The sequence below is a fragment of the Macaca fascicularis genome, chromosome 19 (assembly GCF_037993035.2).
Source record: "Macaca fascicularis isolate 582-1 chromosome 19, T2T-MFA8v1.1".
Lineage (NCBI taxonomy): Eukaryota > Metazoa > Chordata > Mammalia > Primates > Cercopithecidae > Macaca > Macaca fascicularis.
The window spans coordinates 23,358,108-23,430,196 of record NC_088393.1 but is presented as its reverse complement, the minus strand read 5'-3'; the positions used below and the strand labels follow the sequence as shown (position 1 = coordinate 23,430,196).

At 40.3% G+C, this 72,089-nt stretch overlaps 2 protein-coding genes across 2 annotated transcripts; one reads left to right on the top strand and one right to left on the bottom strand.

Annotated features, from left to right (window-relative positions):
* Window positions 1–1,823: 1,823 nt before the first annotated feature.
* On the top strand, window positions 1,824–2,605 carry LOC102143228 (small integral membrane protein 20). Its single transcript, XM_005588600.5, has one exon. The coding sequence runs from the start codon at window positions 1,859–1,861 to the stop codon at window positions 1,973–1,975; it is 117 nt and encodes a 38-aa protein (XP_005588657.3). The 5' UTR covers window positions 1,824–1,858; the 3' UTR covers window positions 1,976–2,605.
* Window positions 2,606–13,252: 10,647 nt separating this feature from the next.
* On the bottom strand, window positions 13,253–55,376 carry LOC102142826 (uncharacterized). Its single transcript, XM_015440443.3, has 4 exons — window positions 55,242–55,376; window positions 27,834–27,960; window positions 26,711–26,806; window positions 13,253–16,717 (listed from the first exon to the last, which is right to left on the bottom strand). The coding sequence occupies exons 1-4, from the start codon at window positions 55,269–55,271 to the stop codon at window positions 13,314–13,316; spliced, it is 3,657 nt and encodes a 1,218-aa protein (XP_015295929.3). The 5' UTR covers window positions 55,272–55,376; the 3' UTR covers window positions 13,253–13,313.
* Window positions 55,377–72,089: the final 16,713 nt, after the last annotated feature.

The following is a 72,089-nucleotide window of genomic DNA, read 5'->3' as shown; positions in this document are numbered from 1 at the left end:
TTAGCCAGGATGGTCTCGATCTCCTGACCTTGTGATCCGCCCGTCTCGGCCTCCCAAAGTGCTGGGATTACAGGCTTGAGCCACCGCGCCCGGCTGTCATTCTTTTTGACTCAGGATTGTCTTTATTTGTAACTTGAGATTCATTGCTTTGTTTTTGCTTTGGCAAAGGTTTATTTTTCAAATTTTCGGTTAAAAGTACACATAGATTTGTTCAGAGTAAAGCTCATTTTAGGAGCACATGAAAGTTGGACACAAAGGTAGAATTAAATTTAGCAATACAGAATGATAAATACTAAAAGATACATAAGTTCTTTTGACAGAAACTTGATTATCCAAGGTAATTATTTGCATGCTGAAGTACTTACAATGCAAAAGGAAGGGTGGGGTGCGGTGGCTCACTTCTGTAATCCCAGCGCTTTGGGAGGCCAAGGTGGGCAGATCATTTGAGGTCAGGAGTTCAAGAACAGCTTGACCAACATGGTAAGATCCTGACTTTACAAAAAATACAAAAACAAAAAAAAACAAAACCGTCAGCCAGGCATGGTGGTGCATGCCTGTAGTTCCAGCTACTTAGGAGGCTGAGGCAGAAGAATAGCTTGAACCTGGGAGGCAGAGGTTGCAGTAATTGCAGATCTCACCACTGCACTCCAGCCTGGGCAATAGAGCGAGACTCTATCTCAAAATAATAATAATAATAAATTAATTAATTAATAAAAATAAATGCAGACTCAGTCACATATTGCTGCTTTCTGTTTTCTCTGTAAACTTTAAAAAGCCACTGGGCACGGTGGCTCATGCCTGTAATCCCAGCACTTTGGGAGGCCAAGGCGGGTGGATCACCTGAGATCAGGAGTTCGAGATGAGCCTGACCAATATGGTGAAATCCCATCTCTACTAAATACAAAAAATTAGCCAGGCATGGTGGTGCATACCTGTAGTCCCAGCTACTTGGGAGGCTGAGGCTGGAGAATTGCTTGAACCCAGGAGGCAGAGGTTGCAGTGAGCCAAGATTGCACCATTGCACTCCAGCCTGGGCAGCAAGAGCAAAACTCTGTCTAAAAAAAAAAACACAAAACAAAACAAAACAAAAAACTTTAAAAAGCCAACAAAGATTATGATGCTTTAGGATGGAGATTGGTTGTTTTCATTTGTTCCAGAAGTAATTGTGTTGTGACAAGAGTGCCAAGTGTAGGAGACTCTGTACTGCGCCTGCTTCTCTAACTAATGCTAATGATGAGCCTAGGGGAGGTCAGCCTTGACAGGGGACTTATTTAAAACACCCTCTCATGGACCCTTTCCATACCTGCAGAATCACATTACATAGAGTGAGACCAACATTACCAAGTGATTTATAAGCTCATTAAATAAAGCTTGAGAGGCAATGCTTAGTTAATGTGCAGGTTTATTACATAGGTGTATGTGTGCCATGGTGGTTTGCTGCACGCATTGACCCTTCTAGGTGCCCTCCCCTTGCCCCCGACTTCACAACAGGCCCTGGTGTGTGTTATTCCCCTCCCTGTACCCATGTGTTCTCATTGTTCAACTACCACTTATGAGTGAGAACATGTAGTTTTTGGTTTTCTAGCCCTGTGTTAGTTTGCTGAGGATGATGACTTCCAGCTTAATCCATGTTCCTACAAAGGACATGATCTCATTTCTTTGTATGGCTGCACAGTATTCCATGGTGTGTATGTACCACATTTTATTTGTCAAGTCTGTCATTGATGGGCATTTGGGTTGGTTCCATGTCTTTCCCATTGTAAATAGTGCTGCAATAAAAATTCGTGTGCGAGTGGGTAGCCAGGTTTCCGAGAGTGCAGGGAGGTCGGCGGGTCAGGGCAGCCTGGGGCCCAACGCCATGTCCCGGAACCTGCGCACCGCGCTCATTTTCGGCAGCTTCATCTCCCTGATCGGCGCCGCCTTCTATCCCATCTACTTCCGACCCCTAATGAGACTGGAAGACTACAGGAGGTAGCAAGCCATAAATCGGGCTGGAATTGTTCAAGAGGATGTGCAGCCACCAGGGTTAAAAGTGTGGTCTGATCCATTTGGCAGGAAATGAGAAGGCTGTCACCAGCTCTGATTAAGAAAGGAGATTTCTTGATGCTTTCAATTCTGCATGGGGTACAGTCAGTCACCTCATCGGAGAATGATGGCTGGAGAAGAAAACTCCGTAATACCATAAATAAGAGTGTTTGTAATAAAAGACTGTGCACAAGGATTAATATTTCCCTTCTTAAGTATCAAAAGAACTCTGGAACAAATTATACCATTAGGAAGGTTTTCGTGATTCAGTTGATTTTCCAAAAATGAAGCTATCTCACCCAGCTGGGTTTGGAGCAATCTGCTTATTATTCTGTCGTTACCACTTACTCAAGCGAGCTGTGATATGAATACAAGCAACCAGTGGGCTCGGGAAGGTCCGGGTCTATTTTGCCGTCTTCCAGATAAGAGATTTCAGTAAAAAACTGCCATGCTGAGCTGCCTTATAGAGCTCTTTGAAAATGTTCAAGTTGATAAAGCTCTTTGAGGACAAGGTACTTCGTGCACCTCATGCTGAAGATTGCACCATGTTGGAAAATAAATATGAAGCAAGTCAAACTAGATGCATACACTTGTGTAGAAATCAATAATCAATTAATAGAAGTGAAAAACATTAAAATGATTTAAAAAAAAATTCGTGTGCATGTGTCTTTATAGTAGAATGATTTGTATTTCTTTTGAGTATATTCCCAGTAATGGGATTGCTGGGTCAAATGGTATTTCTGGTTCTAGATCCTTGAGGAATCACCACACTGTCTTCCACGATGGTTGAACTAATATACATTCTCACCAACAGTGTAAAAGCGTTCCTATTTCTCCACAGCCTCACCAGCATCTATTGTTTCTTTTTAATAATCACCATTCTGACTGGTGTGAGATGGTATCTTATTGTGGTTTTGATTTATATTTCATCTAATGATGTTGAGCAGCTTTTCATATATTTGTTGGCCACATAAATTGCCTTCTTCTGAGAAGTGTGTGTTCATCTTTTGCCGCCCCCCCCCCCTTTTTTTTTGTGAGATAGAGTCTCACTCTGTCTCCCAGGCCGGAGTGCAGTGGCATGATCTCTGCTCACTGCAACCTCTACCTCCTGGGTTCAAGCCATTCTCCTGCCTCAGTCTATCGAGTAGCTGGGACTACAGACGTCCACTACCATGCCCAGCTAATTTTTGTATTTTTAGTAGATGAGGGGTTTCACCATATTGGCCAGGCTGGTCTTGAACTCCTGGCCTCGAATGAGCTACCCATCTCAGCCTCTGAAACTGGTGGGATGACAGGCGTGAGCCACCACGCCCAGCTTTTGCTCGGTTTTTGATGGATTTTTTTTTTTTTGTAAATTTTTTAAAGTTTCTTGTAAATTCTGGATATTAGACCTTTGTCAGATGGGTAGATTGCAAACATTTTCTCCCATTCTGTAGGTTGCCTGTTCACTCTGATGATAGTTTCTTTTTCGGTGTAGAGGCTCTTTAGTTTAACTAGGTCTTATTCTTCAATTTTGGCGTCTGTTGCAGTTGCTTTTGGCATTTTCATCACGAAGTCTTTGCCCATGCCTATGTCCCGAATGGTATTGCCTAGGTTTTCTTCTAGGGTTTTTATGGTTTTGGGTTTTACATTTAAGTCTTTAATCCATCTTGAGTAAATTTTTGTATAAGATGTAAGGAAGAGGTCCAGTTTCAGTTTTCTGCATATGGCTAGCCAGTTTTCTCAGGACCATTTATTGAACAGAAAATCCTTTCCCCATTGCTTGTTTTTGTCAGGTTTGTTGAATATCAGATGGTTGTAGATGTGTGGTGTTACTTCTGAGGGCTCTTTTCTGTTCCATTGGTGCGTATGTCTGTCTTTGGAGCAGTACCATGTTGTTTTGCTTACTGTAGTCTTGTAGTATAGCTTGAAATCAGGTAGTGTGATGCTGCCATCTTTGTTCTTTTTGCTGAAGATTGCCTTGGCTATATGGGTTCTTTTTTGGTTCCATATGCAATTTAAAGTTTTTTGTTGTTTTATTTTCCTAATTCTGTGAAGAATGTCAATGGTAGTTTGGGAATAACATTGAGTCCATAAATTACTTTGGGCAGTATGGCCATTTTCATGATGTTGATTCCTTCTATCCATAAGGATGGGATGTTTTTCCATTTGATTGTGTGCTCTCTTACTTCCTTGAGCAGTGGTTTGTAGTTCTCCTTGAAGAGGTCCTTCACATTCTTTGTTAGCTATATTTTAGATATTTTATTCTTTTGTAGCAGTTGTGATGTTTATTATGATTTGACTCTCTGACGGTCTATTGTTGGCTTATAGGAATGCCTGTGATTTTTGCACATTGATTTTGTATCCTGAGACTTTGCTGAAGTTACTTATCAGCTTAAGGAAATTTTAGGCTGAGATGATGGAATTTTCTAAATGTCATCTGCAGACAGAGACAATTTGACTTCCTCTTTTTCTATTTGAGTACTCTATTTCTTTCCCCTGCCTGATTGCCCTGGCCATAACTTCCAATACTATGTTCAATAGGAATGGTGAGAAAGGGCATCCTTGTCTTGTCATCCTTTTCAGAGAATGCTTCCAGCATTTTCCCATTCAATATATCACATTAACTGTGGTTTTGTCATAAAAGCTCTCATTATTTTGAGATATATTCCCTCAACACCTGGTTTATTGAGAGTTCTTAACATGAAAAGTTGAATTTTATCAAAGGGCTTTTCTGCATCTATTGAGATAATCATGTGGTTTTTGTCTTTAGTTCTGTTTATGTCATGAATTTTGTTTATTGATTTGCATATGTTGAACCAGCCCTGCATCACAGGGGTGAAGCCAACTTGATCATGGCGGATCAGTTTTTTGTTGTTCTTGTTGTTGTTTTTTAAGACAAAGTTTCGCTCTTGTTGCCCAGTGCAGTGGCGTGATCTTGGCTCACCGCAACCTCTGCCTCCCAGGTTCAAGTGATTCTCTTGCCTCAGCCTCTCGAGTAGCTGGGATTACAGGCATACACCACCACGCCTGGCTAATTTTTTGTATTTTTTGTAGAGGCAGGGTTTCTCCATGTTGGTCAGGCTGGTCTTGAACTCCTGTCCTTAGGTGATCTGCCTGCCTCAACCTCCCAAAGTGGTGGGATTACCATGCCCGGCCTGGTGGATGTTTTTTGATGTGCTGCTGGATTCGGTTTGCCAGTTTTGTTTTGTTTTAGTTTTTTTTTATTTTTTATTTTTTTGAGACAGAGTCTCACTCTGTCACCCAGATTGGAGTACAGTGGCACTATCTTGGCTCACTGCAACCTCTGCCTCCCAGGTTCAAGTGATTCTTCTGCCTCAACCTCCTGAGTAGCTAGGAGTACAGGCATGAGCCACCACTCCAGCTAAATTTTGGATTTTTAGTAGAGATAGGGTTTCACCATGTTGGCCAGGCTGGTCTTGAACTCCTGACCTTGTGATCCACCCACCTTGGCCTCCCAAACTGCTGGGGTTACAGGTGTGAGCCACCATGCCCAGCCGAGAAATGAAAAACCCTCAAAAAAAAAAAAATCAATAAATCTAGGAGCTGTTTTTTGAAAAAATTAACCAAATAGGGCCAGGCACAGTGGCTCACGCCTGTAATCCCAGCACTTTGGGAAGCCAAGGCGGGGGGATCACCTGAGGTCAAGAGATCAAAACCAACTTGGCCAACATGATGAAACCTGTCTCTACTAAACATAGAAAAATTAGCTGGTCATAGTAGCACGTGCCTGTAATCCCAGCTACTCCAGAGGCTGAGGCAGCAGAATCGCTTGAACCCAGGAGGTGGAGGTTGCAGTGAACCAAGATCCTGCCACTGCACTCCAGCCTGGGTGAAGTGCAGTGAACTCTATCTCAACTGGTTATTCTAGTTAGCAGCTCCTCTCTCTAACTTTTTATCAAGGTTCTTAGCTTCTTTGCATTCAGTTAGAATATGCTCCTTTTTAGCTCAGTGGAGTTTGTTATTACCCATCTTCTGAAGCCTACTTCTGTCAATTTGTCTATCTTATTCTCCATCCAGTTCTGCACCCTTGCTGGAGAGGCATTGCAATCATTTGGAGAAAAGGCACTCTTGCCTTTTGTGTTTTCAGTGTTTTTTTCTTTTTCCTTTTTTTTTTTTTTTTTTTTTGAGACGGAGTCTTGCTCTGTCGCCCAAGCTGGAGTGCAGTGGCGCAATCTTGGCTCACTGCAAGCTCCGCCTCCCAGGTTCACATAATTCTCCTGACTCAGCTTCACAAGTAGCTGGGACTACAGGTGCCTGCTACCATGCCTGGCTAATTTTTTTGTAGTTTTAGTAGAGACGGGGTTTCACCGTGTTAGCCAGGATGGTCTCGATCTCCTGACATCATGATCCGCCCGCCTCGGCCTCCTAAAGTGCTGGGATTACAGGCTTGAGCCACCGCACCTGGCTTCAGCGTTTTTTTCATTGATTCTTTCTCATCTTCATGAGTTTGTCTAGCTTCGATCTTTGAGGCTGCTGACTCTTGGATGGGGTACTTGTGGGGACTTTTTTGTTGCTGTTGTTCATTTCTGTTTGCTTTTCTTTCAGTGGTCCGGTCCCTCTTCTGTATGGTTGCTGTGGTTTGCTGGGGGTTCACTTTAGGCCCTATTTATCTGGTTCACTCCTGCACCTGGAGATAATACTCAAGGAGGCTGGATAACAGCAAAGATGGATGCCTTCTGCTTCCTCTGGAATGTCTGACCTCAAGGAACACCAATCTGATGCCAGTAGGAACACAGCTGTATAGGGTGTCTGACAACCCCTGTTGGAGTATCTCACCCAGTTGGGTGGCACGAGGAACAGGACCCATTTAATGAAGCACTTTTATTGTCCCTTGGTGGAGGGGTATGCTTCACTGGGGTTAAACCCACTTCTCTGGGCTGCTTGGATTCCTTAGAATTAGGAGGAAAAGCTAAGTCTGCTCGTCCACAGAGACTGCGGTCACCTCTCCCCTTAGGGACTCAGGCCCAGAGAGATCAGAGTTCTGTCCCTGAGCCCCTGGCTGAAGCTGTTGGAGTTCCTGCAGGGTGGCCCCACAAAGTGAGGAGGGATGGGTCAGAGTCAGGCCTGAAGGGGTGCTGTAGCTGCAGTCTGGCACAGTCAGTGTGTTGGGCTGTGGGGGACACCTCTTGGAACCAAGCCGTCCAGCATCCCTGTCTCCAGCAGGGGAAAAGCTCCGCCAGGAGCTATAGAAATGGCTGCCGCCCTTCCCCTGCCCAGGGATAGCTGCCTAGTGTGTTACACAGCTATCAGTCCCAGTACTGGTTGCTACCCCTCCCCAAGGAGCTGAAATGGCTTAGACAGCAGGCAGCCACAGCTGTGGTGCTGGTCACCCCCCGCCGGGAACTCAGCAGGCTTAAACCAATTTTAGCTGAGAGGTTATTGAGAATCTGCACAGCTCTGGGGTTGGGACCCTAGGCCCCGGTGGCATGGGTTCCCGAGTGAAATCTTTCAATCTGTGGGTTGCACAGTTCCATGGAAAAAGCATGGTTTTGTCAGCTAAGTAGGACACTCATTCACTGCCTCCCTTGGCCAGGGGATGGGGGCTCCCCTGCCCTGTGTGGCTGTCAGGTGGGTGGCTGCACCACACTCTTCTTTCTTCCTCTCCCTGGGCCATGCCAGCTGCCTAGTCAGTTCTGATGAGAGAACCTGGATACCTCAAGAGCCAGTGCAGGATGCACAGGCCATTATGGTTCTTTTCGGTGGGAGCCTCTGATCACCACTGCTTCTAGTTGGCCATCTTTGCCCCGCCCCTAAAAGTTTTTCTTGTTTTTTTTGTTTGTTTGTTTTTCTTTTTTTTATTTATTTTTTATTTTTTTTGAGACGGAGTCTCGATCTGCCGCCCAGGCTGGAGTGCAGTGGCCGGATCTGAGCTCACTGCAAGCTCCCCCTCCTGGGTTTAGGCCATTCTCCTGCCTCAGCCTCCCGAGTAGCTGGGACCACAGGCGCCCGCCACCTCACCCGGCTAGTTTTTTGTATTTTTTAGTAGAGACGGGGTTTCACCGTGTTAGCCAGGATGGTCTCGATCTCCTGACCTCGTGATCCACCCGTCTCGGCCCCCCAAAGTGCTGGGATTACAAGCTTGAGCCACCGCGCCCGGCAACTCTCTTATAATTTCTAAGATATATTTTGTAACAAATTTTATGCTTGCCACACTTTATGTAAGAATTCAATAAGATTCTTCTTTTACAAACAAAGAAAAACAATGCTAACTGATTTAATTCTTTCACATGTGGACAGTGTATGCCTCTCACTTTAATTAACTAATCTCAAAGTTATATTGGTAAGCAAATTCTCCACTCAAAACCATTTTTTTAAGCACATTAAAAATACCAACTTTTGGCCGGGCGCGGTGGCTCAAGCCTGTAATCCCAGCACTTTGGGAGGCCGAGACGGGTGGATCACGAGGTCAGGAGATCGAGACCATCCTGGCTAACACGGTGAAACCCCGTCTCTACTAAAAAAATACAAAAAAATAGCCAGGCGAGGTGGTGGCGCCTGTAGTCCCAGCTACTTGGGAGGCTGAGGCAGGAGAATGGCGTGAACCCGGGAGGCGGAGCTTGCAGTGAGCTGAGATCCGGCCACTGCACTCCAGCCTGGGCGACAGAGCGAGACTCCATCTCAAAAAAAAAAAAAAAAAAAAAAAATACCAACTTTTGGCCAGGCGCAGTGACTCATACCTGTAATCCCAGCACTTTGGGAGGCCAAGGCGGGCAGATTACAAGTTCAGGAGTTCGAGACCAGCCTGGCCAATACAGTGAAACCCCATCTCCACTAAAAATACAAAAGTTAGCCGGGCATAGTGGTGCGTGCCTGTAAGTCCCAGCTACTTCGGAGGCTGAGGCAGGAGAATTGCTTGAACCCAGGAGGCAGAGGTTGCAGTGAGCTGAGATCATGCCACTGCACTCCAGCCTGGGTGACAGAGCGAGACTCTGTCTCAAAAAAACCAAAAACCCACCAAGTTTCTCAGCAGAACCTACAAAGTACCATGTAAAATAACATGGTAGGAAGACAAGTGAGAAAACTGTAGCTGTAACACAGAAAAAGGAGAAAAGCTGTGATGCATACATCCTTGAAATGAACGTAAGACAAACAAAACTGAAGATAATTAAAAAATAAAGAAGCAGAATATGTCTTTAAATTCAGCAAGAGTGAGCTTTGCATCCTGGAAATAAAAATGTCCTCTCAACATGAGGAATCAATGTAATTTCTTCTCCATTGATATTTTCCATTCTGACTTAAAGTTACAAACTAACTCCAGAAGAAATACTTACGGCTTATCACGAAGCATCTGCTACACAGCAAGCACTGCCGTATTTGCTTGCTGCATTTATACACAAAAACATCCTCTTGACTTATGGAACCCTCCCTAGTACTTATCTGAACAAATTTGCTCAGTAAATAAATAAATTAACTTATGACAATTTTAAAAATGGAGAGGAACAATAAGTAAGTAAAAGTGAGCTTATATGGGGTTCTCCAAGTAAAAGAAACGAATGCAATCTTCTAACTAAATAAAATATAACTTAATACACTAATTGTGGGATTACATCTAAAGATCGTCTTGTGTACACTACTAAACTTCATAAAAATTATTCTTATAATCCATGACATAATGTATACTTCATAAATTATAAAACAAAAAAATATATCTAAGAAAGAAGAAAAGTATGGGTCTAGCACGAGTACCAGCCAAGTAAAACCAAAGAAATTTCAAGGGGAGATTCTTAACCATAAGATGTAAGATTTTACAATAATGAATTCAATACAAACCAGAGAGTATAGATTTGCTTTCCACATTTTTGAGGTTTTTGGTTTTCTAGTAAATTAGTCACTTTATTATAATTTGTTTTGTTCTAATATTTTTTCTGAAAATAGGTACAAACTCAGAATTACACAAACACACTTACTTCATAATTTTCTTGCACCTAAATACCTTTAGAGTGATATATGTGTATATTTAACCATATGTAAATCAAAACTAAAAGTCTATATGTATCTGTTTACAGGCATAGTGGCCACATGTTCAAAGAAAAATATGTAACACATTTTTATTTACATTCCTGTATGATTTTTATTATGACAACAAAAATGACCTTATAATAAACCACAATTTAAATGTACATTTCAAAATAATTAAAAGTGTAGATTTGGATTGCTTGTAATTCAAAGAATAAATGTTGAAGATGGTGAATCTCTCATTTACCCTGATGTGATCATTACATTTTATCCTGGTATCAAAAATATGCCATATATGTCAGAAATATATATATACACTATGTATCCACCGAAGTTAAGAAAAATAAGTTTGTCAAGGCAAATATATATATATATATATATAGTACTACAACCCTCTTTATATTTGTAATGTTTGTCCTCAAAAGAAATACTAAGACATATATTTTCTAAAAGATATTCCAACAGTAATTGCTTTTTTAATGTTTTTATTAAGTATAAACTGTGATGTTAAGATGTGATCAGATATTAATGGCTTTTCCACATTCTTTATAGGTGTACTTTTTTTTCAAGTATAAATGCTTTCCTATGTGATAAGGTGTATTGGTTAAATGTTTTGCCACATTCTTCATTAAGGAGTTTTCTCCAGTATAAATTATCTTGCAATCAAATGTGACTACCATTTAAAGGCTTTGTGACATTACTGACGTCTAGGGTTTCTTGACACTATGGTTTATGTTTAGAGAAGTTTAAGGTGTTCTCAAGAGCACTGTCATATCTTTTGGATTTGTAGTTTATCTCTAGTATGATTTGATAACTTATTAAAAACTTTGCCACATTCTTCACATTTGTAGAATTTCTCTGCAGCACAAATTATCTCACGTGTAATAAAGGTTGAAATGTTTTTAAAGCTTTTGTCATATTCTTCATATTTATAAAATGTATCTTCTGTATGAATTATCTTATGCTTAGTAAGAGTTGAAGATCACTTAAAGACTCTGTTACATTCTTCACATTTGTAGGGTTTTTCTTCAGTATGAATTATGTGTTGAAAAGTGTGAGAAATGGTTACAGGTTTTGCCACGTTCTTCACATTTGTAGGGCTAGTTTCCATTATGAATTATCTTATGTTCAGTAAGGTTTGAGGACCAGTTAAAAGCTTTGCAACTTTCTTCACGTTTGCAGGGTTTCTCTACAGTATAAATTGTTTATTAAGAACTGAAGAATGGTTATAACATTATTCATTTCACATTTGTAGGGTTTCTCTCCCATTGAATTATCTTGTTTAGTAAGAGTTGAGGACTGGCTAAAAGTGTTCCCACTTTCTTCACATTTGTAGAGTTTTTCTCCGGTATGAATTTCCTTATGTCTAGTAAAGTTTGAGAATTGATTAAAAGCACTGTCACATTCTTCACATTTATAGAGTTTGTCTTCAGTATAAACTATCTTATGTTCAGTAAGGTCTGAAAACCAGTTAAAAGCTTTGTCACATTTTTTATATTTATAGGTTTTCTCTTTAGTATTAATTATCTTAAGTTCAGTAAGGTTTAAGGACCAGTTAAAAGCTTTGCCACGTTCTTCACATTTGTAGGGTTTCTCTCTAATATAAATTATCTTATATTCAGTAAGATTTGAGAACCCATTAGAAGCTTTGCCACATCCTTCACATTTGTAAAGTATCTCTCTAGTACCAATTATTTTGTGTTCAGTAAGTTCTGAGAAACACTTAAAAGTTTTGCCAAATTCTTTGCATTTGTGGCGTTCCTCTCCAGTATAAATTGAGTAAGGTTTGAGAACTGGTTAAAAGTTTTGCCCATTCTTCACATTTGCAGTGTTTGTCTCCAGTATGAATTATCTTATGTTCAGTAAGATTTGAGGACTGACTAAAAGCTTTGCCACATTCCTCACATTTGAAGGGTTCCTCTTCCGTATGAATTATCTTATGTTTGGTAAGATTTGAGGACCGGTTAAAAGCTTTGCCATATTATTCACATTTGTGGAGTTTATTTTCTTTAGGAATTCTCTCAGTTTGAGTAAGAGCTGAGCAATGGTTAGAAGCCATGCCACATTTATTATATTTGTAGGGTTTTCCTCCAGTATCAATTATGTGTATTTAAGGTGTGAGGACTGGTTAAAGGCTTTTCCACATTCTTCATATTTGATGGGTTTCTCTTCAGTATGAATGGTTTTCTGTCTAGTAAGGTTTGAGGATTGGTTAAAAGTTTTGCCACATTCCACAAATACACCATGGAATACAATGTAGCCATAAAAAAGGGTAAGTTCATGTACTTTGGACGGACATGGATGAAGCTGGAAACCATCATTCTCAGCAAACTATCATAAAAACAGAAAACTAAACCACATGTTCTCACTCATAGGTGGAAACTAAACAATGAGAACACTTGGACACAAGGCAGGGAATATCACACACTGGGGCCTGTCAGTGGGTGGGGGGCTGGGGAGGGATAGCGTTAGGAGAAATACCTAATTTAAATGACGAGTTGACGGGTGCAGCAAACCAACATGGCACATGTATACCTTTGTAACAAACCTGCACGTTGTGCACGTGTACCCTAGAACTTAAAGTATAAAAAAAAGTTTTGCCACATTATTACATTTGTAGGGTTTCTCTGCAGTATGAATTGTTTTATGTCTAGTAAGGCTTGAGGACTGGTTAAAAGTTTGCCACATTCGTCACACATGCCCGGTCTTCTCTAGTATAAATTATCTTATGTGTATTAAGGTTTGTAAAATGGGCCGGGCGCGGTGGCTCACGCCTGTAATTCCTGCACTTTGGGAGGCCGAGACGGGCGGATCACGAGGTCAGGAGATCGAGACCATCCTGGCTAACACGGTGAAACCCCGTCTCTACTAAAATACAAAAAATTAGCCGGCGCGGTGGCGGGTGCCTGCAGTCCCAGCTACTCGGGAGGCTGAGGCAGGAGAATGGCGCGAACCTGGGAGGCGGAGCTTGCAGTGAGCCGAGATGGTGCCACTGCACTCCAGCCTGGGCGACAGAGTGAAGACTCCGCCTCAAAAAAAAAAAAAAAAAAAGGTTTGTAAAATGGTTGAAAGCTCTGCCACATTATTCACATTTTTAGGGTTTCTCCCTAGTATGAATTAGCTTATGTTTAGCAAGGGTTGAAGGATGGTTAAAAGCTTTGCCACATTCTTCACATTTGTAGGGTTTCTCTCCAGTATTATTTTGTCTAGTAAGGGGTGAGGATTCCTTAAAAGCTTTGGTACTTTCACCTTTGTAGGGTTTCTCTTCAATATGAATTGTTTTATGTCTAGTAAGGTATGAGCATTGAATAAAAGCTTTGCCACATTCTTCACATTTGTAGGGTTTCTCTACAGAATGAATTATGTTTAGTAAGGGTTGAGAAATTGTTAAAAGCTTTGCCACATTCATCACATTTGTAGGGTTTCTTGCCAGTATGAATTCTCTTATGTTTCCTAAGGGTTGAGAAATTGTTAAAAGCTTTGCCACATTCTTCACATTTGTAGGGTTTCTCCCCGGTATGAATTATCTTATGTTTCATAAGGGTTGAGGAATTGTTAAAAGCTTTGCCACATTCTTCACATTTGTAGGGTTTCTCCCCAGTATGAATTATCTTATGTTTCATAAGGGTTGAGAAATTGTTAAAAGCTTTGCCACATTCTTCACATTTGTAGGGTTTCTCTCCAGTATGAATTATCTTATGTTTCATAAGGGTTGAGGAATTGTTAAAAGCTTTGCCACATTCTTCACATTTGTATGGTTTCTTCCCAGTATGAATTATCTTATGTTTTCTAAGGGCTGAAAAATGCTTAAAAGCTTTACCACATTCTTCACATTTGCAGGGTTTCTCACCAGTATGAATTACTTTATGTTCAGTAAGTTTTGACAACCACTTAAAAGCTTTACCACATTCTTCACATTTGTAGGGTTTCTCCCCGGTATGAATTATTTTATGTTTCAGAAGGGCTGAGAAATTGTTAAAAGCTTTGCCACATTCTTCACATTTGTACAATTTCTCCCTAGTATGAATTAGCTTATGTTTCTTAAGGGTTGAGGGATTGTTAAAATCTTTGCCACATTCTTCACATTTGTAGGGTTTCTCCCCAGTATGAATTACTTTATGTCTCGTAAGGTGTGAGGATTGCTTAAAAGCTTTGCCACATTCTTCACATTTGTATGGTTTCTTCCCAGTATGAATTATCTTATGTTTCATAAGGGTTGAGGAATTGTTAAAAGCTTTGCCACATTCTTCACATTTGTAGGGTTTCTTTCCAGTATGAATTATCTTATGTTTTCTAAGGGCTGAGAAATGCTTAAAAGCTTTGCCACATTCTTCACATTTGCAGGGTTTCTCTCCAGTGTGAATTACCTTATGTAAAGTAAGTTTTGACAACCACTTAAAAGCTTTACCACATTCTTCACATTTGTAGGGTTTCTCTCCACTATGAATTATCTCATGTTTTCTAAGGGTTGAGGACTGGCTAAAAGCCTTGCCACATTCTTCACATTTGTAGGGTTTCTTTCCAGTGTGAATTACCTTATGTTTTCTAAGGGCTGAGAAATGCTTAAAAGCTTTGCCACATTCTTCACATTTGCAGGGTTTCTCTCCAGTATGAATTACCTTATGTACAGTAAGTTTTGACAACCACTTAAAAGCTTTACCACATTCTTCACATTTGTAGGGTTTTTCCCCAGTATGAATGATCTTATGTTTCATAACGGTGGAAAAATTGTTAAAAGCTTTGCCACATTCTTCACATTTGTACAATTTCTCCCTAGTATGAATTACCTTATGTTTTCTGAGGGCTGGGAAATGCTTAAAAGCTTTGCCACATTCTTCACATTTGCAGGGTTTCTCTCCAGTATGAATTACCTTATGTAAAGTAAGTTTTGAGGACCACTTAAAAGCTTTACCACATTCTTCACATTTGTAGGGTTTCTCTCCAGTATGAATTATCACATGTTTTCTAAGGGTTGAGGACTGGCTGAAAGCTTTGCCACATTCTTCACATTTGTATGGTTTCTTTCCAGTGTGAATTATCTTATGTCTTCTAAGGGCTGAGAAATGGTTAAAAGCTTTGCCACACTCTTCACATTTGTAGGGTTTCTCTCCAGTATGAATTGCTTTATGTCTAGTAAGGTGTGAGGATTGCCTGAAAGCTTTGCCACATTCTTCACATTTGTATGGTTTCCTACCAGTATGAATTATCTTATGTTTCATAAGGGTTGAGGACTGGCTAAAAGCTTTGCCACATTCTTCACATTTGTACAATTTCTCTCTAGTATGAATTACTTTATGTTTTCTAAGGGCTGAGAAATGCTTAAAAGCTTTGCCACATTCTTCACATTTGCAAGGTTTCTCTGCAGTATGAATTACCTTATGTAAAGTAAGTTTTGATGACCACCTAAAAGCTTTACCACATTCTTCACATTTGTAGGGTTTCTCTCCAGTATGAATTATCACATGTTTTCTAAGGGTTGAGGACTGGCTGAAAGCTTTGCCACATTCTTCACATTTGTAGGGTTTCTTTCCAGTGTGAATTATCTTATGTCTTCTAAGGGTTGAGAAATGGTTAAAAGCTTTGCCACATTCTTCACATTTGTAGGGTTTCTCCCCAGTATGAATTGCTTTATGTCTAGTAAGGTGTGAGGATTGCCTAAAAGCTTTGCCACATTCTTCACATTTGTATGGTTTCTTCCCAGTATGAATTATCTTATGCTTCATAAGGGTTGAGGAACTGTTAAAAGCTTTGCCACATTCTGCACATTTGTAGGGTTTCTTTCCAGTGTGAATTATCTTATGTTTTTTAAGCGTTGAGGACTGACTAAAAGCTTTGCCACATTCTTCACATTTGCAGGGCTTCTCTCCAGTATGAACTACCATATGTATAGTAAGTTTTGAGGACCACTTAAAAGCTTTACCACATTCTTCACATTTGTAGGGTTTCTCTCCAGTATGAATTTTCTCATGTTTTCTAAGGGCTGAGAAATGGTTAAAAGTTTTGCCACAATCTTCACATTTGTAGGGTTTCTCTGCAGTATGAATTATCTTACATTCATTAAAATTTGAGGACCCCTTAAAAGCTCTGCTACATTCTTCACATTTGTAGGTTTTCTCTCCAGTATGAATTCTCTTATGGTCAGTAAGATTTGAGGACTGGTTAAAAGGTTTGCCACATTCTTCACATCTGAAGTGTGTCTCTCCAGTATGAATTATCTTATGTTTAGTGAACGCTGAAGAGAAGTTAAAGGCTTTGCCACATTTCTTACATTTGTAGGGTCTGTCTGCAGTATGAATTATCTTATGTTTAATAAAGGTTGAGAACCATTTAAAGGCTTTGCCACGTTCTTCACATTTGTAGATATTCTCTTTAGTATGAATTCTCTTATGTTGAATTAAGTGTGAAAGCATGAGAAATGATTTGCTACATTTTATACATTTAAAAGTTTTCTTTTTAGTGTGTCTAACCTTATTTCTATTTGAGTTTGAATATTTATGAACGACTTTCATGTATTTGTTACACTGAAATATTTTTCTCTGGGTAGTTGTCCTACAATGGTTAAGTTTATTATAACCTTCTTCGTGCATCTTACACTCATTGGCACTTTTACAATCTTTTCTTAATTGTAAATTCTTATGTCCACATCTTATATATGTTCTCAGTATTACTTCTTGGAAACAATCTTTCATGCTCTGATCTGGCCAAAGGTCTTGTGTAAAATGAGAATGCATAACTGGAGGAAATAAAAGTAACAAATTATTCCACTTGCTAGACTCAAATATACTTTACAAATCTAACCTACAAAATTATAAAAACCACAAAAGCAAGATGGCACAGTAAAATAGGACAGGCTCTAATTTCTTCATAGACATATAAATGTAACAAAAACACACTAACCAAAATACATTTGTGGAAAAGTTATAAATGAGTTAAGTGTATAGAGTACCCCGAGTAAGTACAGTGCAAAGAGCCACACAGAAGGAAAGAGAAGTCTGTTACAGTTTCCCAATGCAGCTCTTCCTGCTCCCCAAAACAACACAGGGACTTTAGAAGTAAACTGATGGCTGAGAATAGCAGCTCACACCTGTAATTCCAGCACTTTTGGAGGCCGAGGTAAGTGGATTACCTGAGATCAAGAGTTCAAGGCCAGCCTGGCCAAAATGGAAAAACTTCATCTCTACTAAAAATTCAAAAATTAGCCAGCTGTGGTGGCACATGTCTGTAGTCCCAGCTACTCAGGAGGCTGAGGCAATCACTTGAACTTGGGAGGTAGAGATCGCAGTGAGATGAGATTATGCTAGTGCACTCCAGCCTGTGTGACAGAGTGAGACTCTGTCTCAAAAAAAGAAAAAAAAATAATAATAAATTGCCAACTCCTGGTTTACTCTTTAAAGACAAATAAAACGGTGGTACATACATATTTATTTCTGGCTTCTAGGGGCCTTTCTAGACACTGGTTTTTGTCTCTCATGACATAAAGTGCTGAAAGAAATGGTGGCATACTTTAAAATGACAGCTTGAGTCTGCTGAGACCAAAGTTAGATGTTATGGCAGCAAAGAATATAGTACCACACACACAAAAATAGATGTAGCAAGTGATTACTACTGAGAAGAAACATGAATAACTTTTTTTATCAAAACAAACAAACAAAAAAATAACACACACACACAATTTCAGACAAGATGCATTCTAAGAACATGTTTGACAGACTCCCAGAATCTCTGGCCAAGACAACTGGCTTCAGACTATTCCAGGACAAGGCTACATTATGAAGATTGCAACAGGTAGATTTTTTGATGTACAAATTTTAATCAACGATTACAATGTATATAGAATATTAGGACAACACGGCCCAATCAAAAAAAGTATAAAATTTTTACAAAGCAACCATACAACAATGAAGATTAATTTTAAAATTTTCAAATGAATTATAACACTGAATGAGAGAAACAGGAACACAGACCACTATAAAAAATTGAAAAAAATGAGGATACCTCTTCCCCTAATGGCGTGAGGTAATTCATGAAAATGGCTTGCTATTCACCTAAGCCAGAGAACCCCACAATATCACACTAAACAAGAGGTTCATAAGGGCTATTCTTATGTAAGACAAAATAAACTTTAAAGCAACCGCAGTTAAAAAAGACAAAGAGGGGCCGGGCGCGGTGGCTCAAGCCTGTAATCCCAGCACTTTGGGAGGCCGAGGCGGGTGGATCACGAGGTCAGGAGATCGAGACTATCCTGGCTAACATGGTGAAACCCCGTCTCTACTAAAAATACAAAAAACTAGCCGGGCGTGGTGGCGGGCGCCTGTAGTCTCAGCTACTTGGGAGGCTGAGGCGGGAGAATGGCGTGAACCCGGGAGGCGGAGCTTGCAGTGAGCCGAGATCACGCCACTGCACTCCAGCCTGGGAGACACAGCGAGACTCCGTCTCAAAAAAAAAAAAAAAAAAAAAAAAAAGACAAAGAGGGACATTATACAATGGTAAAAGGCCTTGTCCAACAGGAATATATCACAGTCCTAAACATATATGCACCTAACACTGGAGCTCCCAAATTTATAAAACAATTACTAGTAGACCTAATAAATGAGATAGACACCAACAAAATAATAGTGAGGACTTCAATACTCCACTAACAGCACCAGACAGGTCATCAAGACTGAAAGTCAACAAACAATGGATTTATACTATACCTTGGATCAAATGGACTTAACAAATATATACAGAACATTCCATCCAACAACTGCAGAATATATATTCTATTCAACAGCACACAAAACTTTCTCCAAATAGACCATATGATAGGCCCCAAAATGAACAAGAAATTTAAGAGAATTGAAATTATATCAAGCACTCTCTCAGACTACAGTGGAATAAAAGTGGAATTCAACTCCAAAAGGAACCTTCAAAACCATGCAAATACATGTAAATTTAAAAACCTGCTCCTGAATAATCATGGGGTCAAATATGAAATCAAAATGGAAATTTAAAAAATTCTTCAAACTCAACAACACAAGTGACACAACCTATCAAAACCTCTAGGATACAGCAAAGGCAATGCTAAGAGGAAAGTTCATAGCCCTAAACGCCTACATCAAAACATCTGAAAGAGCACAAACTGACACACTAAGTTCACACTTCAAAGAACTAGAGAAACAGGGACAAACCAAACCCAAACCCAGAAGAAGAAAAAAAATAAAATCAGAGCCGAATGAAATGAAATTGAAATAAACATACAAAAACCAAAAGAAAAACCTGGCTCCTTAAAAAGATAAATACAATTGACAGACCATTAGCAAGATTAACCAAGAAAAAAAGAAAATCCAAATAACCTCGATAAGACAGGAAACAGGAGATATTACATCTGACACCACGGAAATACAAAAGGTCATTCAAGCCTGCTATGAACACCTTTAAGTACACTAACTAGAAAACCTAAAAGAAATGGGTAAATTTCTGGAAAAATGCAACCCAACCAGCTTAAATCAGGAAGAATTAGATACCCTGATCAGACCAATAACAAACAGCGAGATTGAAAAGGTAATTTAAAAATTACCAACAACAAAAGTGTAGGACCAGGCAGAATTTAGTAGAATTCTACCAGACATTCAAAGAAGAATTGGAAAGGCCGGGCCCGGTGGCTCAGGCTTGTCATCCCAGCACTTTGGGAGGCCAAGGCGGGCAGATCACGAGGTCAGGAGATCGAGACCATCCTGGCTAACACAGTGAAATCCCATCTCTACTAAAAATACAAAAAATTGGCTGGGCGTGGTGGTGGGCGCCTGTAGTCTCAGCTACTTGAGAGGCTGAGGTGGGAGAATGGCGAGAACCCGGGAGGCGGAGCTTGCAGTGCATCGAGATCGCGCCACTGCACTCCAGCCTGGGTGACAGAGCAAGACTCTGTCTCAAAAAAAAAAAAAGAAAAAGAAAAAAAAAAAAAGAAAAAGAATTGGTACCACCAATGCTATTGACACTATTCCACAAGATAGAGGAAGAGGGAGCCCTTCCTAATTCATTCTGTGAAGCCAGCATCACCCTAAAACCAGAAAAGGGCATTAACCAAAAAAGAAAACCACAGACTAATGTCCCTGATGAAAACAGATGCTTTTTAAAAGCCTTAACAAAACACTAGCTAACTGAATCCAACATATCAAAAAGAGAATCCATGATCAAATGGGTTTAATACCAGTGGTGCAGGGATGGTTTAACAAATGCAAGTCAATAAATGTGACATACTACATAGAAAGAAATAAAAACAAAAATCACATGATCATCTCAATAGATGCAGAAAAAGCATTCAACAAAATCCCTTTATGATTAAAACTCTTAACAAAACTGGCATACAAGGTACATCAATGTAATAAAAGCCATCGGGCCGGGCGTGGTGGCTCAAGCCTGTAATCCCAGCACTTTGGGAGGCCGAGACAGGCGGATCACGAGGTCAGGAGATCGAGACCATCCTGGCCAACACGGTGAAACTCCGTCTCTACTAAAAATACAAAAAGAAATTAGCTAGGCGTGGTGGTGGCGCCTGTAGTCCCAGCTACTCGGGAGGCTGAGGCAGGAGAATGGCGTAAACCCACGAGACGGAGCTTGCAGTGAGCTGAGATCCGGCCACTGCACTCCAGCCTGGGGGACAGAGGCAGACTCCATCTCAAAAAGTAAATAAATAAATAAAAGGCATCTATGACAAACCCAGAGCCAACATAATACTGAATGAGGAGAATTTGAAAGCATTCCCTCTGAGAACTGGAACAAGACAAGGATATCCACTCTCGACACGCTTCTTCAACAGAGTACTCGAAGTCTTAGCCAGAGCACGCAGAAAAGAGAAAGACATAAAGGGCATCAAAATTGGTAAAGAGGAAGTAAAGCTGTCACTGTTTGCTGATGATATGACTGTTTACTCTGAAAACCCTAGACTTTTCAAGAAAGCTCCTAGAAGTGATAATTCAGCAAAGTCTTCAGATACAAAATTAATATATACAAATCAGTAGCTCTTCTATACACCAACAGCGACCAAGCAGAGTCAAATCAAGAACTCAACCCCTTTTACAATAACTGTGGAAAAAAAAAAAAAAAAAAAAAAAACCCCAAAACTTAGGAATATACCTAACCAAGCAGGTAAAAGACCTCTACAAGGAAAACTACAAAACACTGCTAAAAGAAATCACAGATGACACAAACAAATGGAAACACAGCCCATGCCCATGGATGGATAGAATCAATATTGTGAAAATGACCACACTGCCAAAAGAAATCTACAAATTCAACGCAATTTCCATCAAAATACCATCATCATTCTTCACAGAATTAGAAAAAAATGATTCTAAAATTCATGTGGAACAAAAAAAAAGGACTGCATAGCCAAAGAAAGACTAAGCAAAAAGAACAAATCTGAACGAATCACATTACCTGACTTCAAGCTATACTATAAACCCAGTCACGAAAATAGCATGGTACTGATATAAAAATAGGCACATAAACCAATGGAAAATAATACAGAACCCAGAAATAAACCCAAATACTCACAGCCAACTGAACTTTGACAAAGCAAACAAAAACATAAAGTGGGTAAAGGATACTCTTTTCTTTTTTTCTGACACGGAGTTTTGCTCTGTTGCCCAAGCTACAGTGCAGTGGCACAATCTCAGCTCACCACAACCTGTCTCCCAGATTCCAGCAATTCTCCTCCCTCAGCCTCCCGAGTAGCTAGGATTTCAGGCACCCGCCACTGCACCTGGCTAATTTTTGCATTTTTAGCAGAGATGGGGTTTCACCACCTTGGTCAGGCTGGTCTTGAACTCCTGACCTCATGATCCACCCACCTTAGCCTCCCAAAGTGTTGGGATTACAGGCATGCGCCACCGCGCCCAGCCAAGGATACTCTTTTCAACAAATGGTGCTGGGATAATTGGCTAGCCACATGTAGGAGAATAAAACTAGATCCTCATCTTTTACTTTATACAAAAATCAACTCAAGATGGATTAAGGACATAAATCTAAGACCTGAAACTATAAAAATTCTAGAAGATAACATTGGAAAAACCCTTTCAGACATTGGCTTAGACAAGGATTTCATAATCAAGAACCCAAAAGCAAATGCAATTAAAACAAAGATAAATTAGGGAGGGTTCTCTATCTTGTGGAATAGTGTCAAAATGGGGACTTAATTACACTAAAGAGCTTTTGCAAGGCAAAAGAAACAGCAGAGTAGGCTGGGCGCAGTGGCTCAAGCCTGTAATCCCAGTACTTTGGGAGGCCCAGACGGGCGGATCACGAGGTCAGGAGATCGAGACCATCCTGGCCAACACGGTGAAACCCCATCTCTACTAAAAAACACAAAAAAGTAGCTGGGCGAGGTGGCGGGCGCCTGTAGTCCCAGCTACTCAGGAGGCTGAGGCAGGAGAATGGCGTAAACCCGGGAGGCGGAGCTTGCAGTGAGCTGAGATCCGGCCACTGCACTCCAGCCTGGGCGACAGACAGAGACTGTCTCAAAAAAAAAAAAGAAACAGCAGAGTGAAGAGACAACCTACAGATGAAAAAATGCTCAACATCACTAATCATCAGGGAAATGCAAATCAAAACCACAATATGATACCACCTTACTCCTGCAAGAATGGCCATAATAAAAAAAAAAATCAAAAACCAGATGTTGGTGTGGATGTGGTGATCAGGGAACACTTCTACACTGCTGGTAGGAATGTAAATTAGTACAACCACTATGGAAAACAGTGTGGAGATTCCTAAAGAACTAAAAGTCATACTACCATTTGACCCAGCAGTCCCACTACTGGGTATCTACCTAGAGGAAAATAAGTCATTATATGAAAAAGATACTTGCACACATGTTTATAGCAGCACAATTCACAATAGCAAAATCATGTAACCAACCCAAATGCCCACTGCCCATTAATCAATGAGTAGATAAACAAACTGTGATACCACATAGATAGATAGATAGATAGATAGATAGATAGATAGATAGATAGATAGATGATGGAACACTACTCAGCCATAAAATGGAATAAATTAATGGCATTCACAGAAACATGGATGAGACTGGAGACTATCATTCTAAGTGAAGTAACTCAGAAATGGAAAACCAAACATCTTATGTTCTCACTGATATGTGAGAACTAAACTATGAGGATGCAAAGGCGTAAGAATGATACAGTGGACTTTGGGGACATGCGGGGAAGAGTGGGAGGGAAACGAGGGATAAAAGACTACAAATAGGATGCAGTGTATACAGCTCGGGTGATGGGTGCACAAAACTCCCACAAATCACCACTAAAGAACTTACTCATGTAACTAAACACCACTTGTACCCCAATAACTTATGAAAAATAAATAAAGTAGTACACAGGTTACTTGAAGAGGAAAAAAAAACAGCTTTCCAAATTTTGATGTAATAAAAGAAAAGAAATATGCTTTTTTTTTTTTTTTTTTTTGACAGAGTTGCCCAGGCTGGAGTGCAATGGTGGGATCTCGGCTAACCACAACCTCCACCTCCCAGGTTCAAGTGATTCTCCTGCATCAGCCTCCTGAGTAGCTGGGATTACAGGCATGTACCACCATGCCTGGCTACTTTTGTATTTTTAGTAGAGATGAGGCTTCTCCATGATGGTCAGGCTGGTCTCAAACTCCAGGCTGGTCTCAAACTCCAGGCCTCAGGTAATCCACCCACCTTGGCCTCCCAAAGTGCTGGGATTACAGGCATGAGCCACCGCGCCCGGCTGAAAAAATATTCTTAATCCATAATACTTGATCAGAAATTATTTTATTTTAAAAACAATAAAAAACAAAGACTTTCCAAAATGAATGCTAAGGGTGTTCATCAATCGCTACTAGCACAGTTTAAAAAAACAAAAAATGCTACATTGTGGACAGGCACAGTGGTTCATGCCTATAATCCTTCACATTTAGGAGGCCAAGGCAGTCAGATAACTTGAGACCAGGAGTTCAAGATCAGCCTAAAAACATAGTGAGACTCTGCATATATAACAAGAGAAATGCTAAAATGAGTCTTTTATGTTGAAAAATAAAATGATGCTAGATAGCATCAAAAAAGCATATATAAATATATAGCTTTCTATTAAATGTAATTGTAGAGACATATATAGAAAAAAAGAAATGCTAAAATGAGTATTTTATATTGAAAATAAAATGATGCTAGACAGTATCAAAAATCCATATATATATAGCTTTCTATTAAATGTAAATATACAGACACATATAAAAAAAGAAATGCTAAAATGAGTCTTTTATGTTGAAAATAAAATGATAGCATCAGAAAACATATAAATATATAGTTTTCTGTTAAAGGTAAATATACAGCTACATATAAAATTTCTTACTAAAATAATAGTACATAAAACCCTTAAAATTCTTCTATAGAATATAAAAACAAAATATAAATCTGCATAAATCTGAATACACAATATGAAATAATTTATAATTTAAATTATAAAAATTTATAATATTAATAGCAAACTAGAAAATACAGTTTTTTGTTCAACTGAAGTTATGAAATTAAAACATATTGATTTAATCTTAAGATATTTTACATAATGTCCATTTTTCAAGATAACTACAAAAACTTTATAGAAACTATGCAAAACAAAATAAAATAAGCAAAGTGTGCCACTACAGAATTAAACAAAAAATAGTTAAACAAGAAATGAGAAAAAACAGGTTTTAAAAAAACCATATAAAACATAACAATGAAACTGGTATGTAATTTTCTTTCTTTTTTTTTTTTTTTTTTGAAATGGAGTCTCACTCTGTTGCCCAGGCTGGTAAGCAGGGGCATGATCTCAGCACACCACAACCTGCACCTCCGGGTTCAACTGATTCTCCTGCCTCAGCCTCCTGAGTAGCACGCCACCATGCCTGGCTAATTTTTGTATTTTTAGTAGAGATGGGGTATCACTATGTTGGCCAGGCTAGTCTTGAACTCCTGACCTTGTGATCTGCCCGCTTTGGTCTCCCAAAGTGCTGGGATTACAGGCATGAGTCACCGTGCCCGGCATAACTTTATTTCTTTAAGAAATCATTTTAAATATAAATTTATTAAACTACTTAATAAAAAGAAATGTAATTCCAGGACTTTGGGAGGCCAAGGTGGGCTGATTACCTGATTTCAGGAGTTTGAGACCAGCCTGGGCAACAAGGCAAAACCCTGTTTCTAACACAGAAGAAAAAAGGGTGGGGGGGGGACAACAACAAAAACTAGTTGGGTTTAATGGCACGTGCCTGTAACCGAGCTACTTAAAAGGTTGAAACTAGAGGATTATCTGAGTTTGAGAGACTGGGGCTGCAGCTCACGGCCATTATCACACCATTGCAAACCAGCCTGGTTGACAGAGTGAGACCCTATTTCATTGATTAATTAATTAATTAAAAGAAAAAGAAGATGCCTGAGTGGCTTAAGAAAAAAAGCATATGATATGTTCCTACAAGAGACCAATTTTAGTACTGAGTCAAATAGTGTGTAAGTAACAGAATGGAAAAAAATCTGTATTTCATGCAAATAGCCACAATTGGGTGAGGTAGTCATAACTATATTAGATACAATATGCTTTAAGTCAAGTACTAGTATGAGACAAAGAATGTTATTATATAGGCCGGACGCGGTGGCTCAAGCCTGTAATCCCAGCACTTTGGGAGGCCGAGGCGGGTGGATCACGAGGTCAGGAGACCGAGACTATCCTGGCTAACACGGTGAAACCCCGTCTCTACTAAAAATACAAAAAACTAGTCGGGCGTGGTGGCGGGTGCCTGTAGTCTCAGCTACTTGAGAGGCTGAGGCGGGAGAATGGCGTGAACCCGGGAGGCGGAGCTTGCAGTGAGCCGAGATCACGCCACTGCACTCCAGCCTGGGAGACACAGCGAGACTCCGTCTCAAAAAAGAAAAAAAAAGAATGTTATTATATAATAGTAAAATGGGTCAATTTACCAGGGATCTATAACTATTATATTTATATGTACAGGTAGGTATAACAAAGGGCTCCAAAATATATAAATATTGACAAAAGTGAAGCAAGAAATACATAGCAACATAATAGCTGCAGACACTGAGACCCCATTATCAATAATAAATAATAAATAGAAAATTCATGTAAAAGATTAAGAAAACAAAATGTAGATAACATTATAGATTGTAGTATTTTGCATACAGAGAAATATCTGAGAGTAGATAATTTATAAAGAAAAAAGGTTTATTTGGCTCACAGTTCAGCAGACTGTACAAGAAGTACGTGCCTGTATCTGTTTCTGGTGAGGGTCTCAGGAAGCTTTTGATCATAGTGGAAGGTGAAGAAGAACTGGACATATCACACGGTAAAAGATAGAGCAAGTGTGAGGTAAAAGAGCCAGGTTCTTTTAACATAGTTTCTCAAAATTATACAGATATTTGTGTGTCCCCACTAACAATGGAAAAGCAGTCAGATTGTGGAGTCCCTTATATGCCATGAACACGACTTTGGCTCTCATTGTAAACTTGAAGAGAGATCACCAAAACGAAAATAGAATCCTTAGAGAACTTTAAAGCATAAGACAGAAGATGCCTCTACGTGATAGTAAAATTTAAGAAATCTCAGTCTTCTCAGAAACTACTTCCTTTGGAGCACATCTTCTCAGGTCACATATTGAGAACTGGCTTTCTCCTTGACCTCTGGACCTCTCATCTGTGGTGTTTGTTGTATTCACTCTCACATACCTGGGGGTTTAGTTACCATCTCATGTCTCTTCATATTCCAAAGCTCTTTCCCTTGCTTCAGACAAGCTATCAAGTCTAGCTTAGAGACAGCAATACCTGTTTTATTAAAAATAAATAACACAAATATTGCTCATATTCCACAAATAATGTGCTCATTAAAGAGAATGTAATAGAATGTTCTAGTAAATTGATCCCCCAATACTAATTTATAACATACATTTCTAAATATTTAGAAAATATTTTCAATTTGTATAGGCCCTTAATTTTACTACCCGGTACTACTGACTCAAAAATTGGTGGTGGCAATGAGATTTTAAGGTGTGGGCAACTGTATTTTATGCCACTAAATTACTGCAATTTTCACTAATCTAGAGTGAAAAATACAGATCTGCTCAGAAATGTGAAATGTTCAGATAATAATGAAACATCTTTAAAAAATTCCTCTTGGCGGGAAGGGGAACATCACACACCGGGGCCTATCATGGGGAGGGGGGAGGGGGGAGGGATTGCATTGGGAGTTATACCTGATATAAACGACGAGTTGATGGGTGCTGACGAGTTGATGGGTGCAGCACACCAACATGGCACAAGTATACATATGTAACAATCCTGCACGTTATGCACATGTACCCTAGAACTTAAAGTATAATAATAATAATTAAAAAAAAAAAAATTCCTCTTGGCCAGGTGCGGTGGCTCACACCTGTAATCCCAGCACTTTGGGAGGCCAAGGCGGGCGGATCACAATGTCAACAGATCAAGACCATCCTGGCCAACAAAGTGAAACCCTGTCTCTACTACAAATACAAAAAAAAATTAGCCAGGTGTGGTGGCGCATGCCTGTAGTCCCAGCTACTCGGGAGGCTGAGGCAGGAGAATCGCTTGAACCTGGGAGGCAGAGGTTGCAGTGAGCCAAGATTGCACCACTGCACTCCAGCCTAGGCAACAAGAGTGAAACTCCTCAAAAAAAAAAAAAAAAAAAAAATTTCTTTCTACACTTACAAATCCCTGTTTTCAGAAAACTCATTTATGGTGAGCATAAATCACCAAAACACATTCTACAGAAAAGAGAAATGAAACCTATAGAATATAATAGGAATTGTTTAATTAAAATTATCCTCACCCAGGAAGACCAGGTTTCTGTAGTTCTCTAACATAACATCTCTATATAAAGTCTGCTGAGCCGTGTCCAGGCATTGCCACTCCTCCAGAGAGAATTCTATGGTCACATCCTGAAAAGTCAACGGTCCCTGAAAAAAAAAATGAAACACACACATATATTTCCCAAGTGGCCACGGGCAGAATTTTTCATTTGACTCAAGATGAAATGATAGAATAAGAGAACAGGTTCTAACTTATTGGGATGACCAAACGTATCCACTAAAATAATTTTCAACACAGAAATATTCTCTAATGTATTCTCAAATTCTGAGAAAAAAGAATGCATAAGATCCGCAACACTAGTGTAGATAAGATACTTTTCTGGATAATAAAGTATAAAATTAAGGGCATGATAACAAACATGTATATTTTTTAGTGCTATATTTACATGATACAGAAGTCTTGTATATTTTTCAGATCAAAAAGACATGCTGAGTTAGAAGACACCTCTCAAATTTTAATGTGTACAATTAACTGGAGATCTTGTTATGCATATTTGTTTCATAAGATCTAGAATAAAGTCTGAGTTTCCGAATTTCTGACAAGTTCACCAGTAATGCCTGTTTTTGGCCCAAAAAAGAATCTTTTCTCAAACATTCACCAAGTAGAGGAGCCTGTTTTTCCCAGTTTTTCTGGCCTGTAAACAAAGATGAGAGACCTCATTTTCCAAAGATAGATACATGCAAAGAAAATCTAAGAAAGAAAGGCAGGTGCCAGATTAAATGTGATCACTGGTGCACATCAGCTGCATAAAGATACTTAAAAGGCTGGGCATAGTAGCTCATTCCTGTAATCCCAGCACTTTGGGAGGCTGAGGTGGGAGGATCACGAGGCCAGGAGTTCAAGACCAGCCAGGCCAACATGGTGAAACCCCATCTCTACCAATAGTACAAAAATCAGCCAGCCATGGTGGTGCACACGTGTCGTCTCAGTTATTCCAGAGGCCGAGGCAGGAGAATCGCTTGAACTCAGGAGGCGGAGGCTGCAGTGAGCTGAGATTGCGCCACTGCACTCCAGCCTGGGGGACAGAGTGAGACTCTGTCTCAAACGACAACAAAAAAAGATACTTAATAATGAAGAGAAAACTAATTTATAGTGAAAACTGTCGGAGAGCTCTTCAACCAAGTGAATCATTAACATCAACTGCACTAGGACAAATTTATTTTATTTATTTATTTATATTATACTTTAAGTTCTAGGGTACATGTGCACAACGTGCAGGTTTGTTACATATGTATACATGTGCCATGTTGGTGTGATGCACTCATTAACTCGTCATTTACATTAGGTGTATCTCCTAATGCTATCTCTCTCCCCTCCCCCCACTCCACAACAGGCCCCAGTGTGTGATGATCCCCTTCTAGTGTCCAAGTGTTCTCATTGTTCAATTCCCACCTATGAGTGAGAACATGAGGTGTTTGGGTTTTTTGTCCTTGCGATAGTTTGCTGAGAATAATGGTTTCCAGCTTCATCCATGTCTCTACAAAGGACATGAACTCATCCTTTTTTATGGCTGCATAGTATTCCATGGTGTATATGTGCCACATTTTCTTAATCCAGTCTATCATTGATGGACATGTGGGTTGGTTCCAAGTCTTTGCTATTGTGAATAGTGCCGCAATAAACATATGTGTTCATGTGTTTTTATAGCAGCATGATTTATAATCCTTTGGGTATACACCCAGTAAAGGGATGGCTGGGTCAAATGGTATTTCTAGTTCTAGATCCTTGAGAAATCGCCACACTGTCTTCCACAGTGGTTGAACTAGTTTACAGTCCCACCAGCAGTGTAAAAATGTTCCTATTTCTCCACATTCTCTCCAGCATCTGTTGTTTCCTGGCGTTTTAATGATTGCCATTTTAACTGGTGTGAGATGGTATCTCATTGGGGCTTGATTGGCATTTCTCTGATGGCCAGTGATGATGAGCATTTTTTCATGTGTCTGTTGGCTGCATAAATGTCTTCTTTCGAGATTTGTCTGTTCATATCCTTTGCCCACTTTTTGATGGTTTTTTTTTTTCTTGTAAATGTGTTTGAGTTCTTTGTGTAGATTCTGGATACTAACCTTTGTCCGGTGAGTAGGTTGCAAAAATTTTTCCCATTCTGTAGGTTGCCTGCTCACTCTGATGGCAGTTTCTTTTGCTGTGCAGAAGCTCTTTAGTTTAATTAGATCCCATTTGTCAATTCTGGCTTTTGTTGCCATTGCTTTTGGTGTTTTAGAAATGAAGTCCTTGCCCATGCCTATGTCCTGAATGGTATCGCCTAGGGTTTTTATGGTATTAGGTCTAACATTTAAGTCTTTAATCCATCTTGAATTAATTTTTGTATAAGGCGTAAGGAAGGGATCCAGTTTTAGCTCTCTATATATGGCTAGCCAGTTTTCCCAGCACCATTTATTAAATAGGGAATCCTTTCCCCATTTCTTGTTTTTGTCAGATTTGTCAAAGATCAGATGGTTGTAGACGTGTGGTATTATTTCTGAGGGCTCTATTCTGTTCCATTGGTCTATATCTCTGTTTTGGTACCAGTACCATGCTGTTTTGGTTACTGTAATCTTGTAGTATAGTTTGAAGTTAGGTAGCATGATGCCTCCAGCTTTGTTCTTTTGGCTTAGGATTCACTTAGCAATGCGGGTTCTTTTTTAGTTCCATATGAACTTCAAAGTAGTTTTTTCCAATTCTGTGAAGAAAGTCATTGGTAGCTTGATGGGGATGGGATTGAATCTATAAATTACCTTGGGCAGTATGGCCATTTTCATGACATTGCTTCTTCCTATCCATGAGAATGTAATGTTTTTCCATTTGTTTGTGTCCCCTTTTATTTCGTTGAGCAGTGGTTTGTAGGTCTCCTTGAAGAGGTGACGGGGAGAATGGAACAAAGTTGGAAAACTCTGCTGGATATTATCCAGGAGAACTTCCCTGACCTAGCAGGCCAACATTCAAATTCAGGAAATACAGAGAACGCCACAAAGATATTCCTCGAGAAGAGCAACTCCAAGACATGATTGTCAGATCCACCAAAGTTGAAATGAAGGAAAAAATATTAAGGGCAGCCAGAGAGAAAGGTCGGGATACCCACAAAGGGAAGCCCATCACACTAACAGCAGATCTCTCGGCAGAAACTCTACAAGTCAGAAGAGAGTGGGGGCCAATATTCAACATTCTTAAAGAAGTTTCAACCCAGAATTTCATATCCGGCCAAACTAAGTTTCAAAAGTGAAGGAGAAATAAAATCCTTTACAGACAAGCAAATGCTTAGAGATTTTGTCACCACCAGGCCTGCCCTACAAGAGCTCCTGAAGGAAGCACTAAACATGGAAAGGAACAACCGGTATCAGCCACTGCAAAAACATGCCAAATTGTAAAGACCATCAATGCTAGGAAGAAACTGCATCAACTAATGAGCAAAATAACCAGCTAACATAATAGTGACAGGATCAAATTCACATATAACAATATTAACCTTAAATGTAAATAGGCTACATGCTCCAATTAAAAGACGCAGACTGGCAAATTAGATAAACAGTCAAGGCCCATCAGTATGCTGTATTCAGGAGACCCATCTCTCGTGCACAGACACACATAGGCTCAAAATAAAGGGATGGAGGAAGATCTACCAAGCAAATGGAAAACAAAAAAAAGCAGGGGTTGCAATCCTAGTCTCTGATAAAACAGACTTTAAACCAACAAAGATCAAAAGAGACAAAGAAGGCCATTACATAATGGTAAAGGGATCAATTCAATAAGAAGAGCTAACTTTCCTAAATACGTATGCACCCAATACAGGAGCACCCAGATTCATAAAGCAAGTCCTTAAAGACACCTACAAAGAGACTTAGACTCCCCTACAATAGTAACGGGAGACTTTAACACCCCACTGTCAACATTAGACAGATCAACAAGAAGGAAAATTAACAAGGATATCTAGGAATTGAACTCAGCTCTGCACCAAGTGGACCTAATAGACATCTACAGAACTCTTCACCCGAAATCAACAGAATATGCATTCTTCTCAGCACCACATCGCACTTATTCCAAAACGTCCACATAGTTGGAAGTAAAGCACTCCTCAGCAAATGTACAAGAACAGAAATTATAACAAACTGTCTCTCAGACCACAGTGCAATCAAACTAGAACTCAGGATTAAGAAACTCACTCTAAACCACTCAACTACATGGAAACTGAACAACCTGCTCCTGAATGACTACTGGGTACATAAGGAAATGAAGGCACATATAAAGATGTTCTTTGAAACCAATGAGAACAAAGACACAACATACCAGAATCTCTAGGACACATTTTAAGCAGTGTGTAGAGGGAAATTTATAGCACTAAATGCCCACAAGAGAAAGCAGGAAAGATCTAAAATTGACACCCTAACATCACAATTAAAAGAACTAGAGAAGCAAGAGCGAACACATTCAAAAGCTAGCAGAAGGCAAGAAATAACTAAGATCGGAGTAGAACTGAAGAAGATAAAGACACAAAAAGCCCTTCAAAAAAAAGAAAAAAAAGAATCCAGGAGCTGTTTTTTTGAAAAGATCAACAAAATTGATAGACCGCTAGCAAGACTAATAAAGAAGAGAAGAGAGAAGAATCAAATAGACGCAATAAAAAATGATAAACGGGGCCAGGCGCGGTGGCTCAAGCCTGTAATCCCAGCACTTTGGGAGGCCGAGATGGGCGGATCACGAGGTCAGGAGATCGAGACTATTCTGGCTAACACGGTGAAACCCCGTCTCTACTTAAAAAAAAAAAAAAAAAAAAAGATAAACGGGATATCTCCACCGATCCCACAGAAATACAAACTACCATCAGAGAATACTATAAACACCTCTACACAAATTAACTAAAAAACCTACAAGAAATGGATAAATTCCTGGACACATACACCCTCCCAAGACTAAACCAGGAAGAAGCTGAATCTCTGAATAGACCAATAACAGGCTCTGAAATTGAGGCAATAATTAGTAGCTTACCAACCAAAAAAAGTCCAGGACCGGACAGATTCACAGCCGAATTCTACCAGAGGTACAAGGAGGAGCTGGTACCATTCCTTCTAAAACTATTCCAATCAATAGAAAAAGAGGGAATCCTCCCTAACTCATTTTATGAGGCCAGCATCATCCTGATACCAAAGCCTGGCAGAAACACAACAAAAAAACAGAATTTTAGACCAATATCCCTGATGAACATTGATGCAAAAATCTTCCATAAAATACTGGCAAACCGAATCCAGCAGCACATCAAAAAGCTTATCCACCATGATCAAGTGGGCTAGGTTGGGGTTGCAAGGTTGCTTCAACATACGCAAATCAATAAACATGATCCAGCATATAAACAGAACCAAAAACAAAAACCACATGATTATCTCAATAGATGCAGAAAAGGCCTTTGACAAAATTCAACAGCCCTTCATGACAAATTTTTATGATGTGCTGATGCACACAGGACACATGGTCACCGCTGTGCATAATAAGATCTCCACTTAATTGTACACACTAAAATTTGAGAGGTGTCTTCTAACTCAGCATGTCTGTGATATTGCCCCCTCAAAAGTATAGTCTGAATTTAGCCATAAAGAAACATCAGTTTTATGCAAAAGCCAAGACAAAGGTAATTCCCATTTTGTGTAATTTTTAATAGCCATTGCCATCCTGTTTTTAAAAAAAAATTTTTTTTTTTTGAGACAAAGTCTTGCTGTGTCACCCAGGCGGGAGTGCAATGGTGCAAACTTGGCTCACTGCAACCTCCGCCTCGCAGGTTCAAGCAATTCTCCTGCCTCAGCCTCCTGAGAAGCTGGGATTATAGGTGCCCACCACGACGCCTGGCTATTTTTTGTATTTTTAGTAGAGACAGGATTTCACCATTCTGGCCAGGATGGTCTCAAACTCCTGACCTCATGTGATCCACCCACCTCGGCCTCCTGAAGTGCTGGGATTACAGGCATGAGCCACAGGGACTAGCCTTAAAAAAGCATTTACTTAATGCTCTTCGGCATAGAGCTAATGGAGAACACAGATGGAAACTCAACACTACATGTTCTTCTTTTCCACTAAGGATTCCAGCTTTTCCCCAATAGGAATCTTGAGTATCCACACCTTGCCATGTTCAACAACCACAAGTGAAACATTTTTAATACTGTAGACCATAAATTCATCATGAGAAAGAATCCTGCATGGCATATAAAATCCAGGATGTAGAGAATATAGAGAAGGCTCTGGTATATAGGAAAGAAATATTTTTCAGAGATTCTTGCCTATCATAAGAATTTTAAAAGGTAGTTAAAACAAACTCATTAGGGATGAAAAGCACAAGTAGAGATGTAAAGGTTTGCAAGGACTAAACGCATGGCATTCCAGGAGGCAGAATAGACACAGCTCTTCATCTGAGACACGTTTAGCTGAAAAAAAGCCAATTTTTTTTCTCTTTCTCCTCTTTCTCTGGGATTCCTTCTCAGATAAGATTCTCTGGACAAATTACACCTGCATCTTGAGAGAACATGCCTTTAAAGGTATCAGCACCACCTCCTTACCTGCTACCATCACACTCACAGGCAGAAGGACCAAGACCTGCAGAGAAAGTCCATCCATTTCTTTCCTTTGTAAGAGATTTCGGAACTATGAGCTGCCCTGTGGAGTTAAAAATGTTTCTCCTTTCCTGTCCTCAGGTGCCCTCCCCTGTCACAGATATGAGCAATTTTTGCTACGTAATGGAAATATGGGCCACACTGTCCTGTCCCTACCAAACCCAAACACTTCAGGCCCTGTGACCACCCTTTAGTGAAAAAGAGGAACTTAACTTCCATGAATGTATTTTAAACGTCTCAAACTCGACTCTGGCCTCACCACAGTCACAAGAGGCCCTTAATTACAACAATATGGATGCTTCCAGGGCAATAAATAGAATCTGTGGGGAGGGCACAACTGGAGATTTCTGCAAATTGACCATGTACTTTTTGTTTTTGTTTTTGTTTTTTTAAGATGGAGTCTCACTCTGTTGCCCAGGCTGGAGTACAGTGGCCGGATCTCAGCTCACTGCAAAGTCCGCCTCCCGGGTTTACACCATTTTCCTGCCTCAGCCTCCAGAGCAGCTGGGACTACAGGCGCCTGCCACCTCGCCCGGCTAGTTTTTTGTGTTTTTTAGCCACCGCACCCAGCGACCATGTCCTTTTAATTAGAAGCCTGAGCTCATAACCACTTAGCTAAGCATTGCCTCTGAAACTTTAATGAGCTTATAAAATCACTTAGTAATTTTGGCCTCACTCTATGTAATGTGATTCTGCAGGTTTTGAAAGGGTCCATAAATGAGTGTTTTAAACAAGTTCCCTGTCAATGCTGATATTTCTTCCCCTGGGCTCATCACTAGCATTAGTTAGAGAAAGCAGGCACAGCTCAGAGTCCCTTACATTCAGCACTCTTATCACAACACAAATACTTCTGGTACAAATAAAGACAACCAATCTCCATCATAAAGTATTATATTTTTTTCCTGGCTCTTTAAAGTTTACAAACTAAACAGAAGGCAGGAGTGTCTGAATAGGTCTGCATTTGGAAAACAACATGTACACTTGCACTGTGCAATGTTTACTAAGTAGGTACTATGTGCTCAAGAGGATGTTACAGAGCACTGTGCTGGGAATAACACATTATATGACTTAATCCTCATAACACCCTGGGAGTTGGTACTAAGTGTTTAATAATTCCTAGGATTTAGATACAGGACACATCCTGTATCTAAAAGAAATCTTTTGTTTCTCTGTCACTGATTTTTAAAAAATGTATATAATAGAAGCTAAATATAGACAGATGAGAGGAATACAGAAGAGTTTAGTGTAATTTTAAAACTCTAATTTTGTTTATATTTACTTGTTTGTGACTTGTGGAGAAACTACTGGATCTGCAGGATAATTTTAGACAGTTTTTCTGAAACATAATTAAAAGATAAATTTTCTTCAGCCCCAGAGAAACTCCACAACAGAACAGACATAAAACTGTTTTATTACACAATTAAACCTGAATGTGACATGCATCACAGTCAATCTGCTTAAGAGATTGCAAAGCTAGAAAGACAGTAACCATAATTAGTTCACAAGTTAGTATAGCACCATATCATAGACAGTTCATCCTAAATTCACCTGGTAATTGGGAAGGCTAGCCATGCAGGCTAATCAGTTGTGTTCAATGACAAAATAAACTTTTCACATCTTCATGAAAGGAGGTAATTTTGCAACTTGAAGCCAGGTGCCTGCTGAAAGTAGGCTGTTAATCTCCTACAAAAATGGCTGAATAGGGTGCTATCTTTTTGGCTATTTACACTTTAAAGCAATGGCTCTCTACTCCCTGAGCACTTGGCTACAACTCTCTTGCTTGCCCTCTCCTGTTAGCTAGTGTCCTCTCTTGACCACTACCCATCTGCCATTGAGGCCGAGCCCACTGCATAGGGCTCACAGCTGAAAGCTCATATCTTACATAAACCACAACTGCCACAACAGCACTCCAGTGTCACCCCAGAGAGGGAAGCCTGAGGCTGCAGGAGGAGAGCCTGCAGGCCTCCTGGGGAGAACTGCACCTGCATAATAATGGAAATTGGAACAGTAATTCAGCCTCGGTTTTTATTTACAATGATGACATGGAAAAACTACTGCTGGATTTCCAACATGAGTCCAAGTACAGATAGCTCCAAAAGTTCTCACTGTGACAGCCCATCTCATTCACAGACACCAGGGAATACTTAATAGTGCAGACACCCAAAGCATTGGACAGAAAAACAGCTCTCAATCTAAGCAAGATTATGCTGAGAGAAAAAAAAAAGTTAAATGCATTTTAAGTAAAAACTCATTTTAGGCCAGGTGTAGTGGCTCACGCTTGTAATCCCACCACTTTGGGAGGCCAAGGTGGGCAGATCACGAGGTCAGGAGGTGGCATGAGCCTATAATCCCAGCTACTCGGGAGGCTGAGGCAGGAGAATCGCTTGAACTAGGGAGGTGGAGGATGTAGTGAGCCGAGCCCACACCATTGCACTCTAGCCGGGGAGACAAGAGTGAAACTCTGTCTCAAAAAAAAAAAAAAAAAAAAAACCACTATAATTATGCTTACCTATAGTTATCCCTATTAGATAAATTAATAATTGTGTCAGACCAATATCTACTTTAACAATTTGGTAGTAAATTTTATTTGGATATTAGAAATAAATACCTAACTATAAATAACTTTATAGTTATAAGGCATGTAAGAATTTTTAAAATTGTAGCCATAATTCAGTTAAAACACTTTATATATTTATATATATGTGTGTGTGTATATATATATACACACTTTATATGTTTCAAAAGTATGAACAGCCATATTAAAGTGACTAATGAGTATTCAATCAAAGTAAACATTTTGGCCTTATATTCATACTACTAAGAAAATGCTGTTTAATTTATATGAATGCAGGTTGTCTACAAACACTACACTTATAACAATGCTAATTGTTCTAAAGTAATAAAACTGACGTACAACTATAGACTTTACTGTTCAGTTTACACACTGAACTGTTCTTGCTTTTGCAGTGTAAGTGCTTCAGCATGCAAATATTAGATTATTACCTTATACAATCAGTTTTCTGTCAAAGAAACGTACTCAGTATTTTTTAGCTTTATCATTCTGCATTGCTAAATTTCATTCTATCTTTGTGCTCAACGTTTTGTGGGTTTTTTTGTTTGTTTGTTTTGTTTTTTTTGAGATGGAGTTTTGCTTTTGTTGCCCAGGCCAGAGTGCAATGGGCGATCTCGGCTCACTGCAACCTCCGCCTCCTGGGTTCAAGCAATTCTCTGGCCTCGGCCTCCCGAGTAGTTGAGATTACAGGCATGCACCACCACGTGGAGCTAATTTTTTATATTTTTAGTAGACACGGAGTTTCTCCATGTTGGTCAGGTTGGTCTCAAACTGCTGACATCAGGTGATCTGCCCGACTAGGCCTCCCAAAGTGCTGGGATTACAGGTGTAAGCCACCACACCCAGCCTTATGTGTTCTTAATATGAACTTTAAACAAATCTTTGTCTCCTTTAAAGACTATATATATATATATATATATATACCTACACCAATGCAAAAGGAAAGTAATGAATCTAAATAAAAATAGTCCTGAGTCACAAAGAATGATGAGGTTCATTTTGTTTTAATATGGTTTATATATATTTCAAAAAAGTAGAGAAAAATATCTACATATAATCTAAATGCTTTAAAAAAGAGAGAGAAGCAACATATATTTTATTTTCAGGTAAGAGAATAAAGCCTCTTATTTCTAATTTATATTTTCTCCTACAAAAGTCAAGTCTCGCCGGGCGCGGTGGCTCAAGCCTATAATCCCAGCACTTTGGGAGGCCGAGACGGGCGGATCACGAGGTCAAGAGATCGAGACCATCCTGGCTAACACGGTGAAACCCCATCTCTACTAAAAAATACAAAAAAAAAAACTAGCCGGGCGAGGTGGTGGGCGCCTGTACTCCCAGCTACTTGGGAGGCTGAGGCAGGAGAATGGCATAAACCCAGGAAGCAGAGCTTGCAGTGAGCTGAGATCCGGCCACTGCACTCCAGCCCGGGCGACAGAGCGAGACTCCGTCTCAAAAAAAAAAAAAAAAAAAAAAAAAAGTCAAGTCTCTTGACATATTCTTAAATTGTTAGACATCTGAATTTCAGCAGACACTGAAAATCTAAGGAGTATCCTTGGGCACACTGTACGCACTTGAAAAAATGTGTATGAAAAAAATAGCAGAAGAGAAAAAGCTGTTATAAAAAATGTACTGGTACACATAAATAGAAAAAGTTCTTAGAGACCTATGAAAAGATGCAGATTCTAACACAACAATAGTAAGAGGCTAAAAGACCTCACAGACACTATTAGACAGATTATTGAGGCAGAAATAAACAAAGATATTTAAACCTACATTCAGCACTTGACCAAAGAGTCCTAGTAGACATCTACAGGACTCTCCATCTAAAAACATCATAATATACACTCTCCTTATTACCACATGGCACATACTCTCAAATTGACCACACAGCCAGGAATCAAACAATCCTCAGCAAATTCAAAAATCTTCAAAACATACCAATCACAAAGACCACAGCTTGATAAAAATACAATTCAATACACAGAAAACCACTTGAAACCATACAATCACATGGAAATTAAACAACCTGCACTTGAATGACTTTTGGGTAAATAATAAAATTAAGGAGGGGCGGAGCAAGATGGCCGAATAGGAACAGCTCCAGTCTCCAAGGCCCAGCGCGAGCGACACAGAAGACAGGTGATTTCTGCATTTTCAACTGAGGTACTGGGTTTATCTCACTAGGTAGTGCCTGACAATCAGTGCTGGTCAGCTGCTGCAGCCCGACCAGCGAGAGCTGAAGCAGGGCGAGGCATCCCCTCATCTGGGACGCGCAAGGGGGAAGGGAATCCCTTTTCCTACCCAGGGGAACTGAGACACACAACACCTGGAAAATCGGGTAACTCCCACCCCAATACTGCGCTCTACCAAGGATCTTAGCAAACAGGCACACCAGGAGACTATATCCCACACCTGGCCCGGAGGGTCCCACGCCCACGAAGCCTCCCTCATTGCTAGCACAGCAGTCTGTGATCTTCCTGCAAGGCAGCAGCGAGGCTGGGGGAGGGGCGCCTGCCATTGCTGAGGCTTAAGTAGATAAACAAAGTGGCTGGGAAGCTCGAACTGGGTGGAGCTCACAGCAGCTCAAGTCGTCCTGCCTGTCTCTGTAGACTCCACCTCTGGGGACAGGGCACAGCTAAACAACAACAACAACAACAAAAAGCAGCTGAAACCTCTGCAGACCCAAACGACTCTGTCTGACAGCTTTGAAGAGAGTAGTGGATCTCCCAACACGGAGGTTGAGATCTGAGAATGGACAGACTGCCTGATCAAGTGGGTCCCTGAACCCTGAGTAGCCTAACTGGGAGACATCCCCCACTAGGGGCAGACCGACACCCCACACCTCACACGGTGGAGTACACCCCTGAGAGGAAGCTTCCAAAGCAAGAATCAGACAGGTACACTCGCTGTTCAGCAATATTCTATCTTCTGCAGCCTCTGCTGCTGATACCCAGGCAAACAGGGTCTGGAGTGGACCTCAAGCAATCTCCAACAGACCTACAGCTGAGGGTCCTGACTGTTAGAAGGAAAACTAACAAACAGGAAGGACACCCACACCAAAACCCCATCAGTACGTCACCATCATCAAAGACCAGAGGCAGATAAAACCACAAAGATGGGGAAAAAGCAGGCCAGAAAAGCTGTAAAGTCAAAAAATAAGAGCGCATCGCCCCCTGCAAAGGAAAGCAGCTCATCGCCAGCAACGGATCAAAGCTGGTCGGAGAATGACTTTCACGAGATGAGAGAAGAAGGCTCCAGTCCATCAAACTTCTCAGAGCTAAAGGAGGAATTACATACCCAGCGCAAAGAAACTAAAAATCTTGAGAAAACAGTTGAAGAATTGATAACTAAAATAATTAAAGCAGAGAAGGCCATAAACGAATGGACAGAGATGAAAACCATGACACAAGAAATACGTGACAAATGTACAAGCTTCAGTAACTGACTCGATCAACTGGAAGAAAGAGTATCAGCGATTGAGGATCAAATGAATGAAATGAAGTGAGAAGAGAAACCTAAAGAAAAAAGAAGAAAAAGAAATGAACAAAGCCTGCAAGAAGTATGGGATTATGTAAAAAGACCAAATCTACGTCTGATTGGGGTGCCTGAAAGTGAGGGGGAAAATGGAACCAAGTTGGAAAACTCTCTTCAGGATATCATCCAGGAGAACTTCCCCAACCTAGTAGGGCAGGCCAACATTCAAATTCAGGAAATACAGAGAACGCCACAAAGATACTCCTCGAGAAGAGCAACTCCAAGACACATAATTGCCAGATTCACCAAAGTTGAAATGAAGGAAAACATCTTAAGGGCAGCCAGAGAGAAAGGTCGGGTTACCCACAAAGGGAAGCCCATCAGACGAACAGCAGATCTCTCGGCAGAAACTCTACAAGCCAGAAGAGAGTGGGGGCCAATATTCAACATTCTTAAAGAAAAGAATTTTCAACCCAGAATTTCATATCCAGCCAAACTAAGTTTCATAAATGAAGGAGAAATAAAATCCTTTACAGATAAGCCAATGCTTAGAGATTTTGTCACCACCAGGCCTGCCTTACAAGAGATCCTAAAGGAAGCACTAAATATGGAAAGGAACAACCGGTACCAGCCATTGCAAAAACATGCCAAAATGTAAAGGCCATCGAGGCTAGGAAGAGACTGCATCAACTAACGAGCAAAATAACCAGTTAATATCATAATGGCAGGATCAAGTTCACACATAACAATATTAACCTTAAATGTAAATGGACTAAATGCTCCAATTAAAAGACACAGACTGGCAAACTGGATAAAGAGTCAAGACCCATCAGTCTGCTGTATTCAGGAGACCCATCTCACATGCAGAGACATACATAGACTCAAAATAAAGGGATGGAGGAAGATCTACCAAGCAAGTGGAGAACAAAAAAAAGCAGGGGTTGCAATACTAGTCTCTGATAAAACAGACTTTAAACCATCAAAGATCAAAAGAGACAAAGGCGGCCATTACATAATGGTAAAGGGATCAATTCAACAGGAAGAGCTAACTATCCTAAATATATATGCACCCAATACAGGAGCACCCAGATTCATAAAGCAAGTCCTTAAAGACTTACAAAGAGACTTAGATTACCATACAATAATAATGGGAGACTTCAACACCCCACTGTCAACATTAGACAGATCAACGAGACAGAAAGTTAACAAGGATATCCAGGAATTGAACTCATCTCTGCAGCAAGCAGACCTAATAGACATCTACAGAACTCTCCACCCCAAATCAACAGAATATACATTCTACTCAGCACCACATCACACTTATTCCAAAATTGACCACATAATTGGAAGTAAAGCACTCCTCAGCAAATGTACAAGAACAGAAATTATAACAAACTGTCTCTCAGACCACAGTGCAATCAAACTAGAACTCAGGACTAAGAAACTCAATCAAAACTGCTCAACTACATGGAAACTGAATAACCTGCTCCTGAATGACTACTGGGTACATAACGAAATGAAGGCAGAAATAAAGATGTTCTTTGAAACTAATGAGAACAAAGATACAACATACCAGAATCTCTGGGATACATTTTAAGCAGTGTGTAGAGGGAAATTTATAGCACTAAATGCCCACAAGAGAAAGCAGGAAAGATCTAAAATTGACACTCTAACATCACAATTAAAAGAACTAGAGAAGCAAGAGCGAACACATTCAAAAGCTAGCAGAAGGCAAGAAATAACTAAGATCAGAGCAGAACTGAAGGAGATAGACACACAAAAAACCCTCCAAAAAAATCAATGAATCCAGGAGTTGGTTTTTTGAAAAGATCAACAAAATTGATAGACCGCTACCAAGACTAATAAAGAAGAGAGAAGAATCAATTAGATGCAATAAAAAATGATAAAGGGGATATCACCACTGACCCCACAGAAATACAAACTACCATCAGAGAATACTATAAACACCTCTACGCAAATAAACTAGAAAATCTAGAAGAAATGGATAATTTCCTGGACACTTACACTCTCCCAAGACTAAACCAGGACAAAGCTGAATCCCTGAATAGACCAATAGCAGGCTCTGAAATTGAGGCAATAATTAAAAGCCTACCAACGAAAAAAAGTCCAGGACCAGATGGATTCACAGCTGAATTCTACCAGAGGTACAAGGAGGAGCTGGTACCATTCCTTCTGAAACTATTCCAATCAATAGAAAAAGAGGGAATCCTCCCTAACTCATTTTATGACATCATCCTGATACCAAAGCCTGGCAGAGACACAACAAAAAAAGAGAATTTTAGACCAATATCCCTGATGAACATCGATGCAAAAATCCTCAATAAAATACTGGCAAACCGGATCCAGCAGCACATCAAAAAGCTTATCCACCATGATGAAAGTGGGCTTCATCCCTTGGATGCAAGGCTGGTTCAACATATGCAAATCAATAAACGTAATCCAGCATATAAACAGAACCAAAGACAAAAACCACATGATTATCTCAATAGATGCAGAAAAGGACTTCGACAAAATTTAACAGCCCTTCATGCTAAAAACGCTCAATAAATTTGGTATTGATGGAACGTATCTCAAAATCATAAGAGCTATTTATGACAAACCCACAGCCAATATCATACTGAATGGGCAAAAACTGGAAAAATTCCCTTTGAAAACTGGCACAAGACAGGGATGCCCTCTCTCACCACTCCTATTCAACATAGTGTTGGAAGTCCTGGCTAGGGCAATCAGGCAAGAGAAAGAAATCAAGGGTATTCAGTTAGGAAAAGAAGAAGTCAAATTGTCCCTGTTTGCAGATGACATGATTGTATATTTAGAAAACCCGATTGTCTCAGCCCAAAATCTCCTTAAGCTGATAAGAAACTTCAGCAAAGTCTCAGGATACAAAATTAATGTGCAAAAATCACAAGCATTCTTATACACCAGTAACAAACAGAGAGCCAAATCATGAATGAACTTCCATTCACAACTGCTTCAAAGAAAATGAAATACCTAGGAATCCAACTTACTAGGGATGTAAAGGACCTCTTCAAGGAGAACTACAAACCACTGCTCAGTGAAATAAAAGAGGACACAAACAAATGGAAGAACATACCATGCTCATGGATAGGAAGAATCAATAGCGTGAAAATGGCCATACTCCCCAAGGTAATTTATAGATTCAATGCCATCCCCATCAAGCTACCAATGACTTTCTTCACAGAATTGGAAAAAACGGCTTTAATGTTCATATGGAACCAAAAAAGAGCCCGCATTGCCAAGACAATCCTAAGTCAAAAGAACAAAGCTGGAGGCATCACACTACCTGACTTCAAACTATACTACAAGGCTACAGTAACCAAAACAGCATGGTACTGGTACCAAAACAGAGATATAGACCAATGGAACAGAACAGAGTCCTCAGAAATAATACCACACATCTACAGCCATCTGATCTTTGACAAACCTGAGAAACACAAGAAATGGGGAAAGGATTCCCTATTTAATAAATGGTGCTGGGAAAATTGGCTAGCCACAAGTAGAAAGCTGAAACTGGATCCTTTCCTTACTCCTTATACGAAAATTAATTCAAGATGGATTAGAGACTTAAATGTTAGACCTAATACCATAAAAACCCTAGAAGAAAACCTAGGTATTCAGGACATAGGCATGGGCAAGGACTTCATGTCTAAAACACCAAAAGCAACGGCAACAAAAGCCAAAATTGACAAATGGGATCTAATTAAACTAAAGAGCTTCTGCACAGCAAAAGAAACTACCATCAGAGTGAACAGGCAACCTACAGAAGGGGAGAAAATTTTTGCAACGTACTCATCTGACAAAGGGCTAATATCCAGAACCTACAAATAACTCAAACAAATTTACAAGAAAAAAACAACCCCATCGAAAAGTGGGCAAAGGATATGAACAGACAGTTCTCAAAAGAACATTCATACAGCCAACAGACACACGAAAAAATGCTCATCATCACTGGCCATCAGAGAAATGCAAATAAAAAACACAATGAGATACTATCTCACACCAGTTAGAATGGCAATCATTAAAAAGTCAGGAAACAGGTGCTGGAGAGGATATGGAGAAATAGGAACACTTTTACACTGTTGGTGGGATTGTAAACTAGTTCAACCATTATGGAAAACAGTATGGCGATTCCTCAAGGATCTAGAACTAGAAGTACCATATGACCCAGCCATCCCATTACTGGGTATATACCCAAAGGATTATCAATCATGCTGCTATAAAGACACATGCACACGTATGTTTATTGCGGCACTATTCACAATAGCAAAGACTTGGAATCAACCCAAATGTCCATCAGTGACAGACTGGATTAAGAAAATGTGGCACATATACACCATGGAATACTATGCAGCTATAAAAAAGGATGAGTTTGTGTCCTTTGTAGGGACATGGATGCAGCTGGAAACCATCATTCTCAGCAAACTATCGCAAGAACAGAAAACCAAACACCGCATGTTCTCACTCATAGGTAGGAACTGAACAATGAGATCACTTGGACTCGGGAAGGGGAACATCATACACCGGGGCCTATCATGGGGAGGGTGGAGGGGGGAGGGATTGCATTGGGAGTTATACCTGATGTAAATGACGAGTTGATGGGTGCTGACAAGTTGATGGGGGCAGCACACCAACATGGCACAAGTATACATATGTAACAAACCTGCACGTTATCCACATGTACCCTAGAACTTAAAGTATAATAATAATAAATAAATAAATAAATAAATAAAGATATTCAAAGGAAAAAAAAATTAAGGCGGAAATTTAAAAGTTTTTGAAACAAAGCTACAACACTGCAGAATCTCTGCAACACAGCTAAGGCAGTGTTAACAGGGAAATTAACAGCATTAAATGGTCACATCAAAAACATCTCAATTTAACAACCTAACATCATAAATAAAAGAATGAGAGAAGCAAGAGTAAAGCAACTCCTAAGCTAGCAGCATATAAAAAAATAACCAAAATAAGATCAGAACTGAAGATTTAGATATGAAAAATTATACAAAAGAACAAGAAATCCAAGAGATACATCTTTGAAAGAAATAAATAAGGTAAATAACTAGCTAGATTAATGAAGAATAAAGAGAAGATTCAAATAAACAGTTAATGACAAAAGAAATTATCACTGACCCCACAAAAATACAAAATACAAAGAACTACTGAAGTCTACTATGAACACCTGTCTGCACACAAACTAAAAAACCTAATAGAAATACATAAATTTCTGGACAAATACATTCTCAAAAGACTGAACAAAAGAGAAATTAAATTCCTGAATAGACCAATAACAAATTCCAAAATTGAATAAGTAATAAATAGCCTACCAACCAAAATAAAGCCCAGGGTTAGACAAATTCACAGCTGAATTCTATCAGATGTAAAATGAAGAGCCTGTACCATTCCTACTAAAACTATTCCAAAATTGAGAGGAAGGAACTCCTCCTCAGCTCATTACATATAAACAGCAACATTCTGATACCAAAACCTGGCAGAGATAAAACAAAAAATAGAAAACTTCCGGCCAATATTCCTGATGAACACTGATGAAAAAATCCTCAACAAAATGCTGGCAAACCAAATCCAGCAGCACATCAAGAAGCTACTCCACTATGATCAAGTAGGATGCAAGGTTGGTTCAACATGCAACAATTAAAAAATTTTATTCATCGCATAAAGAGAACTAAAGATAACCAAAAAAATTATGTCAATAGATGCAGAAAAAGATTTCAATAAAATTTATCACCCTTCATTTTTAAAATCCTCCACAAACTAGGCTTTCAAAGTACGTACTTCAAAATAATGAGTTATCTATGACAAATCCAAAGCAAACATAGTGAATGGACACAAGCTGAAAGCGTTTCTGTTTGAAAACTGGCATACTTTCTCTCACCACTCCTATTTAAGAGAACTGGAAGTCCTGGCCAGAGCAATCAGACAAGAGATAAAATAAAACGCATTCAAACAGGAAGAAAGGAAGTCAAACTATACCTGTTTGCAGATGACATAGTTCTATATCTAGAAAACCCTACAGTCTCTGCAGAAAAGCTCTTCAAACTGACAAACCACTTCAGCAAAATTTCAGAATACAAAACAAATGTATAAAAATTGGCAGAATCTCTGTATATCAACAACATTCAAGCCAAAAGCCAAATCAAAAACACAATCCCCTTCACAATTGCCACACACACACACAAAATATCTAGGAGTACACCTAACCAGAGAAGTGAAAAGATTTCTATGTCAAGAATCACAAAACACTGCTTAAAGAGTCAGAGATAGCCGGATGTGGTAGCTCATGCCTGTAATCTCAGCACTTTGGGAAGCCGAGGCGGGTGGATCATTTGAGGTCAGGAGATCAAGACCAGCCTGGCCAACATGATAAAACTCTATCGCTACTAAAAATACAAAAATTACCTGGGCGTGGTGGTGGACACCTGTAATCCCAGCTATTCAGGAGGCTGAGGCAAGAGAATAGCTTGAATCCAGGAGGCAGAGGTTGCAGTGAGCCAAGATTGTGCCATTGCACTCCAGCCTGGGTGACAAAGCGAGACTCTGACTCAAAAAAAAAAAAAAAAAGAAAGAAAAAAAGAAAAAAAAATCAGAGATAACACAAATAAATGGAAAACCATTCTATTCTATGCTCATAGGTAGAAAAGATCAAAAATGATTAAAATGGCCATACTGCCCCAAAAAGAAGAGATTTCATGCTATTCTTATCAAACTACCAAAAACATTCTTTAAAAATAAATAAATAAATAAATCCTTTAAAAAAAAAAAAAAACATTCTTAACAGAACTACAAAAAATTATTTTAAAATTCATATGGAACCAAAAAAGAGCCAGAGTAGCCAAGGCAATCCTAAGCAAAAAGAACAAAGCTAGAGGCATTACATTACCTGACTTCAAACTATACGACAGGGCTACAGTAACCAGTCACATAATACTGGTACAAGAAACAGACTCATAGACCAATACAACAGAATAGAGAGCCCAGAAATAATGCCACACACCTATAACCATCTGATCTTTGACAAAACTAACAAGAGGAATGTGGGAAGAATTCCCTATTCAATAAATGGTGCTGGGATAACCACCTAGCACTATGTAGAAAATTCAAACTGGACCCCTTCCTTACATCATATACAAAAATCAATTCAAGATGAATTAAAGCCTTAAATGTAAAACTTAAAATTATATATTTAAAAAAAAAACCCTAAAGATAACCTAGAAAATACCATTCTAGACATGGGAACTAACAAAGATTTTATGATGAAAATACCAAAAGCAATAGCAACAGCAGCAATTGACAAATGGGACCTAATTAAACTAAATATCTTCTTCACAGCAATGGAAACCATAACAGAGTAAACACACAACCTATAGAATAAAATATTTCCAAACTATGCATTTGACAAAGGTCTAATGTCCAGAATCCATATCCATAAAAAACTTAAGTTTACAAGAAACAAACAAACGGCCTCCTTAAAAAGTAGACAAAAGGCGGCCGGGCTCAGTGGCTTATGCCTGTAATCCCAGCACTCTCAGAGGCCAAGGTAGGTGGGTCACCTGAGGTCAGGAGTTCGAGATCAGCCTGGCCAACATGATGAAACCCAGTCTTTACTAAAAATACAAAAAGTTAGCCAAGCATGGTGGTGGACACTTGTAATTCCAGCTACTCGGTAGGCTGAGGCAGGAGAATCTCTTGAACCCAAGAGGCGGAGGTTGCAGTGAGCCAAGATCACACCATTGCACTCCAGCCTGGGCAACAAGAGCCAAACTCCATCTTAAAAAAAAAAAAAAAAAAAAAAAGTAGGCAAAAGGCTAGGAGTGATGGCTAACGTCTGTAATCCCAGCACCTTGGGAGGCCAAGCAAGAAAGATCACTTGAGGTTAGGAGTTTGAGACCAGCCTGGCCAACAAGGTTAAACCTCGACTACTAAAAATACAAAAATTATAGCAGAGTATGGTGGCAGATGCCTGTAATTCCATCCACTCAGGAGGCTGGGGCAGGAGAATCGCTTGAACCCAGGAGGTGAAGGTTGTCGTTTGCTGAGATTATGCCACTGCACTTTAGCCCGGGTGACAGAGTGAGACTTCGTAGACAAAAAACATGAACAAATGTTTTTCAAAATAAGATACATATCTGGTTAACAAGCATACGAAAAAAATACTCATCAGTAGAGAAACGCAAAGAAAAAACCACGAGATTCCATCTCACAACAGTCAAAATGGCTATTACAAAGTCAAAAAATAACATGCTGGCAAGGTTTCAGAGAAAAGGGTATGTGCTGCTAGCAGGAGTGTAAATTAATTCAACCATTGTGAAAAGCAGTGTGGTGGTTACTCACAGAACTAAAAATAGAATTACCATTTGACCCAACAACTTCATAATTGGGTATATACCCAAAGAAATGTAAGTTATTCTGTCATAGACACACACACATGCATGTTCATTGCAGCACTATTCACAACAGCAAAGACATGGAATCAACCTAAATGCCTACCAATGGTAAACTAGAGAAAGAAAATATGGTATGGTAAGGTGTGGTGGCTCATGCCTGTAGTTTCAGCACTCTGGGAGGCTGAGGCAGGTAAACTGCCTGAGCTCAGGAGTTCAAGACCAGCCTAAACAACATGGAAAAACCCCATCTCAACAAAAAATACAAGAAGAAAAATTAGCTGGGCTTGGTGGCACACACCTGTAGTACCAGCTGCTTGGGGACTGAGGTAGAAGAACTGCTTGAGCCTGGGAGGTTGAGGCTGCAGTAAGCCGAGATCACGCCACTATACTACAGCCTGGGTGACAGAGTGAGACCCAGTCTCCAAAAATAAGTAAAATAAAATAAAATAAAAGATTTAATAGAAACAAAATATGGTACATAAACATCATGGAATACTGTGTTGCCATAAAAAGTGACCAAGATTATGTTATTTGCAGCAACATGGATGGAGCTGGAGACTATTATCCTTAGAAAACTAATGCAGAAAGAGAAAGTCAAATGCATGTTCTCATTTATTAGTAAGAGCTAAATAAGAACACATGGGCACAAAGAGGGTAACAACAGACACTGAGTTCTAGTTAAGGGTGGAAGATGGAAAACAAAGAGGATCAGAAAAATAATACCTGTGTAGTACTGTGCTTAATACCTCAGTGACAAGATATTCTGCACACCAACCCCCCGACACAATTTTACCTATATAACAAACCTGCACATGTACTCCTGAATCAAAAATAAAAGTTAAAACAAAAGAACTCGCCGGCCAGGCACAGTGGCTGGCTCACACCTATAATCCCAGCACTTGGGAGGCCAACACAGGCTGATCACGAGGTCAGGAGTTTGAGACCATCCTGGCCAACACAGTGAAACCCTGTCTCTACTAAAAATACAAAAATTAGCCAGGCGTGGTGGCAGGCGCCTGTAGTCGCAGCTTCTCGGGAGGCTGAGGCAGGAGAATTGCTTGAAACCAGAAGGCCGAGGTTGCAGTGAGCTGAGATTGTGTCACTGCACTCTAGCCTAGGCAACAAGAGTGAAACTCTGTCTGAAAAGCAAACAGACAAAAAACAAAAGCAAACAAACAAAAAAACAAAGAACTCTATGGGTTGGGGAGAGTGCAATGCAAGTGGAAGGACTGGTTTGTGCTACAAAGAGTGGCCCAGGTGTGACTCTACTCTGATTAATTTCTGGGTCCATGCAGGGAGATGAGATTATGAACAGATTGTCTAGAACCCCAGGTTGGTGGCGAAAACAGGTTGCTGCTGCAGATTCAGTGTCTGGGGGTTGGGATACACCAGGAGACTTGTAGACACTTTTGTGAGTTTTTGGCAAGAAACACTAGGATCAAAAATGCCGTGGTGAAATTCCTGAGGGTGGTACCTAGTCCTAAGAGGGATGTGGACAAGTCAATGTCTAGTGGGTATGTTTGTTAGAAGGTGGGAATCCTGTGGTGGCAGCAGTGGAAAAGGGGGGTCTGTTATCAGAACTTTTTCCCTCTAAATTTGTATCCTCTCTCACCCTGGGTGGAGACCTGAAATGACAGGGTAATGGGCAGTGTGATGGCCTGTGTAGAGAAAAGCGAGCCTCCCATTCCCAGACACCCATAGATCCATTCCAGACCAGGCCTCTGTAATATCTCTCAGCTGAAACCAAATTTGTAGAGCTTAGTAAACACCAAGCAATTCTCCAACACCAACTCATTGCCTAACATTTGAATTCTGACACCACCTAGAGTCAGCACAGACCCTGATTCAGGGCTCAGTCTCACAACATTGTTCTTACTGCAGATGCCAGTCACAAACCTCATAGGCCCATCTGTTTCTGAGCTACTGTTCAAAAACTGGATACTCTTATAACCTTCCTCAAGTTCAATAATATTATAGAGCTACTCACAGAACTCAGGAAAACATCAGTTACATTTATCAGTTCATCAGAAAAGATACAATCCAGGAAAACTCAGAAAGAAATACCCTTCCCATTATGACTTAGATGGTGTTCTCTTTTCTTACCTATCACACAGCCAGAGACAGACTCTGCACACTATCTCCTTTTTCTCATTTAAATAAATAAATAAATAAATAAATCAGCTGAATTTGTTTTTAGTGGTCAACCTAAAATACTTCTTAATCAAGCATTACTTAAGTTTATTTCCTTTCAACAGGCTTCTGAACTTTTAGCTACCCCCAGTCTGAGTCGACATACAACCCCATTTTATGTAGTTCCTAAGAACATGACGACTTCAGGGTAAAACATTCTCTGATCTAAGATCTCATTTTTTCACCCTCCCTTTGCCGTCACCTCCCACCTCCTAATATTGTTTGCTCTTCCATATGAAACAAGGCCCTTGTCTGCCTAAACTTTGCAATCTTTAAAGATCTTATAGTTAGTACATCCTCCTCTTGCAATACTCTTTTGGAATTCAATTATTTTTCCAACATAAATCTAACTTTGTTTTACCTTACAAAGTCTAGAAACTACCTCAAAACAGTAACAATTTCATCTTCAGTAAGACCCTCCCAATCCCCTTTCATCTTAACCTTAACTGCATCTGGCTATGGGTCTCCAACTTTCCACGGCTCTGTAGCTTCTCTCAGGATAAACACTTCTTCCATGGCTGGGGTGAGCAGGCTGGAATATCTGCAGAGAAGACTCCCCCAAAAAAACTAAGTGATCCTTTAATAATCTCCTTTTGCAGGCTCAGTATTAGCCTTAGCTTAATTAGAGTCACTGGGTTCAGGCTTTAATTTTCTTTTTCTTTTTTTTTTTTTTTTTGAGATGGAGTCTTGCTTTGTCGCCCAGGCTGGAGTGCAGTGGTGCAATCTCAGCTCACTGCAATCTCCAACTCCTGAGTTCAAGCAATTCTCCTGCCTCAGCCTCTGAGTAGCTGGGGACTACAGGTAGGCACCACCACGCCCAGCTAATTTTTTGTATTTTTAGCAGAGATGGGGTTAGCCAGGATGGTCTCGATTTTCTGACCTCGTGATCCGCCCGCCTCGGCCTCCCAAAGTGCTGGGATTACAGGCGTGAGCCACCACGTCCAGTGTCAGGCTTTAATTTTCATGTCAGAGTTATTCACATAGTTTTTGAAAGTAAGTGTTTGAAAAATTCAGCAGAATTACTCTAACACAGTGTTCATGTAAGGGAAGGAAATTTTAAGGTGCTTACATTTTATATTGCAGTAAGATAAGCAAAAGTATCTATTCCTTTCAGACAGTAAATGTATTATTTTACTATTTCCATTAAAAATCCTGTAGTAAACAATTAGTCATATGGGAACATTTCTAGAGGGTACAAAGTTTCAGCTCATAAAATTTAGCATGAAACTCAGATAGCAATATTAACAGGATATAGAATACAGACATTCATAGTTACAAATTTACCCTGCAAAAAGAGGAACTGATCTTTTCCCGAATCTACGTAACTCAACAATTATCTACCATTTTCTTGTGGATATGTGTGCATTTTCTGAAGCCAAAATGGAAGACAGATTTTTCCTATTTCACCCAGCCATAAAAAACAGACCAGAGAAAATTCCTAAACTCATTCTGGGAAAAGGGTAAATAAAAATTTTTAACAAATGGAATATACAATTAAATATTTATTCTGAAATTCACCTCTTTTTTGCCCTTGGTAAATATTTTCTTACCTTTCTTTCAATCCCTAGTAACAAAATGCAATTTACCGTTAAAAAACTGAGGTCAAAATAAGCGAACAAATCTTTTCAAGGTACAGATGTGTCTGATTCATGTATCAAGTCAGGCCATCCAATCACTTGAGAGATTCTCCCACTTCATTCTGCTCACTTAAGTGCCCAATAACCCCTTCTCAGGAGACTCTGAACTAAGCCCCAGTGAGCCCCAGGTGCATTTTACTTTGCAAGTTCTTACACCATCTCACTGGGATCACTACTTGTTTTTTTTTTTTTTTTCTTCTTTTGGGATATTATTTTTGTTTTCACAGATTCTCACTATTTTTCTTTCACTATTTTTTCATTATATTTCTTTCACTATTGTTCTGCCCCCTTAGAGAACGCAGGGGGCAGAAATTATTTCAATGTTTTTCCCACAATACCAGCAACTGATTGGCTGACCAGCAAGAAATGGAAGCTGGGTTGGGTGAAGACAATCTTAATGTCTCAAGGGTTAGCTTTTCGAAGGAAGAGTAAGCCAGGAGATTCCTCTCAACCCCAGGGCATCCCCCTGCTTCCTTGAAAGGCTACACTCCATACCTCAGATTGTCCCACAGGAGAAAATGACCAGGAGCTGATATTCACTAGACACTCTAGCAGACATAGCCATGGGGGATATTTCAGTTAATTCCCAGACAGTACTGAAACCCAGGACCAGGAAAAAAAGTGAAGAATGTCTGAAAACACATCATTCCATAAAGTTTTCAAAGCCTTTACCCCAAAACATTCTGATAAAATCTGTGGGCCTAGGAGGAAAAACCAAAAAACAAAAAATAATCAGGGGATTATTTTTGCTTTCTTCTCATGGGAAATATTTACAAACAGAAAACAAATATTAGGAAAAGTGCCATCCAATGCTTTGTTAAAAAAATAATTAAAATAAGGTATCAAAAATGTACACTAAAGGACAAATAGTAGGCCAGGCACGGTGGCTCACGCCTGTAATCCCAGCACTTTGGGAGGCTGAGGCGGGCAGATCACGAGGTCAGGAGTTCGAGACTAGCCTGGCCAACATAGTGAAACTCTGTCTCTACTAAAAATACAAAAATTAGCCGGGCATGGTGGTGCACGCCTGTAGTCCCAGCTACTCGGGAGGCTGAGGCAGGAGAATTGCTTGAACCCAGGAGGTGGAGGTCGTGGTGAGTCGAGATCAGGCCACTGCACTCCAGGATGGGCAACAGAGCAAGATTCCATCTCAAAAAAAAAAAAAAAAAAGGGCAAATAGTAATGTGAATCCGAGAGGAAAAATTGACATTTGGGAAGGTAAGAATGAACTGGAAATTTTGTATTTTACTGCAAGCCAGCGTTAGGCTGCAGGAATTGGGGGTTTGGGAGTACACATAATACTCTCCTTGGGATACCTGTAAAAAATGCAGGGGGGGAAAAAAATTAGTCCTCTGAGGAGTGTGAAAATAATTAAGAATTAAGTGGCAGGCAATTAGAATGAGGTGGCTCTAGTCCCTGATATCTACTTTTTAAAAAATCTAAGTTGGCCGGGACCAGTGGCTCACACCTGTAATCCCAGCACTTTAGGAGGCCGAAGAGTGGGGATCATCTGAGGTCGGGAGTTCGAGACCAGCCTGAACAAAATGGAAAAACCCCGTCTCTACTAAAAATTCAAAATCAGCCCGGCGTGGTGGCACATGCCTGTAATCCCAGCTACTCGGGAGGCTGAGGCAGGAGAATCACTTGAACCCAGGAGGCGGAGGTTGCACTGAGAGGAGATCGCGCTATTGCACTCCAGCATGGGCAACAAGAGCAAAACTCCGTCTCAAAAAAAAAAAGAAAAAAAATCTAATTCGAGAGTTTTTTTTTTTTTTGGGGGGGGGGTAAATTATACATTGGGGGAAACAAAACTCAGGTTTAACCAACTATAAACTACAAATAACCTCTGATTATATAAACGGGAAATTTCCATCTTGATTGTACAAATTGAGAAACTACGTAACTGTACATAGCCTATTATTGAATTTGGTTTTCTTCATTATACACCTTAAAAAACTTTCCGTCAAATCCCTTCCATAGACCATAAACTACAAACTATATAGCTGGGTGCTCTACCATTTTTGAATCACTCTTTGATTAAATTCATTACTTTAGTGGTGACTGGCATAAATTTTTAATAGAAGAAAAGAGGGACTGGAAACCTCACTGGACTGAAACTCTTCCCATTCATGAACCCGCACCCTGAGTCAGGATTCTCCCCTGACGCCCCTCCCGTGGTCCCTGCACAATCTGTGAGACGCGGCCCTGCGGGTGCGGAGCGGCCCAGAAAGTGCTCAAGGCCAGGGCACAGTCACAGCGCCTGGAGGAGACAGGTGGCCCGGGGTCCCGCAGTCAGCGCAGCCGCCATCTTATGGCTGAAGGGGACTGAGGCCGAGCTGGGCAAGAGGAACTCCAGGCGCAGATTGTGGAGCTGACTGCCGGGAGGCCTGAGTCCCGCCACAGCCACTTCCCACCGGTTCCAATCAGCCCCTTCCCCTTCTTGGGATGTCGGACCGGCACTCTCACCATTTCTAGGCTTCCAGGGGCACCTGGCATCTTAGCTGTGGAGCTCCCAACTCCGCAGGTTACAGGACCACAGAGTATGAGGTCACACAGCAGTCAAGACGAGACTGGAAACTGGCGCTGCAACGAGAAATAACCGCCGGGCCACCTCTCGGATGCCGCCTTTTCCGCTCCAGCTGTGTCCCTGATTGGACGGTTCCTAGACCAGAGTTCTTGATTGGATAATTCTTGAATCCCCGCCTCCTCAGACCCTGAGTGACAGAGATGTGATCAGACGCTGGACTGAATGAAGACTGATGGGCTGCGCGGTTGTTCACGGCTGTAATTCCAGCACTTTGGGAGGGAAGCCTAGGCGGGAGTTGGAGACCAGGCTGGACAACATGGCAAAACCCCGTCTCTACTAAAAATAAAAATTAGCGGGGCGTGGTGGCGGGTGCCTGTAATCCCAGCTACTCTAGAGGCTAAGGCACGAGAATCGCTTGAACTCGGGAGGCGGAGGTTGCAATGAGCCGAGATCACCCATTCTGGGTGAGAGAAAAAGAGAGTCTGCCCCCCGCCAAAAAAAAAAAGAAAGAAAAGAGTGACAGTCTAGGCTGCAGCAGCCTTTTCAGGCAGGGCTTCCTCCCTGAACTAAGTAAGCCAGGCCAACCCCAGAGGGTATTTGCATTTAACCTTTTGTATAAGGTCATATTCTTTTATAAATGATACATTATATGGTTATTCACAAATGAAAAGAATATAATAACAATTATCTAAAATTTTCTGATTTTATGTCCTTCCTGACTTCTGTTTTCTTTCATCAGATTTCCTGAGGTTTTAAAAAGAAGGCAGTCCTCTGAAATAAAATGTGAGCTACATGTGAATTTTAAATTTTCTAGTAGCCAAACTTTAAAAAGAAAAAACAAACAGGCCGGGCGCGGTGGCTCAAGCCTGTAATCCCAGCACTTTGGGAGGCCAAGACGGGCGGATCACGAGGTCAGGAGATCGAGACCATCCTGGCTAACACGGTGAAACCCCGTCTCTACTAAAAAATACAAAAAAACTAGCCAGGCGAGGTGGCGGGCTCCTGTAGTCCCAGCAGGTCGGGAGGCTGAGGCAGGAGAATGGTGTAAACCCGGGAGGCAGAGCTTGCGGTGAGCTGAGATCCGGCCACTGCACTCCAGCCTGGGCGACAGAGCGAGACTCTGTCTCAAAAAATAAATAAATAAATAAATAAATAAATAAATAATTCTTGTACAAATACTTTTTGGAATATAATTAAATTCCTTTAATAGCATTTAAGTGACACCTCATTACATTTCTTAGTGGTTTCTTCAGGGATAACTATATGCATCTATAACAGATCACGATCTACCTAGAGTTTATACTGTACTATTTTAATAAATGTAAAATATGAAAAACTTGCTGTTGAAGAGTTTTAATTACTTCCTTCTATTCTTTGTGCTATTCATACATTTTACATCTACACATATCTCACAATACTGTGTTATAATTTTTCCTTAAATAGTCATAAGTGTTGTAAAGAAATTGAGAGGGGCCGGGCGCGGTGGCTCAAGCCTGTAATCCCAGCACTTTGGGAGGCCGAGACGGGTGGATCACGAGGTCAGGAGATCGAGACCATCCTGGCTAACACGGTGAAACCCCGTCTCTACTAAAAAAAATACAAAAAAATAGCCGGGCGAGGTGGTGGGTGCCTGTAGTCCCAGCTACTCGGGAGGCTGAGGCAGGAGAATGGCGTGAACCCGGGAGGCGGAGCTTGCAGTGAGCTGAGATTCGGCCACTGCACTCCAGCCTGGGCGACAGAGCGAGACTCCGTCTCAAAAAAAAAAAAAAAAAAAAAAAACAAGAAATTGAGAGGAAATAGTGTTTATAAATATTTGGAGGTAGACATTTTGGCGCTATTACTTTGGGCTATTTATAAATATTTGGGGCAGGCCGGGCGCGGTGGCTCAAGCCTGTAATCCCAGCACTTTGGGAGGCCGAGACGGGCGGATCACGAGGTCAGGAGATCGAGACCATCCTGGCTAACATGGTGAAACCCCGTCTCTACTAAAAAAATACAAAAAACTAGCCGGGCGACGTGGCGGGCGCATGTAGTCCCAGCTACTCGGGAGGCTGAGGCAGGAGAATGGCGTAAACCCGGGAGGCGCAGCTTGCAGTGAGCTGAGATCCGGCCACTGCACTCCAGCCTGGGCAGCAGATCGAGACTCCGTCTCAAAAAAAAAAAAAAATATTTGGGGCAGATACTTTGGGGCTAACAGAAACACTATTTCTCTTTTAAATTTTACCCACAATGTTTGCATTTTTAATTACGTCTTGTCTACAGTAATTACTACTGTGGTGTCTTAGTGGTGATTTTCTATTTTGCATTATCTTCTACATTGATTAGTACTTGGAATTTTGTAAAGAAAATGTTTTCTCTTTTTTTCTACTTCTTTCTCTTCCTTCCTTCCTTCCTTCCTTCCTTCCTTCCTTCCTTCCTTCCTTCCTTCCTTCCTTCCTCCCTTCCCTCCCTCCCTCCTTCCTTTCTCTCTCTCTTTCTTTCTTTCTTTCTTTCTTTCTTTCTTTCTTTCTTTCTTTCTTTCTTTCTTTCTTTCTTTCTTTCTTTCTTTCTTTCTTTCTTTCTTTCTTTCTTTCTTTCTTCTTTTCTTTCTTTGATGGAATTTCCCTCCTGTTGCCCAGGCTGGAGTGCAATGGCGTGATCACAGCTCACTGCAACCTCTACCTCCCAGGTTCAAATGATTCTCCTGCCTCAGCCTCCCTAGTAGTTGGGATTGCAGGCATGCACCACCACGCCCGGCTAATTTTGTATTTTTGGTAGAGACGGGTTTCTTCATGTTGGTCAGGCTGGTCTCGAACTCCCAACCTCAGGTGATCTGCCCGCCTTGACCTCCCAAAGTGCTGGGATTACAGGCGTGAGCCTTGGTGCCCGGCCTTCTTTTTTTCTTATTTGTATTTTTCTCTATGGATTCATGGATTTTTTTTTTCTAGGTTTTAATCCAATGCCAATAATTTTTATTGTATTTTTCACATTTTTCCAGCTTGGGCTCCTGGGAAGTCTTTCAGGTTGATTTTCTCTGACATGACTGCTTCTGTTGTTCATAAAGCACTTTTAAACTTTTTGAATTAGCAATACACTACCTTAACTTGGATTTTCCACTCCAGTGCTAGAATTATCTCTTATTACAAGTAGTCTTGCTTTTTTGTTGTTGAGGAGTGGTACTTACAAACCATGATATGAGAGCTAGGCGTGCCCATTATTACTGGGGTGTCACTGCTTCTGCAACCTCACAGCAAACAGAGTTTGAAAAGGTGCATATTAATATTGACTCCTGTATAACACATCTCTGTCTCTCTCTCTCAATAGATACGTTATGATACATGCATTTATCAAGATATTCTCAACTACAGTCTAGAATTCTCTTTTTTTAAACTTTAGGGAGAAGCAGGCACTAGTTATATATGTATATAATAACATAGAGTGCTTTTAAAAATTGCTAATCTATACACTTATAGATGAGCAATACCAACCAGAACACAATGTTTGTGTTCAGTTCTTGAGTCTTGCAGTATTTAATCAAAATACTGTTATTCAAAGTGATTTACACCAAGTCCTTTCATTCCGACCTTCTTCAAGAGGGTTAGGTGATACATTTCTAGTAAGGGTAAACTCTTTTTACTTCCTGCATTTTATCTGAATTTTCCCCAAATCCTTGTTGTTTATAATTTGCAGAGAGGAACATTCCTTCTTTGTGCTGTACAGTTCTATAGGTTTTGAAGGCTGTCTAGAGTCACATAGCCATCTTCAGAGTACCACACAGAACTTCGTTGCCCTCAAAATTATCTGATGCTTCCTATTTGTAGTTAACTCTACACTCTTTGGCAATCAGTGATTATTCTCTTTTTATTCTTCTTTTGTAGGGAGGTCTTTCTATGTTGCCCAGCCTGTTCTCAAAATCCTGGACTCAAACAATCCTCTCACCTCAGCCTCCCAAAGTGCTGAGATTATACACTTGAGCCATCAAGCCTGGCCTGATTATTATGAATCCCTATAATTTTATTTTTCTACAATGCCATATACTTGGGTTATATAATTTGTAGTCTTTTAGATCTTGCTTTCTTCAATTAAAGAAATGCATTTGTGACTCATATATACTGCTATACTGTGATTTTTTTTTTTTTTATTGACAACTAAGATTCTATTGTATGGATGCACTGGTTTGTTTATTCATTCACCTGTTGAGGACCATCTTGTTTACATCTAGCTTTTTGCAACTACAAATAAAGTGATCAATAGATATCCACAAAAAGTTTCATTTCAGCATTGGTTTTCAGTTTGCTTTAGTAAGACCTAGCAGTGGGATGGCTTGATAACATAGTAAGTGTATGCTCAACTTTATAATAAACCACTAAACTATTTTCCAGTTACTGTAACATTTCATATTTCTAGTTCTAGTTAATCCAAATTTTCATTGACAGTCTTTGAAATTTTTCTTTTCATGATTGCCATTTTCATAATTGTGTGCTATCTCATTGTTATTCATGCTTTATTTTTTTCCATTTCTGTTGGGAAACCCGAATTTTATAATCAATGCAGAAAGAAATGTATAAAATGCTTAGGGATTAGCCTTGGATTCTGGAAACTGACTTCCAGAAATCTGCTATGCAATTACAGCTTTACAAACATTAAACAAAAATTATAGTTTATTCTTTGTGTCCTTTCTTCCTTCCTTCTTTCCTTCCTTCCTTCCTTCCTTTTCTTTCTTTCCTTCTTTCTTTCTTTCTTTTTTCTGAGATGAGGTCTTGCTCTGCTGCCACGGCTGGTGTGCTATGGCGCGATCTCCACTCACTGCAACATCTGCCTTTTGAGTTCAAGCGATTCTCATACCTGAACCTACTGCAAACCTGGTATTATAGGCAAATGCCACCATGCCCAGCTAATTTTTGTATTTTTAGCAGAAATAGGGTTTTGTCATGTTGGCCAGGCTAACCTAACCTCAAGTTATCCACCCTTCTTGGCCTTCTTTTCCTTTCTTTCTTTTGAGAAAGATTCTCTCTCAGCCAGGCAGGAACACAGTGGCATGACTGCAACTCACTGCAACTTCAACCATCTGGGCTCAAGCAGCTTTCTCACCTCAGCCTTCTGAGTATCTGGGACACCACTCATGTGCCACCATGCTCAGCTAATTCATTATTGTTATTTTTAGAGGTGAGGTCACACTATGTAGCCCAGGCCTGTCTCAAACTCCTGAGCTAAAGTAATCCCCCCACCTCAGCCTCCCAAAATTCTGGAATTACGGGCAGGAGCCATCACATCCACATTGATGTTTTATTTTTTATATCAAAATATGAAAAATAGCATTGATGTCCATAAATAGACTCCAAGAAAATGTTATACATATTAAAAAAGTAATTTCCAAAGCAAATACTAAAATTGAAAGCAATTGAAATAAATAAAAATAACTAAATATTATATAGATAATATGACCAGAAAGAGAAAAGGTTAGTTTTTCTGACTTTATTTATTTATTTTCCAGCATCATTTATTAAATAGGGAATATTTTCCCCATTGCTTGTTTCTATCAGGTTTGTCAAATATCAGATGGTTGTAGATGTGTAGTCTTATTTCTGAGGTCTCTATTTTGTTTCATTGGTCAATGTGTCTCTTTTTCTTTTTACCAGTACTATGCTGCTTTGGTTACTATAGCCTTGTTGTATAGTTTGAAGTAAAGTAGCATGATGCCTCCAGCTTTGCTCTTTTCACTTACAATTTTCTTGGCTATACAGGCTCTTTTTTGGTTCCACATGAATTTTAAAGTAATTTTTTCTAGTTCTGTGAAGAATGTCAATGGTAGTTTGATGGGAAAAGCACTGAATGTGTAAATTACTTTGGGAAGTATAGCCATTTTCATGATATTGATTCTTCCTGTCCATGAGGATGAAATTTTTTTCCATTTGTTTTTGTCTTCTCTTATTTTCTTGAGCAGTGGTTTGTAGTTCTTTCTGAAGAGGTACTTCACATCCCTTGTTAGCTGTTTTCCTAGGTATTTTATTCTCTTTGTAGCAATTGTGAATGGGAGTTCATGCATGATTTCACAATCTGCTTGTTTATTGTTGGTGCTTGTGATTTTTGCACATTGATTTTGTATCTAGAGACTTTGCTGAAGTTGCTTATCAGCTTAAGAAGCTTTTGGGCTGAGACAACGGGATTTTCAGGTTATAGCATCATGTCATCTGCAGAGACAATTTGACTTCCTCTCTTCCTAGTTGAATACCCTTTATTTCTTTCTTTGGCCTAATTTTCCTGGCCAGAAATTCAAATACTGTGTTGAATAGGAGTGATGAGAGAGGGCATTTTGTCTTGAGCTGATTTTCCAGAATTCTTCCAGGTTTTGCCCATTCAATATGATATTGGCTGTGGGTTTGTCATAAATAGCTCTTATTGTTTTGAGGTGTGCTTTTTCAATACCTAGTTTATTGAGAGTTGTTAACATGAAAGGATGTTGAATTTTGTTTGTTTGAGACAGAGTCTCACCCTGTTACCCAGGCTCGAGTGCAGTGGCATGGTCTCAACTCACTGCAACCTCTGTTTTGGGTTCAAGGGATACTCTTGCATCAGCCTCCAGAGTAGCTAGGATTAAAAGCACCTACCACTATGCCTGGCTAATTTTTGTATTTTTAGTAGAGATGGGGTTTCACCATGTTGATCAGGCTGGTCTCAAACTCGTGACCTCATGATTCACCTGCCGCAGCCTCCCAAAGTGCTGGGATTACAGGTGTGAGCCACTGCGCCCAGCCAAGGAATGTTGAATTTTATTGAAGACTTTATTATTAGCATTATTATTTTATTTTTTTGAGAGGGAGTCTCACTCTGTCACCCAGGCTAAAGTACAGTGGCACAATCTTGGCTCACCACAACCTCCACTTCCTAGGTTCAAGTGATTCTCCTGCCTTGGCCTCCCAAGTAGCTGGGATTACAGGTGCACACCACCACCCCTGGCTAAATTTTGTATTTTCAGTAGAGGCGGGGTTTCACCATATTGGTCAGGCTGGTCTCAAACTCCTGACCTTGTGATCCACCCATTTTGGCCTCCCAAAGTGCTGGGATTACAGGTGTGAGCCATTATGCCCAGCCCTTATTGAAGACTTTTACTGCATCTATTGAGATAATCATGTGGTTTTTGTCATTGGTTCTGTTTATGTGACAGCTTACATTTATTTTTATTTTTATTTTTATTTTTTATTTCTTTTTTTTAGACACGGAGTCTTGCTCTGTCGCCCAGGCTTGAGTGCAGTGGCCAGATCTCAGCTCACTGCAAGCTCCGCCTCCCGGGTTTACGCCATTCTCCTGCCTCAGCCTCCTGAGTAGCTGGGACCACAGGCGCCCGCCACTTCGCCCGGCTAGTTTTGTTTTGTATTTTTTAGTAGAGACGGGGTTTCACCGTGTTAGCCAGGATGGTCTCGATCTCCTGACCTCGTGATCCGCCCGTCTCGGCCTCCCAAAGTGCTGGGATTACAGGCTTGAGCCACCGCGCCCGGCCTGCCCTTCCTTCTTTAACTTGGTGTCTGAGGGGTTTTGTCTGTGGCTTGTCCTGCTACATTTCTTGGTTCCCTGACTGGGAAGTGAGGTGATTAATGGATAGACGGTCGAGGGAGCCCCTTAGGTGGCTTAGGCCTGCCCTGTGAAGCATCCCTGCAGGGAATTCCGGCCAGCTTGAGTGACACAGATCTTGAGAGCACTCCTGGGTAGGTATTTTACCCTGGTGGAATGCCTCATCAGAGCAGTGCAAAGCAGGCCCCCATGGAGGATCAACTCAGTGGCTGAACACCAGGAAGGAACTGGCACTTGGAGTCCAGACATCTGAAACTTGGTAAGACTGGTCTTTGTAACTTGCCCACTCCATTTGAGTGGAAGCATGGCCTGATCACCCACAGCGTGCCTGTAATGGCACTTTGGTTTTTGTTTTTGACTTGACTTGTATTGCTTGATACTTTGGTTTTGGTTTTGACTTGGCTTGGATTTCTCGATACTCTGATTTTGGTTTGATTCTGGTTTGGTGTAAACTGTGAAAGTGTACATATGCCATTTTAACCTGTTCTTTGTTTTGTGGTGTGCGTGTGGTGTGAGCATGGTGTTTTGTCTCAAGGAAGCACGGGTCAGTCACAAAGTAAGCCCACCCCACCAGGAACTATGTTGAAAAATTTCAAGAAAGGATTTAATGGAGACTATGGAATACCATGACACCAGGAAAACTTAAAACTTTGTGTAAGATAGACTGCCCAGCATTAGGGGTGGGTTGGCCATCAGAAAGAAACCTGGACAATAAATAAATAAATAAATAAATAAATACAAGAAGGAAGCCTGGACAGGTCCCTTGTTTCAAAGGTATGGCACAAGGTAACCTGTAAGCCAGGGCACCCAGACCAGTTCCCGTACATAGACCCTTGGTTACAGCTGGTTTTAGACACCCCCTGCCCCCACAGTGGTTGAGAGAACAGCAGCATAAGCGGCTGACAAGGCAAGGAAATACCAACAGAGAGAGGGAGGAAAGAGGCAGAGAGAAAAAGAGGCAAAGAGAGAGAGGAAGAGACAGAGAGGAAGAGACAGAGAGACAAAGAGGGAGTCAAGAAGAGAGTGAGATAGAGAGAAAGAAAGAGGCAGAGAGAGAGGAAGAGACAAAGGCAAAAGGAAAGTCAAAGACAGAGAGAGACAGTCAAAGAGAGAAAGCGGCCGGGCGTGGTGGCTCATGCCTGTAATCCCAGCACTTTGGGAGGCCGAGGCAGGAGGATCATGAAGTCAGGAGATCGAGACCATCCTGGCTAACATGGTAAAACCCCGTCTCTACTAAAAACACAAAAAATTAGCCGGGCGTGATGGCGGGTGCCTGTAGTCCCAGCTACTCGGGAGGCTGAGGCGGGAGAATGGCGGGAACCCAGGAGGTGGAACTTGCAGTGAGCCGAGATCGCGCCACTGCACTCCAGCCTGGGCAACAGAGCGAGACTCCATCTCAAAAAAAAAGAAAAAAAAAAACAAAGAGAGAAAGAAAGAGAGAAAGAGAAATATACAAATAGTTAAGAAAAAAAAAGTGTAGCCTATTGCTTTAAAAGCCAGGGTAAATTTAAAACCTACAATTGATAATTGAAGGTCTTCTCCATGACCCTACAACACTCCAATACCACCTTGTTGTAAGTGTAAACAAGGGCATAGTCCGAAAACACTGAGGCCACTGACAGCCTGTAGCCTTCCTATCAAAAATCCTTAACCCAGTAACTCACAGATGGCCCAAATGCATTCAATCTGTAGTGACAACTGCTTTGCTAACAGAAGAAAGTAGATAAATAACTTTTAGAGAAAACCTCACTGTGAGTACCCCTCACCAGTTCAGAAGTATCCTATGTAAAAAAAAAAAATAAAAAAAAAAAAAGATGATTTAACATTAACCACTGAAAATTCCCTTAACCCAGCAGGTTTCCTAACAGGTGATCTAAATCTTAATTACCATAAAAAGGTCCAGTCACACTTAGGAGGAACTCCCTTCAGGACAAGATGACAGATAGTTCCTGCTGGGTAATTGAAAAAAAAAAAGCCATCTATACAAATTCTAAGTTAATTTGGACTAAACAAGGTTTTATTAATAGCAACGCATAACTGAAATCTCAAATTTACAAGGTTTTCAACAAAAATAAACTTTGCTAAAAGTTAATAATATAACATGTATTATAGTAACTTATAATCTTGTGGCCTTAGACAGTCTAGTCCACAGACATAAAGAAAGGTTGCTTTGGAAAAGAATGCTTATCAGCCAGGTGCGGTGGCTCAAGCCTGTAATCCCAGCACTTTGGGAGGCCGAGGTGGGTGGATCATGAGGTCAGGAGATCGATACCATCCTGGCTAACACAGTGAAACCCCGTCTCTACTAAAAAATACAAAAAACTAGCCGGGCGAGGTGGCGGGCGCCTGTAGTCTCAGCTACTCCGGAGGCTGAGGCAGGAGAATGGCATAAACCTGGGAGGCGGAGCTTGCAGTGAGCTGAGATCCGGCCACTGCACTCCAGCCTGGGTGACAGAGCGAGACTCCGTCTCAAAAAAAAAAAAAAAAAAAAAGGTTTCTTTGGAAAAGAATGGTTATCGGCCAGGTGCGGTGGCTCAAGCCTGTAATCCCAGCACTTTGGGAGGCCAAGATGGGCGGATCACAAGGTCAGGAGATCGAGACCATCCTGGCTAACATGGTGAAACCCCATCTCTACTAAAAAATATAAAAAACTAGCTAGGTGAGGTGGCGGGCACCTGTAGTCCCAGCTACTCTGGAGGCTGAGGCAGGAGAATGGCATGAACCCGGGAGGCGGAGCTTGCAGTGAGCCGAGATCGCGCCACTGCACTCCAGCCTGGGTGACAGAGCAAGACTCCGTCTCAAAAAAAAAAACAAAAAAGATTGCTTATCATCTCAAAAAAAAAAAAAAAAAGGGAGGGCAGTAAAACGATTCTTTATGTAAAAAGAATGTTTTATGGTAAATTCTTGTCCTGAAATAAATTAACCGGTTGTTTAAAGAAAGAAATGCTTGTAATAAGTCAGAAAGTTAAGGCATGTCGAAGAATTATCTGTGAAAGTCGTGAAAGAGAAGAAAAGTTATAAGAAAGAATTTCTGCAAGAAATGTTGCATAATTTAAAAATAATTAAGCCTCCTGAGTACTATTGAAGAAACAGTTTATGTACAAGGTGTATAAGGAAGGTAAAATACACCTTTGGTAAAAGGATGACAAGGAGGCATAAGAATGTAAATTTTTACCACATTAAAAGGTTACAAATTTTTGTTTTGAAGGTTTAAGCAAGTTTTAAAAAATTAATTGTAAAGAAAATTCTGTGTGTAAACGTATTAGCTAAAGTTAAAGGAGTATCATCCAGTTTTTCTGTGAACTGAACATTGCATAAGAATGTAAATTTTTACCTACATTAAAAGGTTAAAAAACTTTGTTTTGAAGTTTTAAGCAAGTTTTAAAACATTAATTGTAAAGAAAATTCTTTGTGTCAACATATTAGCTAAAGTTAAAGGGGCATCATCCAGTTTTTCTGTGAACTGGACATCAAAGTAAAAACACCACAGGTTTTTCTTAAAGCACTAACCTGTTCTTTAAGAAAGATTTTAGAAGGTTAAAAAGAGTCTGTAAAAATCTTACCTTATGGTCCAACATTAAAAATTGAATAAACATGTCTACAAAGTTTTACTAAAACTAAGTTTAACATTAGTAACACACTAATATAAAGGTGACATTTAGCTTATCTGGTATAAAAATCATACAGGAAGCATTGTCGAATATAAAATGGTGTTTGGCTTCTTGTCTAAAAACTAATAAAAATAGGTGCTAAAGGAAATTTCTCAGTAAAAGGCACCAAGGACTATAAAGTCCACTGCTGACATCCCTACATTTGAAACAAAAGGTCAATTTCTTGAAAATCATATACTTGGTTTATCTTCCACTTTCTTTTCCCTTAAAACTAAAAGTCTAGAATTTCCAGCAAACCAGCACCAGCCTGAAGATCACATTCTTATCAAAGAGTGAAAAGAAAGGAAACTTGAGCCAGCCTAGGAAGGACTCTACCTTGTGCTGCTAACCACTGAGACTGCTGTTTGTACAGTGAAAAAAGGATGGACTCATCGCACCCAAGTCAAGCAAGTGCCACTCCCTCCAGAGTCCTGGGCCATAGTTCTGGGGGGAAACCCTACCAACAAAAGCAAAGAAAAATTTAACTCTTTCAACTATTCTATTACTCTTTCTTCTTTCCTGGCTCTATTGCTGACCATTATTAACATAACCAAGTCAATTGTGCCTCAAACTATTGCATTTAATGCTTGCCTTGTTATACCCTGTGGGGACTTGCCAAGTCAAAGACAGCTCTCTACTTCAGAAAAGTACCTCTGTTCCTCCTGATTCTCCTCAGACTGGGCATTAGTAAATTAGGACCATTTAATCTGGGGAAATTTCAATAAAGACTCCAGTGTCAACCAGGATTCTTGCCCCCCAGTGTAGAGCTTTTATGCCTTAGTTGGTCCAACATTCTGTGGACTACTAAAGTGCAAGGATGGACTGCCCCTACCGGTTTTTGTAATTTCCTAAAATCATACATTCATTTTGCTAGAGGATCATAGAAGTTACAGACTTAAAACAAACTTTGGCAATTAAGATGCAAATGCCTGGTTGGAACGGATCAAATAGTCCATCCACACATTAAACAAAAGCAATTGTTATGCTTGTGCACATGGCAGGTCAGAGGCCCCGATTGTCCCCTTTCCACTAAGGTGGTTCTCCAGTCAACCATGCATGGGCTTCATGGTAGCTCTTTCCCAGGATTCTACAACCTGGAGTAATAAGTCATGCCAAGCTCTCTCTTATATCCCAAAGTCTGGCACCCTGCGGGTCAGCCCCCAAAGGCCATCTAGCTTTTGTCTCCCAACACTAAGTTCACTTCACATCTCTCATGACAGGGAGGAAACTTAGTGTTCCTTGGAGACCTGAAGGGATGCAGTGAGCTTAAGAATTTTCAAGAGCTTATCAATCACTCAGCCCTTGTTCATCCCTGAGCCAATGTGTGGTGGTATTGTGGTGGACCTTTACTGGGAACTCTGCCAAGTAACTGGAGTGGAACTTGTACTTTAGTCCAATTGGCTATCTCTTTCACCTTGGCATTTCACCAACCAGAGGGAGGAAAAATAAGACATTGTAAAGTGAGAGAAGCCCCTTATGGGTCTTTTGACTCTCACATCTATTTAGACACAATTAGAGTTCCATGGGGAGTACCAGATCAATTTAAAGCTTGAAATCAAATAGCTGCAGGATTTGAGTCAATATTTTGGTGGGTGACAGTTAATAAAAACGTAGATTGGATAAACTACTTCTCTTACAACCAACAGCAATGAGCTTTTCATGAGTTAAAAGAAAAACTCATGTTGGCACCAGCCCTGGGGCTACCGGACCTGGCAAAACCCTTCACACTTTATGTGCCAGAAAGAGAAAAAATGGCAGTTGGAGTTTTAACCCAGACTGTGGGGCCCTGGCCAAGGCCAGTGGCCTATCTCTCAAAACAACTACATGGGGTTTCCAAAGGCTGACCCCCATGTCTAAGGGCCCTGTCAGCAATGACTCTGTTAGCACAAGAAGCAGATAAACTAACCCTTGGGCAAAACCTGAATATAAAGGCCTCTTGTGCTGTGGTAACTTTGATGAATACCAAAGGACATCATTGGCTAACAAATGCTAGATTAACCAAGTACCAAAGCTTGCTATGTGAAAATCCCCACATAACCATTGAAGTTTACAACACCTTAAACCCCACCACCTTGCTCCTGTATCAGAGAGCTCAGTTGAACATAACTGTGTAGAAGTATCAGACTCAGTTTATTCTAGTCGGCCCAACCTCCAAGACCATCCTTGAACATCAGTAGACTGTGAGCTGTACGTGGATGGAAGCAGCTTCACCAACCCCTGCAAAGTGACTCTCAAGAAGACTACAAGCCCTGCTCCAGTCACACCCAGAAGTTGACTGGTCCACGCATGTCCGAAGCATGAGAAAACTCATTGTGGAACTCATTTTCCTTAAAATGTGGACTTTTACAGTAAGGACATCAACTGACCTTCCTCAGACTGATGACTATTCCCAGTGTATACATCAAGTCACTGAGGTCGGACAAAAAGTTGCTACAGTTCTATTATTTTATGGTTACTATAAGTGTACTGGGACTCTAAGAAGACCTTGTTTGTATAATGCTATTCTATACAAGGTATGTAGCTCAGGAAATGACCAGCCTGATGTGTGTTATGACCCATCTGAGCCTCTGATGACCACAGTTTTTTGAAAGAAGATTAAGGACTGAGGACGGGTGGGGGCTCATAAACGATACAAGTAAAGTGTTAGCCAAGACAAAGGGCTAATATCCAGAACCTACAAAGAACTCAAACAAATTTACAAGAAAAAAACAAACAACCCCATCAAAAAGTGGGCAAAGGATATGAACAGACATTTCTCAAAAGAAGACATTCATACAGCCAATAGACACACGAAAAAATGCTCATCATCATTGGCCATCAGAGAAATGCAAATAAAAAACACAATGAGATACCATCTCACACCAGTTAGAATGGCGATCATTAAAAAGTCAGGAAACAACAGGTGCTGGAGAGGATATGGAGAAATAGGAACACTTTTACACTGTTGGTGGGATTGTAAACTAGTTCAACCATTATGGAAAACAGTATGGCGATTCCTCAAGGATCTAGAACTAGATGTACCATATGACCCAGCCATCCCATTACTGGGTATATACCCAAAGGATTATAAATTATGCTGCTATAAAGACACATGCACACGTATGATTATTGCAGCACTATTCACAATAGCAAAGACTTGGAATCAACCCAAATGTCCATCAGTGACAGATTGGATTAAGAAAATGTGGCACATATACACCATGGAATACTATGCAGCTATAAAAAAGGATGAGTTTGTGTCCTTTGTAGGGACATGGATGCAGCTGGAAACCATCATTCTTAGCAAACTATCACAAGAACAGAAAACCAAACACCGCATGTTCTCACTCATAGGTGGGAACTGAACTTGAGATCACTTGGACTCAGGAAGGGGAACATCACACACCAGGGCCTATCATGGGGAGGGTGGAGGGGGGAGGGATTGCATTGGGAGTTATACCTGATGTAAATGACGAGTTGATGGGTGCAGCACACCAACATGGCCCAAGTATACATATGTAACAAACCTGCACGTTATGCACATGTACCCTACAACTTAAAGTATAATAATAATAAATTAATTTAAAAAAAAAAAAGAAAAGGGGTGCCCAAACAAGTCACTTTGAATTCGATGCTTGTGCTGTCATTAATAGTAACAAGTTAGGAATAGGATACAGTCCTCTTAATTAGGAAAGAGGCTATATGGCAGAAAATAAGTACATTTGTCATGAATTAGGACTGTGTGGAAATGAATGTGGATACTGGTCTTGTGTCATTTAGGCTACTTGGATAAAAAATGAAAAGAATCCTGTCCACCTTCAGAAAGGGAAAAGTGGCCCTTCCTGTACCAGTGGTCAGTGTAACCCCTTAGAACTAGTAATAACCAAACCCCTTGATCCTCGCTGGAAAAAAGGGGAGTGTATAACCCTAGGAATTGATGGGGCTGGACTGGATCCTTGAGTAAATATCGTGGTTTGAGGAGAAGTTTATAAACACTCTCCTGAGTCAGTATTTCAAATCTTCTATGATGAACTGAATGTGCCAGTACCAGAAATTCCAGGAAAAACAGATGAATTCCTGGCTCAAAAGAATCACCCTGGTAACTTCTGGATAGTAAAAGCCTCAATCATTAGACAATACTGTATAGCAAGAGTGGGGAAGGACTTCACCCTTCCTGGGAGAAGACTCAGGTGCCTTGGGCAAAAACTGTATAATAGTACGACAAAAACAGTCACCTAGTGGAGTTTAAATCATACTAAGAAAAATCCATTTAGTAGATTCCCAAAGTTGCAAACCATGTGGACCCATCCAGAGTCCCACTGGGACTGGACAGCCCCCACTGGATTATACTGGTTATGTGGGCATAGAGCTTATGCCAAATTACTCGACCAATGGACAGGTGATTGTGTTATTGGCACAATTAAACCATCTTTCTTCCTACTGCCCATAAAGACTGATGACCTGGGCTTGCCTGTCTATGCTTCCCACAAAAAGAGAAGCATAGCTATAGAAAATTGTAAAGATGATGAATGGCCCCCTGAGAGAAGTATACAATATTATGGGCCCGGTATTTGGGCACAAGACAGCTCGTGGGGATACTGGACCTCCATTTACATGCTCAACCGAATCATACAGTTACAAGTCATCTTAGAAATAATCACTAATAAGACCAGCAGAGCCTTGACTATTCTGTGCCAGCAAGAAACTCAGATGAGCAATGCTGTCTATCAAAATAGATTGGCTCTTGACTATTTGCTAGCAGCTGAAGGAGGGGTCTGTGGGAAATTTAACCTTACTAATTGCTGTCTACACATAGGTGATCAAGGGCAAGTAGTTGAAGACATAGTTAGAGATATGACAAAACTGGCACATGTGCCCATTCAAGTGTGGCATGGATTTAATCCTGAGGCCATGTTTGGAAAATGGTTCCCAGTGCTAGGAGGATTTAAAACTCTTATAATAGGAGTTATAATCGTAATAGGAACCTGCTTACTGCTCCCTTGTTTGCTACCTGTACTTCTTCAAATGATAAAAAGCTTCATCACTACCTTAGTTCACCAAAATGCTTCAGCACAAGTGTACTATATAAATCACTGTCAATCTGTCTTTCAAGAAGACATGGGTAGTGAGAATGAAAGTGAGAACTCCTACTGATGAGTGAGGTTCTCAAAGGGGGGGATAAGGGAGGAGACCACCCCTCACATTGTCTTATGCCCAATTTCTGCCTCCAAAGAAAGAAGTAAAAACTAAAAGGCAAAAATGAAACCCACAGGCAGACAGCCCAGTGCCTCACTCTGGGCCTGGTTAAGGATTAACCCCTGACCTAATTGGTTATGTTATCTATAGATTCTAGACATTATATGGAAAAGCATTGTGAAAATCCCTGTCCCAGTCACATATCCCCTGCTTGCTCAATCAATCACGGCTCTCTCACATGGACCCCCTTAGAGTTGTAAGTCCTTAAAAGAGACAGGAATTGCTCATTCAGGGAGCTCAGTTTTTGGAGACATGAGTCTTGCTGATGCTCCCAGCCAAATAAGCCCTTCCTTCTTTAACTCGGTGTCTGAGGGGTTTTGTCTGTGGCTTGTCCTGCTACCTTATGTAACGCCC

Coding starts and splice junctions, on each gene's coding strand:
- LOC102143228 (XM_005588600.5), top strand. CDS start 1,859: ATGTCCCGGAACCTGCGCACCGCGCTCATTTTCGGCAGCTTCATCTCC.
- LOC102142826 (XM_015440443.3), bottom strand. CDS start 55,271: ATGCCAGGTGCCCCTGGAAGCCTAGAAATG. Junction 26,807..27,833: donor CAGAAACCTGGTCTTCCTGG/GTGAGGATAATT, acceptor TTAATAAAACAG/GTATTGCTGTCTCTAAGCTA. Junction 16,718..26,710: donor GATGGTAACTAAACCCCCAG/GTATGTGAGAGT, acceptor TATTTCCTCCAG/TTATGCATTCTCATTTTACA.